Below are 70,746 nucleotides of genomic sequence, written 5' to 3'. Positions count from 1 at the left end.
TAAAAGGGCTGAAAATTATTTGTCTCCCTGTTTAAAAAGAAGATGGAGAACAAGCTACACTACATGACCAAAAATATGTGGGCACCTGCTCGCCGAACATCTCATTCCAAAGTCATGGACGTTAATATGGAGTTCTTCTTCCATTCTTTGTTGCTATAACAGCCTCCACTCTTCTGGGAAGGCTTTCCACTAGATGTTGGAACATTGATGTGGGGACTTGCTTCCATTCAGCCGCAGAGCATTAGTGAGGTCGGGCACTGATGTTGCGCCATTAGTCAGTGTTCCAATTCATCCCAACGGTTGAGGTCAGGGCTCTTTGCAGGTCAGTCAAGTTCTTCCACATCGATCTCAACAAATAATTTTAGTAGTGACCTCACTTTGTGCACGGGGAATCGTCATGCTGAAACAGGAAAGGGCCTTCCCCAAACTGTTACCACAAAGTTGGAAGCACAGAAACGTACAGAATGTTATTGTATGCTGTAGCGTTAAGATTTCCCTTCACTGGAACTAAGGGGCCTAGACCAAACAATGAAAAACAGCCCCAGACCAATATTCCTCATCCACCAAACTTTACAGTTGACACTATGCAGTCGGGCAGGTAGCATTCTTCTGGCAATACGCCAAACTCAGATTCGGCCGTCGAATTGCCAGATGGTGAAGTGTGATTCATCACTCCAGAGAATGCGTTTCCATTGCTCCAGAGTCCAATGGAGGTGAGCATTACACCACTCCAGCTGACGCATGGCATTGCGCATGTTAGTCTTAGACTTGTGTGCGGCTGCTCGGCCATGGAAACCTATTTCACGAAGCTCCTGAAAAACAGTTATTGTGCTGACATTGCATCCAGAGGCAGTTTGGAAGTCGGTAATGAGTGTTGCCACCGAGGACAGACTAATTTTAAGCGCTACGTGCCTCAGACGTCCCGTTCTGTGAGCTTTTGTGGCCTACCACTTTGCGGCTGAGTCGTTGTTTCTCCTAGATATTTCCACTTCACAATAACAGCACTTACAGTTGACTGGGGCAGCTCTAGTAGGGCAGAAATTTGATGAACTGACTTGTTGGAAAGGTGGCATCCCATGACGGTGCCACGTTGAAAGTCACAGAGATCTTCAGTAAGGTCATTCTACTGCCAATGTTTGTTTATGGAGATTGCATGGCTGTGTGCTCGATTTTATACACCTGTTAGCAACTGGTGTGGCTGAAATAGCCGAATCCACTAATTTGAAGGGGTGTCTACATACTTTTGTATATAGAGGGTATGAAGGGAAAATACTGGAGTTTTGCTGCAGGTACAGCAAACTAGCGCAAAACTAATATTCCGATATTATATAAACAATACGATACAATATATCGTGAGAAATATAGATTTTGCCCCCCCCCCATCACTACTATGAACAAGTAATTTGTGTAGAGAAAGTAAGTGATTAACTATTTTCAAGTATTGTAGGATAAATAGATTTGATTAATATGTTTTCCCCCTATGCTATGGGCTTGCTAGATCATTAATCATTACTCTCCTCATCTTATCGTTTAGGCTGTGCATTTGTAATTTAAATGATGATTTGGCAGAAGGGCTTTAGTTCTTTTAGTTTCTGTTCAAGTCCCCTTTGATCTTTTACATTAGATTAAAAAACATAATAAATAGCATGAAAGTCAAAGAGTTCCTTGAAAGTTGTCAGCTCTATTATGTGTAATGAGCGTGTTGGCTCTGATATGCATTACTCTAGCTCTCGAGAACCCAAGGCAGTGCATTACTCTTGCTCTCGAGAACCCAAGGCATTAACAAGGCATTCTGCTTTATCCCAAAGGTTCTCAGCTATAAGCATAGTTTACCGTTGGGATCATGTGAACTACGATCCCAATGCTCTGTTTTAACATTTAGAAACGTCAATAATCATTGCTTGCGGATACGGCTTTTGAAACATGGAACTTATTTTTCATAACAGCGAGAATTAATCTTTCAAATAAAAAATATACATTTACTGTAGCAGGTTTGCACAGATCCATCCAACCAAATCTCGTTTAGGGCCCCCAAAAGACTAGAGTCGGCCCTGCATATGGCTGTGTGCCTCCAGCCAAGAAACTACGCTTACACACAGGTGTTCAAGCACGTTAGATAGCTCATTAGCATAGGTGGTCGTCTCTGTCTTCCGTAAACAAGCGCTGTAACATGGAGATATGGCAGTGTGGGAAAACTAACCCTAACTCTATAAAGGTGTGTAGTAATTGAACCTTTAGTTTAAAAAATATATATTTCTCAGTGATATGAAAGATATTATGTTCCCTGTGTTTCCAAAACGGCACCGCAAGCGTTGCGTGTTAATGCTCAGAATGCGCGTAGGGACTCTTAACAAAACTCTTCCAGACAGAAGATACCTTCATGAATAGACACTAAAGGTAACTATTGTCCACAAGAGGGCTATGCATTACTCCAGCTTTTTGGCCAATTGAGTAATGTACTGTATGTGCTATGCATTAACAGTTTTTCTACCAATCAATAAGAATAATACATCTACAAGACCCTGCTAGGTAAAGTCCCCCCTTATCTCAGCTCGCTGGTCACCATAGCAGCACCCACCTGTAGCACTCGCTCCAGCAGGTATATCTCTGGTCACCCCCAAAACCAATTCTTCCTTTGGCCGCCTCTCCTTCCAGTTCTCTGCTGCTGCTGATGACTGGAACGAACTACAAAAATCTCTGAAACTGGAAACACTTATCTCCCTCACTAGCTTTAAGCACCAACTGTCAGAGCAGCTCACAGATTACTGCAGCTGTACACAGCCCATCTATAATTTAGCCCAAACAACTACCTCTTTCCCTACTGTATTTATTTATTTATTTTGCTCCTTTGCACCCCATTATTTCTATCTCTACTTTGCACATTCTTCCACTGCAAATCAACCATTCCAGTGTTTTACTTGCTATATTGTATTTACTTCACCACCATGCCCTTTTTTGCCTTTACCTCCTTTATCTCACCTCACTTGCTCACATTGTATATAGACTTATTTTTCTACTGTATTATTGACTGTATGTTTGTTTTACTCCATGTGTAACTCTGTGTTGTTGTATGTGTCGAACTGCTTTGCTTTATCTTGGCCAGGTCGCAATTGTAAATGAGAACGTGTTCTCAAATTGCCTACCTGGTTAATAAAGGTGAAATAAATAAATAAAATGAAATAATAAACTGTGAAAGTACATTGAAGGACAGCCCGAAGATACTGTACCATCCAGGCCATATTTGGGCCTGAAGCGGCATGACACATCATAAATTGATCCAAGTATTGAGTCATATTAACATATTGTTGACATTAATGTTTTATGTCTTTCTGTGATACAAATTACCTCTAAATGATATGGGACTAGGGGTTAGGTCTAACTACAGTCTCAACCCACTGGTTATAGAGGTCAATTTAAAGTCTATTGGACATTGTTTCAACGTCAAAATGATGTGGAAACAACGTTGATTCAACCAGTGTGTGCCCAGCGGGAAGTCACTACAGCCCACATGATTTGGGGCTCTTGTCTGGGCTAGTCATCACTAAATGAATTTAGTGGTGGAATTACATAACACATACAAAGCTGAGGCTGATCATAACCACTGATTCTGTTTCATGACGTGGCTTCATGATGAATACATTACACAAAACCTTAGGCCAATCACATTTTATGCATTCCAGTGGTGCATAATGTGAAACTCCTTTGAAATTCTGTTCCTTTCAAACATACTTATTGAGTAAATAGGTGAGATCTAGGTGAATACAAACTCAATGAATGCCTGGACCCAACGTAGGCCAATATTGAGAAGTTTAAAAGCCTTGCTGATAAAAACATTTTTGAGTCATGAGGCTATTTGGCTAGGAACTCATTTTTGGTGTATAAGATTATAATAATGTGAATTGAATTGAATTGCCAACCCCAAGATGTCTGCTGCCTTCTGAGGCACAGTGGGGATATTTACATTACAGAGCTGATAGACTGGGAACATGATGGAACATAATTTATCTAACGTGAAAGAACACTGGACCAAGATCAATGATGCAAAGAACAACTCTTAAAAAAAGACCTCTAAAGGCGATCGAAGGACATCATAGTTTAGCTCCAGCAATTCAAAGAGCTTTGCCTACAAGTCAGCATATAAAGTTGAGAGATGACAGAACCTCTCCTGATTTATACTGGCAGTACCTCCTCACCGATCCAAGAAAGTCTTTGGAAGTCTGGGAGCCAGAGGCAGTGCTGTTGTCTCCATGTCAGAAACAAACATTTACCCTTGCTGATGGCCAGTCCCGGGAGCACTTGGGTAATCACACTGACCTACAAATTTCTTCCTAGGTGACCTTCGAATGAAAAGGTCTTGGAACTTTGATGTTAATGTAATGGTTGATGTAATGGCCAACTGCCATCCACTATTAATGGCACCTGACGTTGAGGTACGAACATAACTCAAACTGGATTTCATCAGGAGAACAGGCTGTTCCTGTCAAGGGAAGCATATTCTCTTCTTTATCTGAAGTGGCTCTTAATGTGCTGGCAGAATTATGGGCCTCCTAACTGCATGCTGTGTCATCTCCACCAATGCTTAGACTTTCTGGATTACATGTGGGATGTAGGGGCCCATGTATTCGACAGAACAAAGCCAAACCAAATTCATCTAAGCATTGCTGTCCCGGTAAATTGGGACTTCTTTGTGTCCTTCTCAAATCGCAACATTATCAAGCAACAAAGTTGAAGTAACACCTTGGTTAGGCTATATAAATATGCATGGTCGTGCCAACATCCACAATTATAGGATATAGATCATTCCTTGTCCATGACTTCTGAAAAAAGTTATAATCCATGCATTTAATTACTAATTTCATTCAGACCCAAATGGGGTGAAACAGGAGTAGACACTATCATTGAGCTGAGTGATAGCTGTGATTGATATAGGTGACAAATGCTTCCCTTAATTGAATTAACCACAACTCTACTCATCATCATCCACAACGATGAGTATGGAATTTTAGGCCAAGGGCTGTTGAAACAGTTTAATGTATGATATTTCACGCCTGAGCCCTCTACTCTGTGGCTGGAGTTGGTATAAAATTAGAGAGGTTAGCTATTTCCCTCACACTGACAGCCTCAATCGAGCAAGTGCAAGTACATGGACACGCTATGCAGCCGAAGGCCTGGAAACCTACTCTGAAGTCAATGAAAGAGGCCTTGGCGAATACCTTCGGAAGGGGCAGGATTCACCACGGCACGGTGATGCAGAGAGACAGGGTTTTGTAATGTTCATCATGCATCACAATTAGTAAGTGTTTATGACATGAAAGCAGACAGCTTTGTCCAGATCTCTATTCAGTCAGTTTGCCAATACGTCTTTTCATTCAGTGCTTTATAGAACTGGATCATTCTATGAATAGTGTCAAAAATAACAATTTATTTAACCTTAATTTTAACATTCTGTCATAAAGAGCTGATATTTAACTTCTTAACAGACATCTCAAGAGTTTAAAATAAGAAGAATTACTATAAAAGTGACTAAGCTCAGCAAAAACAAAAAAAAACATTCCTTTTTCAGGCCCCTGTCTTTCAAAGATAATTCGTAAGAATCCTACTAACTTCACAGATCTTCATTGTAAAGGGTTTAAACACTGTTTCCCATGCTTGTTCAATGAACAATAAACAATTAATGAACATACACCTGTGGAACGGTCGTTAAGACACTAAGCTTACAGACGGTGGGCAATTAAGATCAAAGTTATGAAAACTTAGGACACTAGAGGCCTTTCAACTGACTCTGAAAAACACCAAAAGAAAGATGCCCAGGGTCCCTGCTCATCTGCGTGAACATGCCTTAGGCATGCTGCAAGGAAGCATGAGGACCGCAGATGTGGCCAGGGCAATAAATTGCAATGTCAGTACTGTGAGACGCCTAAGAAAGTGCTATAGGGAGACAGGATGGAAAGCTGATCGTCCTCACAGTGGCAGACCACGTGTAACAACACCTGCACGGGATCGGTACATCTGAACATCACACCTGCAGGACAGGTACAGGATGGCAACAACAACTGCCCGAGTTAATGGTCGCACCGAGGCCTGTACTCTGGAGCGGGATCGATTTGGAGGTGGAGGGTCCGTCATGGTCTGGGGCAGTGTGTCACAGCATCATCAGACTGAGCAAGTTGTCATTGCAGGCAATCTCTTTTTTTATTATTATTATATATTTTTTTGCCCTTTTTCTACCCAATTTCGTGGTATCCAATTGTTTTTAGTAGCTACTATCTTGTCTCATCACTACAACTCCTGTACGGGCTCAGGAGAGACGAAGGTTGAAAGTCATGCGTCCTCCGATACACAACCCAACCAAGCCGCACTGCTTCTTAACACAGCGCGCATCCAACCCGGAAGCCAGCCGCACCAATGTGTCGGACGAAACACAGTTTACCTGGCAACCTTGGTTAGCGCGCACTGCGCCCGGCCCGCCACAGGAGTCGCTGGTGCGCGATGAGACAAGGACATCCCTACCGACCAAGCCCTCCCTAACCCGGACGACGCTAGACCAATTGTGCGTCGCCCCACGGATCTCCCGGTCGCGGCCGGTTACGGCAGAGCCTGGGCGCGAACCCAGAGTCTCTGATGGCACAGCTGGCGCTGTACTGCAGCGCCCTTAACCACTGCGCCACCCGGGAGGCCATTGCAGGCAATCTCAATGCTGTGCGTTACAGGGACGACCTCGCTCATGTGGTACCCTTCCTGCAGGCGCATCCTGACATGACCCTCCAGCTTAACAATGCCACCAGCCATACTACTCGTTCTGTGCGTGATTTCCTGCAAGACAGGAATGTCAGTATCCTGCCATGGCCAGCAAAGAGCCCGGATCTCAATCCCATTGAGCACATCTGGGACCTGTTGGATCGAAGGGTGAGGGCTAGGGCCATTCCCCCCCAGAAATGTTCCGGAACTTGCAGGTGCCTTGGTGGGAGAGTGGGGTAACACCTCACAGCAAGAACTGGCAAATCTGGTGCAGTCCATGAGGAGGTGATGCACTGCAGTACTTAATGCAGCTGGTGGCCACACCAGATACTGACTGTTACTTTTGATTTTGACACCCCCCTTTGTTCAGGGACACATTATTCAATTTCTGTTAGTCACATGTCTGTGGAACTTGTTCAGTTCATGTCATAGTTGATGAACCTTGTTATGCTCATACAAATATTTACACATGTTAAGTTTGCTGAAAATAAACGCAGTTGACAGTGAGAGGACGTTTCTTTTTTTGCTGAGTTGATGTTCAATGTGCGGGACAAAATTTAGGCTATGATAAAGAAGTTGTAGCTCTTCTCTGTCTCCATTAACAAGGACAACACACAGGTCTTTCCATCATTGTATGATTTTTTGTGTGCAAATGAACTCAAGTTTACAGACAATGTCGAATGTGATATAGCGAAGCACCTGAGTGAGCTGGGTGTGCAATTCCGCAGGTACTTTCCCGAAACGGACGACACAAACAACTGGATTCGTTATCCCTTTCATGCCCTGTCTCCAGTCCATTTACCGATATCTGAACAAGAGTGCCTCATTGAAATTGCAACAAGCGGTTCTGTGAAAATGTAATTTAATCAGAAGCCACTGACAGATTTCTCAGAGTTTCTTGCCTTGGCAAATCACGCTGTCAAGACACTCATGCCCTTTACAACCACGTACCTATGTGAGAGTGGATTCTCGGCTCTCACTAGTATGAAAACTAAATACTGGCACAGACTGTGTGTGGAAAATTATTTAAGACTGAGACTCTCTCCAATACAACCCTACATTGCAGAGTTATGTGTATCCTTTCAAGCACGCCCTTCTCATTAACCTGTGGCAAGTTATTCACAATTTTCGATGAACAAATAAGGTTTTCTATGTAAGATGGTTAGATTAAGAGCAAAATTATTGATTATTATTATATTATTATTTGTGCCCTGGTCCTATAAGAGATTTTTGTCACTTCCCATGAGCCGGGTTGTGACAAAAACTCACACTCATTCTTATGTTTAATAAATATATCGTATAGGGTGTGTGGCAGGCTTACAATGATGGTAAAAAAACAAAATTTGAGATTGCACTGACCCTGGTGCTAGAGGGGGTAACCAGCTAAAGGTTGAATGTTTGAAGGGGTACGGGACAATAAAACGTTTGGGAACCACTGTTGTAGATGATTCTATGCTTCCAACTTTGTGGCAACAGTTTGGGGAAGGCAATTTCCTGTTTCAGCATTACACTGCTCCCGTGCACAAAGCGAGGTCCATACAGAAATAGTTTGTTGAGATCAGTGTGGAAAGACTTGACTGACCTGCACAGAGCCCTGACCTCAACCCCTTCGAACACCTTTGGGACCTTTGGGACTGTGAACCAGACCTAATCGCCCAACATCAGTGCCCGACCTCACTAATGCTCTTGTGGCTGAATGGAAGCAATGTTCCAACATCTAGTGGAAAGCTTTCCCAGAAGAGTGGAGGCTGTTATAGCAGCAAAGGAGGGACAAACTCCATATTTTTTATTTATTTTTACCCCGTTTTCTCCCCAATTTCGTGGTATCCAATTGTTGTAGTAGCTACTATCTTGTCTCATCGCTACAACTCCCGTACGGGCTCGGGAGAGACGAAGGTTGAAAGTCATGCGTCCTCCGATACACAACCCAACCAGCCGTACTGCTTCTTAACACCGCGCGCATCCAACCCGGAAGCCAGCCGCACCAATGTGTTGGAGGGTACACCGTGCACCTGGCAACCTTGGTTAGCGCGCACTGCGCCTGGCCCGCCACAGGAGGCTCTGGTGCGCGGTGAGACAAGGACATCCCTACCGACCAAGCCCTCCCTAACCCGGACGACGTTAGGCCAATTGTGCGTCGCCCCACGGACCTCCCGGTCGTGGCCGGTTATGACAGAGCCTGGACGCGAACCCAGGGACTCTGATGGCACAGCTGGCGCTGCAGTACAGCGCCCTTGGATTGAGATGTTCGACGAGCAGTTGTCCACATACCTTTGGTCATGTAGTGTATATGAGAGAGAACTAGAGATGATAGTGTTCTTACACTTTTCCTGCCTAAGGACTCTGAAAATGCACATATAGTCAGGTCCAAAATGTATAAACTATGCCTAGCCAAAAACCTGGTTGCTTCTGCCAGATGTCTGAAACTTGATCACAAGTGGATCTTCTAGCAAGACAATAAACCAAAGCACACATCAAACTCCTCAAGGAAATGGTTAATTGACCACAAAATCTGCTTTTTGAAATGGCCATCTCAGTCTCCAGACTTGAAAACCTATAGTTTGATTGAAGAACGCGGTCCATAAGCGCAGATGGAGGATCTGGAAAGATTCTGTATGGAGGAATGGTCTATGATCCCTCCCAATGTGTTCTCCAATCTCATAAAACATTTTAGAAAAAGGCTCAGTGTGTCACACCCCGACCATAGTAAGCTGTTTATTCTCTGTGTTGGTTGGGGCGTGATAGTGACTTGGGTGGGTGTTAGAGGAAAATATAGTTTAGATGATCAATTATGTATACATTAATGATTAGAACCATTTATGCTAATACTATTATGTTATGATTTGAAAAGTATGGGTTCTTAATTGTACTGTTACTGAAAATGTAAGCAGAAATGAATTGTGTCTGTGTCTCCTGGGAAAGTTTAAGAAGGAGGGATAAGATAGTTTTTCAAACAGATAAGAATGTTTTGGTTGGATTCCATTAGGGGAGAGAAGTTATCCTTTAGACAGGTTGGAATGTAGTTTATGAGGGGAGTGAAACTATCTCCAGGACCGAATACTGATGACGTCATTTTATGTCTTCTTTCTTTAAAATGTAATGTTCTTTGTATTTTGGGTCAGTACTCACTTGAATTAAACGCTATTTACCTGGCTTTTAAGACTGGTCTCAATCTATTTCATGCATAATTAATGAACTTACAATTCATTAATGAATTAGATATGAGTGTTAATTGGTTTCGGCAATTAAAGCAAACAGGAATTTAGAATTCCTCTATCAATTTGGTCCTTCGAGCCGGATCTAAAAACCTCTCCCTGTTATCTGAAGTTAATACGCTGGAAATCGTGCACGGACGAGTTTTTGACTCGTTTTACTAAAGACCTGACCTCTGAATTGAGGTTCAAATTAAAACAGGCCTGCGTATTATCACGGAGGACAGGAAGGGTGACTAGATACAACGAACAGTGCTTTTCCCAGCCGGCAGCAGGTAAAGTAGACTTTAATTCTCGAATTTGGGAGGGATTATTTAGGATATTTATTGATTAAAATGTTATGAAGGAGTTTGAATTTGATCAATAATAGGTGCTTGAATATTCCGAACAAATAAAATGGGTTTCTACCGGGGGTATTAACCAGGATATCGATAAAATGAAAGCAGGTCCGAAATTGACCTGAGGTAAAGCGCTACCAACAAATAAACTAGAGCTTAATACGGCCTGGTTTTGCAAGCCAAGGATTATTAAGGAGTGATATAGTATGCATTGGAGAATTAGGACGCTTGTTCCGCACAAATAGGATGGCCAATAATTCAATAAACATACCTAAATAAAGTTTTTACCTAATAGTCTATCTGTATATGGGAAGTAGTCTGACTGTGGAAAGTAGCAGATAGATTTGTTTAAAACAGGTGAGGATAAATTAGGCTTGGTGAGAAGGCAGGGTAATTCTAGGCGAACAGAATAAATGAACCTGTACAATGCTGAAAGAAATTAATATCAAAAGATAAGTGATTAGTCTAGAGTAGTGAGATTTGAGACATTTTACGTTGAAAGTGAAATTGGATGTCCGATCAAAAGTCTTCTATAGACGTGGTTCACAGGAGAGGTCAACTTAGTCTAGAGAAGTGAGATTTGAGACATTTTACGTTGAAAGTCCCAGAAGGAATATCCTATGGGGAAAATGTGATGTCCGATCAAAAGTCTTCTATGGACGCGGTTCACAGGATGGAAAATACATACTGATTATTTTTAAATGAACGATGATTACTGTATACGGGTGAGTTAAATGTCAGATTGAACAATGTATCCAGCGGAGAGACGGAACAAGTGACCCCATAGATATAAAGGTCTTTATTTAGATTATGGGGAACAATTGAGTTGCTTTTCCGTTGGTCATTTTCAATCAACTCTACAGATTAAGCTATATTTGGGGCGATATTTTAGTTCAAAGTCCTAAAGGAATAGGGATTACTGTAGTGATCGCTATATACGGGTGAAAACTAATATCAGATTGAACGAGTGGATGGAGACTTTTGAGACTCGGTCTATTTGTCTTCGGTCAACCCTACAAGTAGGCTGATTTGGAGCGACAATTTTAGTAAAAGTCCTAAAGGAACAGTAATGTATTGTATACGGGTGAGTTAAATGTCAGACTTTAGATGAATGAGAATCCTAAACTGAGAGAAAACGTTGGGCGTTTAAATTTGGGCTATTTTCTGTTGTCTAGATGTCGGAGTAACAAATACAATTAACTGTGAAAATGGGTATATTTGCGGAGAGTCTCAGTCAAATTCCATTGTGCTGGTAGGAGTGGTGAGCGCGGCAGTCTCACCTACGGTAATCCACGGTTCGGTTCCCGTTTAACTAAAATTGATTTTAGATCGTAATTGACCTATTTGCATGTTTTGCCTGAAAAATACGGTCGCCAGTGTTTGCAAAAGATATAACGGAACGGATATTATGTGTTCTAGATAGAATTGATAAAAGAAGTCATTCAAAATAATGGCGAGGCAATGTCGATGTAAAACGCTATTTTGCCCAAAATGATCTGGTGGAATAATGTATTGAGATGAGAGTCGTAATTAAATAGATGTATCATAGAAGAGAGTTACCGAAAGTTAAATGGAGGGGATACCGGAGAGATACAATACAATTCCAGCCTGCCTGGACGTTACGGCTAATTATGAATCAATTGACATGAGAAGTTTAACACAAAAACATGGTACGTTTAATGTTAGGGTATAGTAAATTGAGAAATTCGGTTGAGTTTACTCTGATGATTAGAATTTAAAACTGAACTCAATCTGAATAGGGAATATATATTTTACAAAGGCGGGCAGATTTGTGCCTACAGCCAAGCAAAGGAATTGCTAGACACTCAATGGGGCTATATAGTGCAACGCTTTGGACTATAAATTAGGTAAGAATAGTTTAATCGTAAGAAGTTGTAATTGTTTTTCTGATTATTGATCTTTGGTTAAGGTAACACCAGTGAATTTGAACAAAAAGTAACGTATTCTAAAAATGATCTGATTTCCGTTCTCGTTGCGGGGAACAAATGAAAAGTCTTATCTTAAAGAGACAGTGCACGGTAATCACAGTGGTTTGAGTGTATGACAGTGGGAAAAAATATTGTGGGACGACAATTCAAAGAGAGAAAAATAAGTTACATGAAACATCAAGAGATTTAAAACGAACGACGTGAAGGGATCATAAGAATTATTGGGTGTCGTTGTAGGAGTAAATGTTTGGGTTAAGGGGATTTCCCTGTTCCCAGAGACAAGGCATTTTTAAGGCGAGCACTCGCTAATGCTGGTCTGAGTTGTAATTAGACAAGTGAATAACGTATTGGGAATAGAGTTGTAATTAAAATACTAAGTCAAAGACGAGACAGGTATTTAGAGCAAAATGGATTCTAAATGATAACAAAGAGACAATTATGATTTATGCCCATCGAAAAGCTTTTATAAAATTGGCGAATTTAGAGATGATTGGTTGGGGTGGTAAATTATAATTCAGGATTAGAACAGATGTGAAAAATTAGGTTTGGTTAATTGAACAAGAATTATTTACAATTCATTTGAAGTCGCTACGAATTGGCAGATTGAGCGCTTGATGATGACGTCACTAGCGCGACACTTTTGTCACCAGAAGACTGGGAATAACGGAGCAAACTGTATGGCTAATTAGAGTGTGTATCGAGGCTTCGAGTAAAACCGAAGTTGAGATAAAAGTGTTTTGTTTATTTGTTTATTGGTTATAGTCAATTTTTGGGTTTGATTTAACTTAGTTGAACAGTGTGTTCTGGCGGGTTTAGGTAGAACTCTTTGTTCCGGAACGGATGAAAGTTACCCATAAGTAAGTAAATTAAAAGAGCCATGAGGGAATGTAAATTAAATTACGGATTCCTTACACTGCGAAATGTACGACATTTGCGGCAGAGAGAAAAAGTAATGCATTGGATAATAATGTTATCGGGTTAATTGTATCTAAAGGTAGCATGGTCATTTAAGTAAACATATCCGTAGACGATGTTTAAAACTTATGATTAATGATTTGAGTCAAAGGGGAATTATCATTAGGTTTTAGTTATAGTTCACTTATTGAGTTTCTGATTCGAGGTAGCATTAGTGAATGATAGTTAGGGATGTGGTGTCACTTTTAGAGGCCTCCTGGGATTATAATTTTGGGGGAGAGAGCAGCTTTAAACGACCAAATTGAAAAAGGTCTGCAAATTATATATATATAAAACAACTGTTACAATGATTTGTTTTAGTGCAAGGAGATTTTAAAGAGGCACGCTCACATATGGAACCTTATGAGATGTTTTTTTATGGGTTTGAATTATACAGGTGACTATTTCTATTGTAAGGATAAAAGGGATCTTATGTCTAATATGGTATGACCTTTTGACCTTATCATGACTGGCTTCTGGGGTCTGATCAGCCCCAGGGGAGAGTCATTTGTATAATGAATGGGGTCATATTGAGTTACTAGTGTTAAGGTAAATTCATTAGAAATGAAGCAGTTTTGGTTGAGGGTTTAGAATTACTGTTTGAACTGCAAATGAGAAAGCGGTTCAGGATTCTGTCTTATAACATTAGCTGTGAGTTTTTTTTTTTTTTGAATGGGCTATTAGGAAGTCTGTATTGTAACAGAGAGAAAGTCATGTTCATCATTGAGAATAAATAGGGGAAGATAACATATTTTGAGCCAACAGGGCAGGGAAGAAATTGAGGTATTTTTGTTTGATTTTAACACCCGTGTACAGGAGTGTCAAAAGACGGGGGACATTACCTGTGTAATGGGGGAGGGTGTCCGTATGGGGATTACATGATAACCAACTTGGGACAGTTCTAGGACTGGAGAAGAGGATATCCTTATGGCATAGGGAATCCCACAAAGGTGGATAGGTTTTCCATGAGATGGGGGAAACCTGGGAGTACTGTTGAACTTTGTAAAGGTGATGAAATCCTACTAACCATCAAAACTATTAAGCTCTCTGATGCAGGCACTTACAGCCCCGGACTACAAAGGACCGGGACAGACACGGTGGGTGTGTTTTCTATTAAGGTACTGCCAAAACCGGAGGTCTCACACAAACCAGGGCCGTACACACTCCTCTACCATCCCGGGACCGAACCTGCCACCACTGTGCTAAAAAATCCCATTCAGGTAATTAATGTTAGACTATTCAGCTATTGATCAATTAGACACGGAGACTGGTTTTGATGGTAGGGACAATTTGTGGCTGTCTTATACAGAATAGACTTGCTTAGAATATGCTTCTTGCTAGTCAGGGGGGAGTCTGCAAGATGTTCGGTGAACAATGTTGTACGTATATCCCTAATAACACCAGTCCAGATGGTAGTATATCTAAGGTCCTTAAATGGGCTCGATGCACTATCTGCTGAGATGAGGACCATGTCGGGGGTAGAGGAGTCTGACGGTCCACCTGGTTGGGAGACTGGTTTGGTAAAGTATACTGGTATGGTGGTTACTGGATTTCTGACCCTAATTCTTGTATTATTTGTTATTGATGTGATGTGCTGCTTGCATCATACCGTGTTTTAAGAAGTCTGTTACAAATGTGGTGAAGGCTTCAGGCATGATGCCTTTGCTTGATGCTCCAGTTGGAGAGGCTGAGGTGAAGCATGCTTTGAGGGGAGGATAAGACTGACTGAGGATGACCCATGTATGTTTGTTCTCCCTGTCGTGAAGGGTGGCATGGTGCCCACCTGGTGCTGGATAAGAATAGCTGAGAGGACCAGATGGGTTATAAGAATGCTTTGTTCTGCTTTACTCTGTTTTACAGGACCAAAGTTTTATTCCACACTTTGCAACACATTAAATCCATGTTATTGTCAGATAGAATACTGAGGGTCCCCAAGGAGAGGGCTTGTTAGTGTAGGAAGGATTTTTAATATGGTTAGCATTTATTAGATTATAGGTTTTTAAATAGTATTATATTTAACATGAATATAGGACATCTATGAGGAGTTGAGGATTATTGTTAGGATTAAGATAGATTGATTAAGGAATTTGGAGAAAAGCCGCTCATAGACATGTTTTTTTTCTAAAAGAGGGTCCATGGGTTTGTAGTTCCCATGTAGTTCAAATTTGGAAAACATGAGAAACATACAGAGGAGCCCTCCCCCGCACTGCAGAGACCTTGAAGGTTGGAGAGCAGAGAAGTTAGAGGGGGGGCCAGGAAGAGCAAAGATAACATCCTAAATGGAATTTCAGACATAAGGATAATTCACTAAATCTTATCTAAGTCATTGTATAAGAATAAGGCAAGGTTGTTACCTGGGCAGAGCCAGGTAACAAAAGGGGGATGGGTTAATAGTGTTCTAGAATAGGATGTCACCTACGGGATAATTAACTAATACAATTTTTTTTTAATTGTTAATTGGTTTGACGAATAAGAAACTGTTTTATTAACCAAACCTGTATGGTCAAAAGTTTTATGCCCAGCAGGAGAACTACAGAGGGAGGTGGCACACGAGATTCAACCAGGAGACTGGATCTGGATCCAATCACTAAAAAGAAAAAAAAACTGGAAGCAGCCTCGGTGGAAGGGACCATTCCAAGTACTACTGGTGACTGCCTTCGCTGTGAGATTAGCCGAAAGAGCTACCTGGGTACATATCACACATTGTAGGGGGGTAAGTCACACTAGCACTGTCGGACGATCACAGGAGTAGGAGAGGAACCGTGACCCATATGGAACGGGGGTCAAACTCCTTCTGAAGATTCCCTATACCCGACCTTTCCCCAGCTGTGAGCGTTCATAGAAGTGAAGTGATGGCTTGGCCTCTGGCTGTTGATATGTTCTCGGGGAGAGGGTGGGGCTTCACGTGCGCACTGACCGTCCTGAGCTGTTTTATTGTGGGGGCCATATTCCTGATTCATGATCCCCGGAAAGTGCCAAAGAGGATAATTTGACTCATGTGCTAGATGAGGGAAATGGGATGTTACCTAAGATTCTCAGAAGGTCACTGAAACAAAATAGTAAGGAAGTGAGGGTGGAATTGGGCAAGGATCTCTCAGTAGAATGTTGTGTAGATCAATTGGGGTCATTCACCCCTTGGCAGTCTAGAACCATGGGACTCTATGGGAAGTATTTGTGTAAATCACCATATTGATCGTGGACAGGTCATAGCTCACACTGAAAGGGATGGCTACGTAAACCCATACACTCAATTTGGGACCAGGTGGAGTATAGTAAGGGTTGGCGTTTTGGACTGTGTTCCTGAACAGAGGAAGTATTGTATAAAGGTACGAATAGTTCAGACCAAAGACCTCAAAGAAGTTATAGAAGTGGAGACTGGGTTTGGGGAGTCCAACTTATGGTTGGAATGGATTCAATACGGCCAGATCAGTGGCTAAAGAAGAATGTTATGTCTGTGCGAACGCTAAACCCCAGTTAACAACTATCCCTTTTCCACTGAACGGAATTAATTCCCCTAAGGGAATGGCATGTATGGTAAAGCTGTTCATGAAAGCAGGAATGCCAGATAATGACAGTTGTCACTATTTATATCCCCAGGAACCAAGTTGGTACAGGAAAATGACCACTGACGAGACCATGTCTGAATTGACAGGCTGGTTGAACTCTGGGGATTTCAATGAAATAAAATGGGCCAGTGTCGCCATCTGGTGGTTGTGCGGGGGAATGAGTTTGACTGATTGGACGGGTTAGGAATGCCTTTTACACTCATACAACACCAAGACATGAAGTTAGCCAAAACGAGAGAGAAGAGATGCTCCATCTAGGTCTTTTGGCGAAAGAGTATATATTGATAACATTGGGGTTCCACGAGGTGTGCCGGATGAGTTCAAGGCAAGAAATCAGATACTAGCAGGATTAGAGTCAAGTATTTTTTGGTGGTCTACTCTCAATAAGAATGTAGACTGGATTAATTATAGTTACCAGAAGGGTTATTAAAGGGTTTGTAGAACAGACTAAAGCAATCAGCTGGAAGGCCTGACAGAATAGAATTGCATTAGATAAAAGGAGGAAGTGGGCGTGGTAATCAGGACCGTGTCTTACATCCCGGGTTGCACAGCTCCGGACGAATCAGTGCCCGAAGCCTCAGCTGGTTTGACCACCCTGGCTCACGGGTTGGCAGAAACTCTGGGGTGGATACTTCTCTGAACTAAATTGGGTAGACAGTATTTATGGAAAAATGTGGTGTTTTGGGCTGTATCTACCTGTATATCTGTTTTAATTTTATGCGGCTGTTGTCTAATTCCCTGTGTGCGAGGCCTTGTTTCCAGGACTCTGAAAAGATCAATGACACTACAGATGGTGCGTTATGGGCCGATTCCAGGTTCTGACCCATGTAGGAATGAAGGCATGTCTACAGAGGAAGTGGACGAATCTGGATCTGTCTGGATCTGTCATTGTGGGGAATTTATGTTTGATGAGAATAGTGTTGAGATGAAGGGGAATCAGATTGTAATTTGTTTCAATGATTAAACTATTTTTTAATGAAGATTGTAAAAAGAAAAAAAGAAAAAATCCTAAAAGAGGAGTTATGATTCTGATGTAGGTTTAAAAACAGTTGGAGTTAAGGTTAGAATTGATTAATGAAATGTGAAGAGTTGGATAAACATTTATAATTGATTTGTTGATTATTTGTCTATTCATATGATAATCTGATAAACCTCTATAAAAAGGTTAGTTAAGTTCGTTTATACTTTCATTTTTTATGATTAAATAAAACTAGATGTAGAATTGAATGTATAATATTTGATCAAAAGGAGGATTGTTAGAGGAAAATATAGTTTAGATGATCAATTATGTATACATTAATGATTAGAACCATTTATGCTAATACTATTATGTTATGATTTGAAAAGTATGGGTTCTTAATTGTACTGTTACTGAAAATGTAAGCAGAAATGAATTGTGTCTGTGTCTCCTGGGAAAGTTTAAGAAGGAGGGGTAAGATAGTTTTTCAAACAAATAAGAATGTTTTGGTTGGATTCCATTAGGGGAGAGAAGTTATCCTTTAGACAGGTTGGAATGTAGTTTATGAGGGGAGTGAAACTATCTCCAGGACCGAATACTACACCATTGTAAGGCTGGGAGAGGGTGTGAAACTGATGGCGTCATTTTATGTCTTCTTTCTTTAAAATGTAATGTTCTTTGTATTTTGGGTCAGTACTCACTTGAATTAAACGCTATTTACCTGGCTTTTAAGACTGGTCTCAATCTATTTCATGCATAATTAATGAACTTACAATTCATTAATGAATTAGATATGAGTGTTAATTGGTTTCGGCAATTAAAGCAAACAGGAATTTAGAATTCCTCTATCAGTGGGTCATCTAGATGAAATGTATTTCTATGGTGGCCTAATATGGTTCCAAATCAAAGGCAGCTGTTTATCGTTGTCTCTGATTAGGGATCATATTTAGGTAGCCATTTCCCCATTGTTATTCGTGGGATCTTGTTTACGGATAGTTGCCTGTGTGCACCAGTAGCTTCACTTTTCGTTTGTGCTTGTCTGTGCTTGTTTTGTTTTGCTGAGTTTCGGTTTATATGAAATATGTGGAACTCTACGCACGCTGCGCCTTGGTCTAATCATTACGACGATCGTGACAGAAGATCCCACCAACAACGGACCAAGCAGCGCGCCCGGGAGATAATGGCATCCTGGTCTGTGGAGGAGATTAGGGAGAGAACATCCTGGACTTGGGACGACATTATAGCAGGAGAGAAGAGCCTGCCATGGAAGCAGGCGGAAGCAGCGAAGGAGGGACAGCGACGAAGTCGGGGAGGTAGGCCACAGAAACCCCAAGAATCTTTTTTTGGGGGGGCACATGGAGCAGTCGGCGGAACCGAGGAGTAAACCAGAGCCAGTCTGGGAGAAGAAGGAGAATTCGGAGGAGAGAGAAATGGGGGAGTTGTTGAGTTGGTGGAGGACGCACGGATTTGGAATAAGGGAACGTGTTGTCAGTTTGGTGCCACCTGAGTCAGCTCCCCGTACTCGTCCTGAAACGTGTGTTAAAGTTCCGGAACAATTGATGCCGGCTATACACACCAGGTCTCCAGTGTACCTTCACAACCCAGTGCGTCCTGTGCCAACTCCTCGCACTCTCCCTCAAGATCGCTTTCCCAGGCAGGTGTGTCCTGTTCCTGCTCCTCGCACTCTCCCTCAAGTGCGTGTCCCCAGTCAGGTCCGTCCTGTTCCTCTTCCCCGCACTCGCCCAGAGGTGCGTGTCATCAGCCCAGTGCCACCTGTACTGGTCCCACGCATCAGGTCTCCAGTGCGCCTCCACAGTCCAATACGTCCTGTGCCTCTTCCCCGCACTCGCCCAGAGGTGCGTGTTACCAGCCCAGTGCCACCTGTACTGGTCCCACGCATCAGGTATCCAGTGCGCCTCCACAGTCCAGAGCTTCCGGCGACAGTTCCCAGTCCAGAGCTTTCGGCGACGGTTCCCAGTCCGGAACCTCCAACGACGGTCCACGGTCCGGGAACCTCCAACGATGGTCCACGGTCCGGAACCTCCTAGACGGTCCACGTTCCGAAACCTCCTGAGACGGTCCACGTTCCGGAACCTCCTGAGACGGTCCACGTTCCGGAACCTCCTGAGACGGTCCACGGTCCGGAACCTCCTGAGACGGTCTACGGTCCGGAACCTCCTGCCTGGAACCTCCAGCGAGGGTCTGCGGTCCGGAGCCTCCAGCGACGGTCTGCAATCCGGAGCCTCCAGCGACAGTCTGCAGTTCAGAGCCTTGAGCAGGGGTTCTCAGTGTAGCTCCCTTCAGTAACCACGAGCACAACCGTTCCTTGATTTTAACTGGCGGCTTTATTCTGTAGTTTTAGTCAGAATTATCACCTTCCGTGAGAACTATAAAGTAAATGAAAAATACAGTTAAGCACACTCTTACAACCTTATCTTACGAGTGACTTATTAACTTGGTATAACTCTGAAGTGCTTACATACTTTAACCGGCGTTATAACGGGATCAGATTAAACACATGAATAAAGGAACAAATACCTCATTGGCTGCTTATTACAGAAGGGAGGAAATCAAACTTCACACTTATTATTCCTGGCATGAATTCACACTTCATCCTAACATACACTCTTCAACCTTTATGAACTACACCCGATGACATGAAAACTTAGCTAACGCAGCGCAGGATTGCCTTCCCTCCAAAAGTGTGTTGCTACAATAAGGATCCCCGTTACAACAGTATTAGCTACGTAGTTCCGCTTGTATTATAATTTCCCCCGCACAGCGGACACATAAACAATTCAAACAAAAGACAACGACATAACCTGTAAGTCTAACTGTCAGTTACACTCCCACCAATCACCGGTGATTTCTGTGAAAGGGGTCTGCAGGTTTCTTGATCGGCTTCCAGGGTGACTGTCTTATGGATGGGCCTCTCCAGATAGGTGGGTTTGGTGATGCGTTTACCTCTCTCATCTAGGGTTGAGTCGCTAGTAACTCAGTAACTTGAATCTTCTCACCCGGCCATCCTGTCCCGGGTACACTTCTGTAACCTTTGCCAATTTCCACTGGTTGCGTGGTGCAGTATCATCTTGCAAAATGACAATGTCATTAATCCTTGCGTTTCTTCTGTCTTTACTCCATTTCTGTCTGTGTTGGAGGTTTAGGAGGTACTCTTTCTTCCACCTTGTCCAGAATTCATTGGCTAAAAATTGTACTCTGCGCCATCTCTTGCGGAGATAAAGATCTTCCTTGATGAACTGTCCAGGTGGCGGTAAGATAACTGTGGACTACATTGTTAAGATGTGATTTGGCGTGAGAGGTTCTGGACCTAATGGATCATTCAGATATTCCGTAGTTAGGGGCCTACTATTTAAAATCGCCATGACTTCATAGAGAAAGGTACGCAGAGAAGCGGTGTCGAGTCTTCCGTCTGACTGATCAAGAGTGGATGTTAAGACACTTCGTATCGTGCGGATTTGCCTTTCCCAAACACCACCCATGTGACTTGAAGATGGGGTGTTCATGATAAACTCGCATCCAAGTTCCTTCAGTCGTGTTTGATCCATTTCTTTCAGGGCGTCCACAAACTCGCGTCTTGCGCCAATGAAGTTGCTGCCTTGATCACATCTGATTTGACGAACATTACCACGTATGGCAATGAATGAACGCAGGGAATTGATAAAAGCGTTGGTGGTTAAGTCGTCAAGCATTTCAATGTGAACTGCTCGGGAGCCCATGCAAGTGAATAGGAGCCCATAACGCTTTAACTCTCTTCTTCCATCCTTGGCATAGAAAGGTCCAAAGCAGTCCATCCCGCAGTATGTGAAGAGAGGCGCGGTCTCCATGCGTTCCTTCGGAAGATCTGCCATCCTTTGCCCTTCTGTACATCTTCTGAATTTCCTGCATTTCACACATTTGTAGATGTGAGAGGAAACTGCATTGCTGCATCCTAGGATCCATATACCGTTGGATCGCAGCTCATTGATCGTCATTCCACGTCCTTGGTGTCGTACTCTTTCATGATAGTGCTTGACGAGCAGCACTGACAAGTGGCTATCTCTTGGCAGGATTGCGGGATGCTTCACATGGGAATGAAGAGTTGCATGAGCCAAGCGACCTCCCACCCTGAGGATACCTTGCTCATCCAGAAATGGACTCAATTTATGCAACTTGCTTGCTTTATCTTTGGTCTTGATGTCTTTCTGGTGCCTGAGGTTGTGTATCTCATGGGAGAAGGCTGCTTCTTGAACCATCTTTATAATGGTGAGCTCTGCCTCTCTCCTTTCTTCTATGCTTGTAGCTTCACTGGACCTCAATTTTAAGCCTATGGCTTCCTTGACATGTCGTTTGAGCCTGGCAATAGCTTTTACCACTCTTGCCCAGTCTGAGAACTTATGAAGGTGATCTAGTAATGATCTTTCTTCCTTTGCTTGGGTATCATGGACCAGGGATTTCAGCTCTGGATCATTGTCTGAGAACTCTTCCCCCTTGACTTGTCCTTTGGGAAGTTCTTCATGCCAAAGAAAGTCTGGACCTGTGAACCAGTTGGAAGCCATGAGCTGTTCTGATGTGAGACCTCTGGAAGCATGATCCGCAGGATTCTCTTCAGAGGTCACATATCTCCATTGTTCGGGATCTGTGCTTTGCTTAATGCGTTGAATACGGTTAGCTACAAAGACGTGGAATCTTCTGGCTTCATTGTTGATGTAGCCAAGAACTACCTTCGAGTCGGTCCAGAAGTATTCCTGTAGACCTTGTATCTCTAGCTCCTTTTTGAGCATGTCACTAGTTCGAACAGCTACCACCCCTGCCGAAAGTTCCAGTCGTGGTATGGTCGTAACCTTGGAGGGGGCGACTCTCGATTTCCCCATAACTAGGGAGCAATGAACTTCTCCTGCGGTGCTGATTGTTCTGAGGTATGAGCACTCTCCATAACCTGAGGTACTAGCGTCAGAGAAGTGATGGAGCTCATAACTCTGCACCTCCTTGAAACTTGATGGCAAGTAGCTTCGTTGGATCCTTACCTCAGACAAGTTTTGTAGACCTTGGAGCCAGAATTCCCACTGGGAACGTAGGTCATCTGGAAGGGGGTCATCCCAGTCGATTTTGTCACGACACATCCGCTGCAAGATCTGCTTCCCCGCCAGGACAAAGGGTGCCACAAACCCAAGCGGATCATATACAGAGGCTACTGTAGACAACACTCCTCTTCTTGTGAGTGGGCGTTCCTTGACAACTACTCTAAACTGGAACTCGTCTGATGCGACACACCACAGTACACCAAGCGCTCTCTCCATGTGTGGTTCACCCAGAGCCATATCCAGGTCTTTGGCACCCTTGGCACGTTCTTCCTTGGGAATTGTGGCTATAACTTCCTTGCTGTTGGAGATAAACTTGTGCAACCGAAGTTTGCCGATGCTGCAAAGCTCTCTTGCTTCTTTCACCAGCTGGGCCGCTTCAGCTTCAGACGATACGCTCGTCAACCCATAATCAACATAAAAGTTCCTTTCTATGAACTGGATAGACTTCTCGCTGAAGCTTCCTCGTCCTTCGGCAGCAAGATGTTTGAGACCATAGTTGGCGCAACCAGGAGATGAAGCTGCGCCGAACAAGTGGACCTTCATACGATACACTGAGGGTTGAGACTCTAGATCTCCGTTCTCCCACCAAAGGAACCGTAGATAATCTTGGTCTTCTGCTTTCACATGAAACTGGTGGAACATGCGCTCTACGTCTCACACATGATTGCAACTGGCCCCTTACGAAAACGACAAAGGACGCCCAGCAATGTGTTTGTCAACTCTGGACCGGTAAGGAGATGATCATTCAAGGACGTCTCTCGAAACTTAGCTGAGCAGTCAAAGACGACTCGTATCTTCCCAGGCTTTTGTGGGTGATAAACCCCATGGTGCGGGATGTACCATGCTGGATGCTTGTTAATTTCCTCTTTAGAGACCTTCTCAGCATCTCCACAAGCTATAGTCTCTTCCATGAATGCTATGTAGTCCTTGTAGTACTGCTTGTCTCTCCTTAGCCTCCTTTCCAGGCACTTGAGTCGGTGAACTGCACATGTTTTATTGTTCGGCAGATTGGGTCTTTCTTCCTTAAACGGCAGCGGCATCTCATAATGTCCATTGTCCTTACGTCTGATGCCCTCTTTCATTTTCTTCAGGATCCGGATATCCTCTTGAGATATGAGGTCCTCTTCTGCAGCTCTCTCGTTGAAGTCAGATTCAAGCGTCTTGATAATGTCCAGTGTTGTGATTACCTCTCTTACACATGTTCTACAAGCATAGTGTACTTGATTTGTGAGGTTGGAAGAAGATTGAAGGCTTGGCATCACCTGTCTAACGATAACCCGATGACTCACTCCAATAGGGTCGCCATAGTCGATACATGGATTTCCATAGCCGACTATGCTCCAACCAAGATCTGTTCTCTGAGCAAAAGGCTGATTTCCCTTACCAGACACAATTTCTCTTGGAAGGAGAGCCTGGGAGCAGTTGTAGCCAATTAAGAGACCGACATCACAGCTCTGTTGAGGAGCAATCTCCTCTGCAATGTGTTCAAGATGAGACCATGCTCTTGCAGTCTCTGGAGTAGGAATATGATCTCTGTTTGCAGGAATAAACTCTCTCGAGTAGGTCGTTGGCAGAGGGATTTTCTTCTCCAAGTAAAGCCCTCTAACCTGCAAACCAGACAGCTTCTGGCAGGGCACAATGGTATTCCTTGAAGCCATTGTAGAGAGTTTCAGTTGGACTGGCTCCTTCCTTGTATTGAGAGCCTTTGTTGTCTCTTCAAGGATAAAAGTGGTGTCGCTCTGGGTGTCAAGAAGTGCATACACAAGAACTTCACGATCTGGCTCACTTGTGGTTGACACCCATACTGGAATGATTGTGGAGGTGTGAGTGTTGTTAATGTCCCTTACGACTCTGTTAGATATGGCCTCACTTGACGCTCTTGTCCCCTTATCTTGTGAGGTCTTCCTATCCCATAACCTTTCTTTAGTACGATCTTCGTGCAGGCAGTATGGATGCCTCCTCTGACACGTGTCGCAGGTGTTCCTGTTATCACAATCTTTTGAGCCATGCCCAGGCCTTAAACAGCCAAAGCACAATTTATTCTCTTGAACAAACTTCTGTCGCTCTGCGGTGGGCTTATCCATGAACTTCCAGCATTTGTGGAGACTGTGACCTGACTTCTCACAGAAGACACAACTAGTAACAGTATCTTTCTCATCAGAGTTAGTTGCTAATACCCTTGCTCCGGGGCTTTGAATCCTTGGCGTCTTAGGTTTTCCATCTTCGCTTGGTTTCAAAGCATGAAGGGATGTTACAGGATTGCAAGCGATCTTTGCTTCTCTCGTGAGAAACTTCACAAACTGACTGAAGCTTGGAAAGATCTCAGTTTCTTCTAAGATGCCTATGACCTTTCTATTCCATCTTGAAGTTAGCCAATCTGGAAGTTTAGCGAGGATCTTTTGGTTTTCATTACAGTCATTAAGCACCTCAAGGCCCTTATTCTGAGACATAGCAGCCTCACAGCTGCGAAGAAAGTCTACAAGGTCTCTAAGTTCAAGACTGTCCTTGGAACCTATCTTAGGCCATGCATTGAGCTTATCTCTGAAGGACTTTGCGATGAGGAATTTGTTTCCGTACCTTTCTTCAAGAATGGTCCATGCAGCATAGTAGGCTGACTCTGTTCCTAACATAAAGTAACTTTCAATGGCTTTCTTGGCAGGCCCACGAATATATTTTCTCAAGTAATATATCTTCTCAGTTGCTGGTATGTTCTTCCTGTCTATCAGAGTCTGAAAAGAGACCTTCCAGTCAGTGAACGAGAGTGGTTCTCCATTGAATGTTACTGGTTCTGGTATGGGGAGGCGGCTTTCACTGATTGATTCCGCTAGTAACCTGAACATGGTCTTGGTGCCATCTTCTTGCTGTGTGCTTGTCACAACATGTTGTGGTGAGAGACTGTGAAATGAGCCACTTCTGTGCATGACTTCTTTCACAGATTTGCAGTTAGAGAGTAGTTCTCTCTTCTCGTCCTCTGAGTTTTCATCTTGCTCATACACTTGCATTCGCGCCTTGGCAGCATTTAGTTTCTTGAGCACTTCTAGGCGCTCTAACTCTCTACGCTTGTCTTCTAGTGTCCTTCGTCTGGCAGCATTTTCTACCTCTAACTTGACTCGCAGCCTAGCTTCTTCTAAGCTGCGTTTCACAGCCTCAGCTTCTTGCTCCGCTGTCCTCTTCTTATCTTCATCTTCGAGTCGCTGAAGCTCTTCTAGTTGGCGTTCTTGCTTAACCATTACTTCTAAAGCTGCTTGGTTAGCAGCAACTTCCGCTGCAGCCTCTTGTCTCTTGACAGATGACACGCTTGAGCGTCTGGAGTTGACCTTTGAGTTGCTTTGAGACTGGGAGGAAGTACTTGAGGGCTGATAGTTGAGACTTGACTTATGTGAGAGTTCAGACATGCACAAGGAATTGCTGTCCTTCCAGTGCAACTCTATCTGGTTACTTTGACCTTCTTCCCTGCCTTTTAAATGACACCTTACAGTCTTGATAATAGACATTGTAACTGCTTCACAAGTATCAACTCTGCGTCGTATATCGTTGTCGGGAATGTCGATTTGACGCAAATTTACATAGACAAGGTTTAGCTCTGTAGAGGTATGGCTAATCTTGTTTAAGAGGTCTTCTAGTAGGTCTTCAGAGCAACAGCCTGTCAGTGACAGTTTTGCTTCCTTTACCAGAGCCTTCCACTTCTCATAGCTGACCCTGAAACGATGTTCGAGCTGTCTCCACCTTTCGTCGCGCAGTTCTCTGCCCTTTTCAGTTAACCTGCGGACCCTCTCACCTTTTCGTGGCTCTTGTTGTGCTATCTCATTAGCAGCCTCTGTATCATCATTCACTGGCCGAAGTGACTCCACACCAGTCTGGGCCTCTTCCTGCTGTTCTGTTTGTTCTGATGAAGGCTCGAAGTTTGCGAGGTGTTGCTGCAGCTGCTCAACTTGACCCACCACATCTCTATCACCTTTAGTGAAACTACCTCTTTCTGACATTCTAAATCAAGTCAAATCAATTCTAGCTAAGGTTTGGATAAGTGAGTAGGTAATTTATACTAATTCACTGTAATTTAAAACTCAGTACGTGGTATAAACATGTATAATGCTTGTAACAAAAGCTTGAACAAACACCTTACCAAACAATTATAGTTTATTCACGCATGCACGCACACACGGAAAATGGCGGACGGAAGACAGGGTGGTGCGGCAGGTGCCGCTTCTCATTTGAATGCTGTAATTTTATCTAAACCATCAGGTGTACGCCGATCCCAGCTAAGTAACTCATGCAAAGAGTTAAAGCGCAATTATGTGTTTTATCTCCAGTACTCTGCCATGATTGTCAGTTATGTAGCTGCTCTACTGATAATCTCAGTGCGTCCTTGCTGGGATGACACAATCAGTCTACTACCTGAGAATATCAACACCAAACACATTGGTTCACCGTTCCACGGGAGCGGACAGTACACAGCATACCATAATGTTCTGAATAATGGCCAAGTCTACCTCGCTCCTTATTCTACTGAACCGCGTAGGCGTAACAAACACAAGTCCAACATTTATCGGAAACTGTTAAACTACCTGTTCACTACCCTCCTGCTCTCCGGGGATGTACAACTCAATCCTGGGCCCAATATCACCGAGCCAGTGATACGCACCGGAGTGGAGAGTGTTGGATGGCCTCGTCCACTGGTCGTCGCCGCTGTGGAGGTGGGTGAGTGCTATGGTCCTATGGTTTCTCTCGACTCACCCGGCTCCAGGATAGATTTTGACTCTTCAAACATACCAGAGTCGCTATATGCGATCCCTGACTCTGCTTCTGGTACGCAAGCTATTTTAATTAGTTCCCCGCACCCAGTGCAGGCGGCAGGGATTGTTAATTGCGCTACCGAACTGCCCCTAATCAAAACGAAACAAAACGGCCTAAACCCAGCCGTCAGAAAACACAGAAAATTGAACTTTTTTCAATGTGTCAATCACTCTCGAGTCATCTGGGACCCACGAGCTAAGCCCAAGGGACTACTAGGGGGGCACTTGAACATTCGTAGTGTCATTCCAAAAAGTGATCAAATTCAACATCTACTCACAGACTCCAACCTTGACTTTCTCTGCCTCTCAGAGACATGGCTCCATAGACACTCTCCATATGCTGCTTTGGTTGTGCCTGGCTACAATGTTTTCAGGAGAGACAGGATTGAAGGACGAGGAGGGGGTGTGATGATTTACATTAAAGAACATATCCGATGTAAACAAATTGAGTGGTCATGTGATAATGAACTAGAATGTATCGGCCTGAACGTTACACTGTCTCCCCAAATGTCTTTTACCCTCATTGGAATGTATAGGCCACCTTCCACCAAAAGTGTGTTTTTTGATCAGTTTAATACCATGCTTAGGGAATGTGATTTTGGGAAAGAGGTCATCTTAATGGGAGATTTTAACATTAATTATGAAGACAAGTGTTGTAGGAAAACCCTCAAACGGATCACTAATACCTTTGACCTTACACAGCTAGTTAAAGGGCCAACCAGGGTGACTTGTTGCTCTAAAACACAGATTGATTTGGTGTTCAGTAATAAACCAGAGAGAGTGACTAAATCATTCAATATGGTTACTGGGCTGTCTGATCATAATCTGACACTTATAGCCAGAAAGCTGTCTAAGAGCAGGTTTAACCTCTCTACTGTTAGAAAGCCGGATCAACTCAGAATACCTAAGAGTGAATTAAACTATTTTGAAAAAGCAATTAAGGGAATAAACTGGAATGATCTCTTGTCCTATACAGACGTGGAAGCTGATAGTCAGGTTTTTCTATCCACAATCCAGACTACAATAAATGGCTTCCTAAAGAAAATCTAATCCAAACCTGGCCAAAAAGAGCACTCTTCCTTGGCTAAATGGAGAAATCTGGAAATTGATGAAAGAACGAGATTATGCTCTAAAAATAGCCCTAAAATCTAAATTAGAGCATGACAGACGTAGGTTTACCATGTTGAGAAATAAGGTGATAAAAGAAATCAGACAGGCCAAGGCAAACTTTTTATTAACATAATTGGTGAAGCAAAGGGAAATTCTAAATTGATATGGGAGAATCTAAAAAAAGTTAACAGGGAAAGACCAGAGTAACACTGCAAAAAGACTAGAAATCATGGTGAATAACAATCTAACACAGGATGCAGTTGAAATAGCAACAGCCTTCAATTCCTACTTTATTGACTCTGTCAGGTTACTGACACAGAACCCCTCCACTGATTTCTTGGGCTCAGTGCTAGTGAATGACACTCAACCTGTCTTCATCATAAGGGAGGTTTCTGAGTCAAAGGTGAACAAGGTGATTAGCTCACTAAAGAACTCTAAAGCCAAAGATGTGTTTGGGATGGACTCTACCTTTCTTAAAAACTACAAAGAGTCACTCATTGGCCCCATTACTAAGGTCACCAACACATCTATTGGTCTCGGTGTGTTTCCAAGGGTATGGAAGTCGGCCATAATAACGGCCATCTTTAAATCAGGCGACCCTGCTGACGTGAGTAACTACAGGCCCATTAGTATACTACCTGTGGTGTCAAAGGTTGTTGAAAAGTGTGTAGCAGAACAACTGATTGCCCACCTCAACAACAGCCCCTTCACATTACACTCCATGCAGTTTGGCTTCAGAGCGAAACACTCCACAGAAACGGCCAAATGCTTTCTTCTGGGGAAAATGTGAAGTCCAAGATGGACAAAGGGGGTGCTGTTGGGGCTGTGTTTCTGGACCTAAGGAAGGCTTTTGATACTGTTAACCATGAGATTCTCATCACAAAATTGTTCAACTTTTCCCCTGATGCCTTGAGATGGATGAAATCATACCTTGAAGGCAGAACTCAGTGTGTCAGAGTGAGCAATGAGCTGTCGCCCACTCGTAGCTATGATGTGGGCGTGCCCCAAGGGTCAATACTGGGGCCCCTCCTGTTCAGCCTGTACATTAATGATCTGCCTTCTGTCTGTACTGGGTCTGAAGTTCAAATGTATGCAGATGATACAGTGATATATGTGCATGCAAAGAGCAAACAACAAGCTGCACAAGAACTCACTACTGTAATGGTCCAGGTTACAAAGTGGCTCAGTGACAAACAGTATCCGATTTTAAGTACCTTGGCATCATACTTGATTCCAACCTCTCTTTTAAAAAGCATGTGAAAAAGGTAATTCAAATAACTAAATTCAATCTAGCTAATTTCCGATTTATACGAAATTGTTTGACTACAGAGGTAGCAAAACTGTACTTCAAATCTATGATACTCCCCCACTTAACATACTGCTTGACAAGTTGGGCCCAAGCTTGCTGTACAACATTAAAACCTATTCAGTCTGTCTACAAACAGGCTCTCAAAGTGCTTGATAGGAAGCCCAATAGCCATCATCATTGTCACATCCTTAATGTTTGTGACTATATATATATTTTTAGTAAGTATCAAATAATATGTTTCAGTAATACACATACCAGTGATACATTAAGATAGAAAGAGCAAATGCATAATACCAGAGTCTTTATGAAATAGACAACTATCTCCAGTCCTTACGAATTGTAATCTTAAAGTCTCTTATTAGCTGTTCACAAGGCTAGGACCACCTTCAAACACCTTGACTTGTACTTGCGTGTCTGACTTTCCTGTTAGTCTTGACCTTATGTTGCCTCATGATGCTTCCTTATGTGGAGATTTTCTTCTTAGTTTGCAGGTAGGTGCAAAACTCTTATCTGGCAGATGACAGGGTCTACCAGGATTTGGGAATCTTGTAGACGTTTTACAGCTGGATGAGATTCTTCTTTCTCTCTTGCTCGTGAAGAGCATTGAGTTCTCACTGTAGCTCCCTTCAGTAACCACGAGCACAACCGTTCCTTGATTTTAACTGGCGGCTTTATTCTGTAGTTTTAGTCAGAATTATCACCTTCCGTGAGAACTATAAAGTAAATGAAAAATACAGTTAAGCACACTCTTACAACCTTATCTTACGAGTGACTTATTAGCTTGGTATAACTCTGAAGTGCTTACATACATAACAGTTTAACCGGCGTTATAACGGGTTCAGATTAAACACATGAATAAAGGAACAAATACCTCATTGGCTGCTTATTACAGAAGGGAGGAAATCAAACTTCACACTTATTATTCCTGGCATGAATTCACACTTCATCCTAACATACACTCTTCAACCTTTATGAACTACACCCGATGACATGAAAACTTAGCTAACGCAGCGCAGGATTGCCTTCCCTCCAAAAGTGTGTTGCTACAATAAGGATCCCCGTTACAACAGTATTAGCTACGTAGTTCCGCTTGTATTATAATTTCCCCCGCACAGCGGACACATAAACAATTCAAACAAAAGACAACGACATAACCTGTAAGTCTAACTGTCAGTTACACTCAGGCCAGAGCCTCCTGCGACGATCTACGGTCCGGTTCCTCCGGTGACGATCCACGGTCCGGAGCCTCCGGCGAACATCCACGGTCCGGTACCTCCAGCGACGACCCATGGTCCGGAGCTTCCGGAGATGCGCTCCACACTGGAACTGCCCCCGATGCCCTGTGTCATCCATCATGGATGCCCACCCGGACCCTCCCCTATTAAGTCAGGTTTTGCAGTCGGAGTCCGCGCCTTTGGGGGGGGGGGGGGTACTGTCACGCCCTGACCATAGTCAGCTGTTTATTCTCTGTGTTGGTTGGGGCGTGATAGTGACTTTGTTGGGTCATCTAGGTGAAATGTATTTCTATGGTGGCCTGATATGGTTCCCAATCAGAGGCAGCTGTTTATCGTTGTCTCTGATTGAGGATCATATTTAGGTAGCCATTTCCCCATTGTTATTCGTGGGATCTTGTCTACGGATAGTTGCCTGTGTGCACCAGTAGCTTCTCGTTTCGTTTGTTTGTTTTGTTTTGCTGAGTTTCAGTTTATATTAAATATGTGGAACTCTATGCACGCTGCGCCTTGGTCTAATCATTACGACGATCGTGACACAGTGCCTTGATCCTCGCAGGGGGAGGGTGCCCGAGTATTTAAAATAGGGGTGCCAATAATTGTGACCCATTTCTTTTTGAGAAAAAAAGTATAATTTAAATCAAATCTAAAGTATTTCTTAGAGCAATTGTGTTAGTATAATATAATTTCCCCTTTGTTTGCATACAATGTATTTTGCATTATTTATTTTATGCAGTCTTTTTTGCTCTTATTAATCAAGGGGGCAAATAATTTGTATTCATCAAATATCCTCTTAAGACCCACATTGCAAAGACAAGTAGGATTAGTAGCCACACAAGTAGGCTACTCATCCATGGACAATTTATATCTCATTACTGGTCTCCATATTCATTTATACAGCAGGATGCTTACTGAGGAAATTCAGACTAAGTACCCTAGATCAAGGATACCATCTGGGACTGGAACCACTATCCTTTCCAACATGCCCATGAACTGCTGACTAAGGGGAAAATGTTTTGGAAACTCACACTTTTCAGGGATCAGAGAATGTATCCGATTATGTCTCCTAGCTATTATGGAACATTAAGCATCAAGAAAGAGCCTGAATGTTTGCAAGCATGAGTTCAGGGATGCCATTTAGGTCAGTGACAGATGGGAAAAGAGATACATTATACACTTATACAATAGTGTACTGGACTCAGACAGCTACCTTACTCAGCAACATTATTTTGGGCATTGGTTGGGATGACCTGCATATTGTAGGGGTAGATTCTCTGACTCAGGGATTTCCAACCTAGGGGGCGGGATCTTCATAGATTTGAGGGGTTCAATTAAAGATGTATATTTTAATATAGAGATTTTGTAGAGATTGTTTGAGGTTGTTTATACCGATCTTAAACGCTGCATACATCCGAGATGCTTTAGGCTAAACACGCTGTAAAATGCCAGAGGAAGACATGACTCTTATGCACAGGGGAATATCTTGATTTCCATGACATTCAGAAGCTGAGTTAAGACCTTCTCAAGTCAAGGAGTCAAAGAAATTGGACTTGGGTAATCTTCATTTTTTTGTACTTTTACCCCCTTTTCTGCCCAATTGGTTCTTTTGTGAATGTGAATTTCTCAAATGTAAAAAAAAAAAAAGGGGCCCTGGGGGAAAGGTTTGGGAACCCCTGTTTTGACTATAACACTGACAATAGCCGATATCCAATGGGTGATCATTGATGCTCATCTGCATGAAGTTGATGTTCATTAGTAGTAATGTCATGCATATTGCATGTGTTGCGCAAATAAACACAAATGCTATTACTATATTATGCACATACTTTTATGGCATGGCGGGAAAGTTCCATCCATCGCCAACGCACAAACGTGACTATGTTGCTAGCATCTCAAGCTATGGAGTAGCCTAATGTCACATTTTGTACTCCAGGAGACAGAGAGCCCTACCGTTACTCCGTTCGGGAAAAAAATGCTCCCTCATTGGCGCGCCCCCGGCAGTTGGACAGTGTCAAACTCCTGCACTTGCGATTTCGTGCATTCCTCTGAAGTGATGGATGTCCGTCTGACCTGTCCTTACTCCCGAGATGAGGAATATCTCGGGGTGCGGACGCACTAGCGACTAATACTGCCGACTTCAGACATATTTGAGAGTCCCATCACCAACACACAACATTTGTTGTAATGGATACACGAAGATTGAACAATTCAGAAGGTAGGCTATGTGCCCACATTGGTAGCCTGACTTATATTGCCCAATTTGGTAGCATACCATACTAGATAACGATTTTTTTTTTTACCCCTTATAGTTTCATTTGATCATACTGAGACTATATGCCACTATCATATTATAAAATATTATATTTATATGTAGCCTATTTAAAAAAATGTTGTTACGGTATGTTGGTTAGGAATCAGCTCCCGTTTTTGTGCATTTGTTTTGCTCCTTCATCTTCTTCATTTAATCTTTGAATGCATTATGCCATTGCCAGAAGCAAAAATGGTAAGTAATAACCTCTACAATATAGGTTCTTGAGTTTAATGAGAAATATCAGGACCAACTCAAACAAGACGATCCCAAGCTTTCACCATGGCACAGGTGGTGCAGGTGCTGTGATGTCTAGAATAGAAGGCATGCATGCCACAAATGTGAACTTTAAGTTAAAGTCCTAACAACTGTATGTCCAATGTGTGCAAATGAAAAATAATTTAGGAAAAGTCAAGTAACACCCAGCACAAATATTTAATATATATCAACGGGAGTGACTGAGTGAACTGCATGTGTATGTTTGAGCAGTAGACAAAGTGATGAAGGGTGATGACCTTGTATGACCAATCTTTTTAGCATGAGTCATGTCAGTCACTTGTGGACACAATGTTTGCAGAATATGGGGCACAGTATGACCATTGATGTTATGTCACAGAGCGGCTTGGATTGACTTCCAAAATGAAAATCGAACTCGAAGCTCAGCTGCTGCCTTGACCAAGTAGTTGAAAAGCAATAATGTAAGCCACACTATGTAATGGCAGGTATTTCTACTCAACAAAGTGGTTCAACTTGAAGAGCTACTAGCTGAAATTACATAGTTATGACACCATTCAATTATTTGTAGAACACTGATTGCACAGGGCAGATATAAATTCTTTATTTGAAAGGGAAAGTGGCATATGCACAAGAAACCTGTCACGACGTCCGCTGAAGTTGGTCCCTCTCCTTGTTCGGGCGGCGTTCGGCGGTCGAAGTCACCGACCTTCTAGCCATCGCCGATCCACTTTTAATTTTCCATTGGTTTTGTCTTGTCTTCCATCACACCTGGTTCCAATTCCATCAATTACATGTTGTGTATTTAACCCTTTGTCCCCCCCCATGTCCTTGTCAGTAATTGTTTGTTGTAGTGCTTGTGCATGGTATGCTGGTATTTACCGGGTTTTGTTTGACCCATTTATTATTATTATTCTGTTGACGGTGGTTTATGGTTATTAAACTCAACCGTTGTAAATCAGTTTCCGCTCTCCTGCGCCTGACTTCTCTGCCGCCAGTAGCATCGCATTACAAAACCATTTGAATATTGTTCATATTAGGCTTCCCTTGCTCAATGGATACACACATCAGGCTAGACGTGTTTGTCAATTGTCTTTTCATAATTGTTGTTTTTGTATCAACAGTTGAAACCTTTGGAAGTATCACTGACTGAAATGTGTTATTTTTAACATGGTTTTTAAAGCCCTGTATGCAAAACAGCCATCTACTCCTGCACCTTAGTACGTAATAATACAATTATGTGTGCTCCCCATACTCCTAAATTGAGTTTAGGGCAAAATTGTTACATTTAGGGCTTTATGCTGAGTATTGACATTGATGTCATGGGTCTGCAATGAGTTAGGATGCTGAGCATAACTGCCTCCAATATGACTGAATATTTGGCTCACTGATTTACTTGGCTCAAAGATTCCCTGATCAGTTCTGCCACCGTGTGGAAAAAGGTCTGAGTGATCTACTCATCGAGAAGAAGTGACATTTTGAGTACAAATAACTTAAACATGTATCTTATTCAATTTACTGTGTTATACATAACTTACTCAAATGTTTTTTCACACAAAAAATAATAATATATAATAAACCCCAAATATATATTTTTTCCCCTTCACAGTTGGCTCCAAATAAGGGAAAGCATGGAAGTAAGAGAGAGAAAAGGATCTGCATTGGACTAGGGACACAGCCAAATGTATCCTAATGAGAGAAAGAGGAATATATGATGGATAGTTTTAGAGCTTAAAAGTTTAAACAAACTGCATGTCAGAAACTGCAGGCTGCTTTTAAATGAACCCAGAGAATGATATGGTGCTGGTTATGACCCTCCTCAGCATTGTGACCCTGATCACTGCCTTACTGAACATTTCAGTCATACTTGCGATCATGAACACCAAAAAACTCCACATACCCGCCAACTACCTGATCTGTTCTTTGGCTGTCACTGACTTCCTGGTGGCCATCTTGGTGATGCCCCTAAGCGTCCTCTACATCGCCACAAAGAGGTGGATGTTGGGATATGTAGTCTGTGAGGCGTGGCTGAGCGTGGACATGATCTGCTGCACCTGCTCCATCCTGCATCTATGTGCCATCGCCCTGGACCGCCACTGGGCCATCACCAACGCCCTGGAGTACGCCTGCAAGAGATCCCCGCGCCGCGCTGCCATCATGGTCACCATCGTGTGGACCATCTCCATCCTCATCTCAGTGCCGCCTCTGTTCTGGAGGCACAGCGGGGATGACAACTTCGGTAACTACACCAAGTGTATCATCGAGCATGACCACATTGGCTACACCATCTACTCCACCTTCGGGGCCTTCTACATCCCCATGGCCCTCATTCTCATCCTCTACTACAGGATCTTCATTGCTGCCCGGACCTTGTACCACAAACGGAGCTCCTCTGGGAGCCTGTGTAAGAGGAGAGCTAGCAGCCACAAATGCCTCAGTAGCTGCCGCATCGCACCAACGTCTCTCTGTGCGTCTGAGCTGTCTACCTCGGATCCCGTGCTAAACACAGAGCTGAATAGAGTCAATGATCCCACCGGCCCAAGCCAGGTAGCGGGGAACTGGAGGACTTGTGATGAGAGGACCCAGATCTGTGCCTCCAGAGAGAGGAAGGCTGCCCGCACACTGGGCCTCATCCTGGGGGCTTTTACCCTATGCTGGCTGCCTTTCTTTGTTAAAGAGTTGCTGGTGGGCATCCAGGTGTTTCATGCCTCAGCACAGGTGTCGGACTTCCTCACGTGGCTGGGATATGTTAATTCACTCATCAACCCCCTGCTCTACACCAGCTTCAATGAGGACTTCAAAAAGGCTTTTAAGAAACTGCTCCGATGTAACAAGCGCAAATAGGACTGCTTTCTTGGCTGTGTCTGGGCTGATTGTTGATTGGCTGTAGAAAATGTATTAAAGAAGCCAATTAACATTCTGAATCCTAGAATACAATTACTGTAAGAGTGGAGTAAAGAATATTTATGAGTCATGACATGATTGCGCCATAAGCTAAAAAGAGCCTTTAAATCTCAGACATTTCATGTGCTATCCTCAATGCTTATTGAGTTACATCTGCCAGGTCTAGTCTCCAACGCAACCAAGGCCGGGAGATTTAAAAACACACCGGTAAACAGAAAGATGAAGAGATAGTACTGCATCTTAAAGGGGCAAACAGCAGTTTAAACAATAACAAAGCGGACACCCCACCACTTTTTTTGGTAAACAGCTGAAGGATGGGGCTGGAGAAGTGTAAACACTCAAATCCATAGACAGAGCAACGGATGCAAGGACTGACCATCCATGATATCAATATTATAGTTATATCTATGTTTTGAGACTATAAAGGGTTTGTTTACAATTACTTTGTTTACAAACAATGGAGTAAAACAAGCTTATATTTTGGGTTCTGATGGGGTACAACAGTTGAATTATTACGTTTAGATGTTATTTGATACTAGGAATGTTGTCATGTGAGATGATCAAGCTTTATGCAAGCTTTATGTAGCTGAAGATATCAATCCCAACTCCTATACCGAAATAGCTAATCATTGTCTTACCCTTTTCCCTTCTTTTTGCAACGCAGCATGTAACTTCAGAGGCGATGTTCTTTGGGACCAACATGGTTTTCCTGGACCGTAGTGGGGTTGGATAAGCTCTGGAGAAGCAGCAGCCTGTACACTGGTAGACAGGGGCACACGGGTTTGAGAGGGGGGAGGGGGGTCAATGTTAGGAAGGTGTTCTTAATGGTTTGTACACTCAGTGTTTATCACAAATATAAAAGTAAAAAAATGTATGTCGCAATCACAGATTGCCCCTTCAATATTCAACGTTCATTATTTCACATACAGTATTCATTGCTTGCATTCATGTTAGCTCTGTCCCAGAGGATTACAAAGCTCGGCCAGGGACTAGTCCTCATGGTTTATATAAGAAACCCCATTTATTTCACAACAAATCTTTCACTTTTGTGTGTATATATTTACTTATTTTTTGGGGGTTATAATCCTGCATGGAAAGAGGAATCAGATATTCAAAGTATTAAAAATAACTTTAGATTTAATGATTTACAAAGCAAAAGACCATGAACATAAGTTAAACTAATGAACCAATGACCCTGCCTCGCCCTCTGAGACATAACAGCAGTTATCTAGTAACAACATCCCATCTGTTTAAGGGATTAAAAGCTCCCATCCAGAGTCAGGATGGAAGGATGGAAGTGTGTTTTGACTTGTGACCGCGTGTGCTGTACCTTTTTTCATTTCAAGGATTATGAGGCAGGTAGCTAAGTGGTCAATGCCTCGCAGAGATCACTGATAAGGTTGGAGGGGTTCACGTAATCCCCGTTGAGCACATGGGCAGAGGGACAGCAGTATAAAAGTTAATGGTGGGAGCAGTAGGCTCTTCACTGAACGCTGAACAGGCTTCCACCAAGAGACACATACAACAGGTAATGCTTTTTCCACTCAATATATTGGGTTTCCATTGTATTGTTTCACTGCTGTTTTTGTGTTTATGAGTTTTCAACTATGGTTTTCTTCATTTGTCTTGTCAGGTTATTGCCACCCGCCACTATGATGTGCTTGTTTAAATTAACTGGAGTGTCCCTCATCCTGTCCATACTTCTGTGTATCGCAGACTCTTATCCAAACAGCGACATGACAAACAGTACGTTTTACGTTACATTACTTTGAAAGTACTGTTCTTATTAATGGTCTACATGTTCTGGAAACAAAATGACCGGTGAGTTGTTCTTGGAGTAGGTTGTCATTAGAGAGAATATAAATTGGTACATGACCTCCTTACTCCCAAAAAGTGTGTGCTTACAAGGAAGAGAGACAACACATTGGTGTTGCATGGTGCATCAAGTTTACATATCAGACTGTTCAATAGATTTTCTATTAATTGATGTCTTTATTATCTTTACAGTGGTCTGTGAGGAATGCAAACTGAGGGAGAACAAAGTCTTCTCAAACCCGGGCGCCCCTGTCTACCAGTGTACAGGCTGTTGCTTCTCCAGAGCTTATCCAACCCCACTACGGTCCAAGAAAACCATGTTGGTCCCAAAGAACATCACCTCTGAAGCCACATGTTGCGTTGCAAAAGAAGGGAAAAGGGTAAGACAATGATTAGCTATTTCGGTATAGGAGTTGGAATTGATATCTTCAGCTAAATAAAGTTTGACCATCTGACATGACGACATTCCTAGTATCACATAACATCTAAACGTAATATTTAAGAACAACTCAAATTTACCAAATGTGTTTTTTTTAAACCATCTCTCTGTCTCTTGATTCTCCCTCTCTTCTCAGGTGGTGGTCGACAACATCAAGCTGACGAATCATACAGAGTGTCACTGCAGCACTTGTTATCACCATAAGTCATAAACTCCATGTGAGGGCTGGAAATCTCCTTGTTTGCAGAAGTTAAAGCTTGGCACCAGATACTATATATTTTGCACAACTCATTCCTGAAGTACCTTGTGTTTTAAAAGCCCAGTGCAGTCAAAAATGTGATTTTCCTGTGTTTTATATATGTTTTCACACTACGAGGTTGGAATAATACTGTGAAACTGAAAATGATGATAATGCCCTTTTAGTGTAAGGTGTTTGAAAAGACCACCTGAAATGTCAGCCTGTTTTGGTGGGATGGATTTGGGCCTGCCTGGTAATGTCACCAGGCGGTAAATTAGTTAATCGACAAATAAGAGAGTTCCAAACTTCTCTGCCAATAACAGCTAGTTTAAAATGTTCCCCTTCCACTCAGACCCCTCCCAGGCAGTCCTAGCAAATTCTTGCTTGAGAAATTGCTCTTTGCTAAGAAGCTATTTTTGTTTTTTTGACCATTTTAATTGAAAACAATCACATTAAGATACTTAATTGTTACCCTGAAATGATGCGATATTGAGATAAAAACAGCTGCATTGGACCATCAAGGGAAATCACATATTAGAAAATCATTGTGATCCACCAAAGGGGATAGTCTGCTGAGAATATTTATAGTGCTCTAATGGTCACAATTATATAAAGTTGTATTCCTGTACTGTGTTGATCAACAAAAGACGTTACTGTATGAATTGAATAATTATTCAAATGTCCTTAACATGCATATTATTTTGACACATGATCTGTCCTCTGCTTCTTTTTTGAGAAACTAATGCCTTGAGTAAAACAAATGGTTTATGGTTTTACGAGAAATAAAAAATATTGTTCCTCTCCCAAACTACACCACACTCAATAGCATATGGATCAACATAAAATGTGTATAATGACACAGCCTCAGGTAGGCCTACTATGGCCTATGTTTATAGGCCATACTACGAGTTTATATGTCCTCAAGTAGCCTAACAAGCTGTAGGTTAAGCATGATATTTACTAAAATACTTCAGAACTTTGTAGTATTAGATTGCATGTGGGGAACATTATTCGATTACCACCACGGGTCTTGGCTGATGGGCAATACGCAATTTATAGTCTAGGTTATATCTAGTAGGCATATTAACATAATTGTCAACATCTTATATGAATCTTTCAATTAATAAGTAATGTATTATGTATTTTTGGTTTATCTTATTTTTATATAAGGTCATGCACGCTTATGCCGGTGACACCGATGTAGAGCTTTTATCGTCGTCTCTCCCCTCCCCCTGTCCGTGCGTGTGCAAGTCTGGCAGCGTAACATCTGTGCGTACGCGGTCGTGATTGTTGTGAAGATGGCGGGGGGAGAGACAGAGAAGGAATATGACACAAGGAAAGCTATCGAAGGGCTCCGAGAACGGTTCCAGGAATTGACCACAACGCTAAAAGAAAGCTCGGAATCACTGTCTGAGGCCTCTTTGCGTTTCTGCCAGGAATTCTGCCAGGTCAGAATTTTTTTTCTTCCAACTACCCATCCTAGTGGTTTGCAGTCTTCCATCCAGCTTCCAGCCTGATGATGCGCGTGTACGTTAGGTACAACAATGTAGCTAGCTCGCGCTAGCCACATCAGAACATTAAAAAAACACGATTACTCCCCGTTTTAACTTCCAACGATAGTAGTTAGTGAACTATATACATCATACGTGTTTTCCGATATTTAGTTCATTCCCTTACTTTCGAATTATACCCGAGCATCACTAATTTTCCCAAGCTAGTTAGCGAGTTGCTAGTTGAATGCTGGCTGGCTAGCTAGCTAGTTAAGGCTCCTTAATGCTGGGAAGAGCTAGTTAGCGTTTTGTGCAGACTTGTATTCACATGCTCTAGCTGTTGGTGTTTTAGGTTTTGCACGAGACGAAACATCATTCATCCATGTAAACGTGCATATTTTACTTTAAATTATGGCAACAGAACGTTTTCCCTTTCTTCCATTGTGTTAGTGGATCAATATTGAGTGTGCCTGCAAAAGTATTCTATAGGGCCTGGTCAACCTAATGGTATTCATTTTCATGCACAGCATAGGTTAACTACGTATGCATAGTTTTAATTGTTAGAAAAACAATATGAACTCATCAGCCTGTTTGGGTAGGTTTATTCGGTTTTGTGCTTGTGATATATAGTCTTTGTTTTTTTTTGTGTAATGTGGCAAACCTGGTGGGCCTTGTTTGAAGCCCCATCTGTGCGAAGTTATTAATTCATTGGTCACATTAGGGATTATGAATGAACTTCAATCTCATATCGGGCTCCATTTGGATATAAAACGACAATAGTGTTTTATCTGACACTGACTGTAATAAGAACACACACAAGATTGGCTAGATGGTTACAAGGCTAACTTACTAAAACACAGGGTTTTCTCTGCAACCTCTAAATACCTGGTCACCTCAAGATTTGTGTGTGTTTATTATCATGTGCTGAGAATTACATTTTTATTTATTTTCATATGTTGGAAATGCAAGGAAATATCATATGTTAGGCTACGTTTAGCAATAGCCTGAGTTGTAGTCTATTTAGGACTGTCCTTCTTAGAATACCCTTACTCATTGAGCAGAGATTAGACTTCGACTGGGGGAAGGGATGACAGGCAGGGAGAAGAATGTCAGTGCTTGTAGCATTCAAGTTAGTCTCACTCTCAACTTTGAATGTTGTCCTGCATGGGTAGCCTATGGACTACTCCGTGTGGTTTAGCCTATTATAGGCTACTGCATGAATTCCATTTGGCCCACACTATAGGCTCCAATCAGGAGCCGGGCTTATAGAAGTCTAAGCAGCCTCCTGTATAATGCTTGTGTAGTTACAGTGCCTTCAAAGTATTCAAACCCCTTGACGTTGCACATTTTATTATGTTACAGCCAGATTTTAAAATGGATTAGATGTTTTGGTCACTGGACCACAATACCTGACAATGTTTAAGTGGAATTATGTTTTTATATATATATATATATATATATTTTTTTTTACAAATTAATGAAAAGCTTAAATGTCTTGTCAATAAGTATTCAACCCCCTTTGTTATGGCAAGCTTAAGTTCAGGAGTAAGAATATGATTAACAAGTCATATAAGTTGCATGGACTCACTCTGCATTAATAGTATTTAACATGATTTTTGAATGACTACCTCATTTCTGTACCCCACACATACAATTATCTGTAAGGTCCCTCGGTCGAGCAGATTCAACCACAAATACCAGGGAGGTTTTCCAATGCCTCGTAAAGAAGGGCATCTATTGGTAGATGGGTTAAAAAAACAAGAGACATTGAATATCTCTTTGAGCATGTTATTCATTACACTTTGGATGGTTTATCAATACCAGTGGTGGAAAAAATACTCAATTGTCATACTTGAGTAAGAGTAAAGATACCTTAATAGACATTGACTCTAAAATACACTTAAATTATTTTTGACTTTTGATACTTAAAAGCAAACCAGACGGTACCATTTTCTTGTTTTGTTTAATTTACGCATAACCAGGGGCACGCTCCAACGCTCAGACATAATTTACAAACTAAGCATGTGTTTAGTGAGCCCACCAGATCAGAGACAGTAGAGATGACTGGGATGTTCTCTTGATAAGTGTGTGAATGAGACATTTTTTTTTCTGTCCTGCTAAGCACTCAAAATGTAATGAGTCTTTTGGGTGGTGGAGTGAAAAATACATTCTTTTTTTTAGGAATGTAGTTAAGTAAAAGTTGTCAAATACCCTAAAAACTACATCAGTAAAAATACTTTAAAGTACTACTTAAGTACTTTACACCACTGATCAATACACCCAGTCACTACAAAGATACAGGCGTCCTTCGTAACTCTGTTGCTGAAGAGGAAGGAAACCATTCATGTAATAGTGCAAAAAAACATCCAATAGAACACATTACTGAGTACCGCTCTCCATATTTTCAAGCAGAGAGGTAGCTGCATAATGTTATGAGTATGTTTGTAATTGTTAGACTGAGTTTTTCAGGATAAAAAAGAAACGGAATGGAGCTGAGCACAGGCAAAATCCTAGACGAAAACCTTTTTCAGTCTGCTTTCCACTCGACACTGGGAGATGAATTCACCTTTCAGCAGGACAATAGTTTAAAACACAAGACCAAATCTACATGAGTTCTTCCCAAGAATACAGTGACTGTTCCTGAGTGGCCAAGTTAGTTTCGACTTCAATCTATGGCAAGACCTGGTTGCCTAGGAATGATCAACAACAAATTTGACAGAGCTTGCAGAATTTTGAAAAGAATAATGGGCAAATGTTGCACAATCAAGGTGTGGAAACTCTTAGAGACTTACCCAGAAAGACTCTCAGCTGCAATCGATGCCTAAAGAGCTTCTACAAAGTATTGACTCGGGGGTAGGGCTGGGTTTAAATGGGCAAAATATTTTGAATAATAAAAGTTATACATTTGCTTCATGGGTAGTGGGTGGCAACATCCATTGAAATCCTTTAGAATGTGTCTTTCTCAACTCTGATTTGTTTTATACAGTTCAATTCAACTTCAACCAAATACATTTCTGCATTTCCTGCACTAATTTGAGATCATTTTCACACTGCCACGTAGGGTTGCACGATATGGGCCAACAACCTAGGCCTTATTTTTAACCAAATGTTGCAATTGTGATTTGACTTGTGAATTAGAGAAACACTTGGGTGAGCTGCTGGAATGATGGAAATATAATGATTGTTCTCCTTTCATAGCTAGAATATAATAGTGGGCACTTTGAATAGTGTTTGACATGACGATGCCAGCGAGGATTTATTGTGAAAGGGTAGGAACCAAAGTGTTGATAAGTGTTTCCAAGGGGACCCTATAATCTTTGGCTACATTTAATTTTTTCAATTAGCTACTTCATGTAGCTTACTTATTCATGCTTCGCGTATTCCTTTTTTATTTAAAAGATACTGTTGCACAAACATGCAGATTTAGGTATATACCGTCACTGGTATAATCAGGCTGTATAGCTAATTAGGTTCTCTTACTCAGTACATTTATTAGCTAGCTACCCAGCTAACTTAGCATTAGCAGCAAAGAATATTAAGGCCTAACTTGCTAAGAAAAGACAAACTAGCTGTTTGCAGATGTAAGAAACATAAATTAAGTGTAATTGTAGAACGCTAGTGGATTTATATTAAGACGCAAAATGAAAACAGCATCATTGTCGTCAACATTGTTGCAGGTGCTGCGTTGACCATGCAGACTGAACGCAAGTTTTCGAGGAACAACAAATGCGCTCCTTGAGTGACAGGGGGCGGGGTTAGATCTGTGTGGAAACCAGCATGGAGAGCGATGACTCAAGTAGCGAAGTAAACTATAAAAATGGACACACGGCATATCCCATTTAACAAACCAAACATTCAAATACTGTTGTAGAAGGTAAAGTAAAAACTCAAACCGGTCCGTGCATCAATACCGGTATATTGTAAAAAACAGTTTACCGCCCAGCCCTACTCATGGGGTGAATACTTATGTAAATGTAAAGATATTGCTGTATTTCATTGGCAATAAATTTGCAAACATTTCGAAAAACAGGTTTTCACTTTGTCATTATGGGGTATATTGGGTGAGATAAATATATTTCATACATTTTGCATTCAGGCTGTAAAACAAAACTTTCTGAAGGCACTGTATGTTGGTTCATCTTTCATTTTTTTTATTAGACCACATATATGAGGAGGTGAATGTTCGCAGTCCAACAAAGTGTTCTTTACTAGTGATGCACCGATATGACATTTTTGGCAGATAACGATATCCCATATTTTCCTTGCCAAAAAACGATCCTGATAACTGATATTTAACATTTTAGCAGCCTTTAAGCATTCTAGTACAGTTCAATAGTTAACACACACATGTGGACACAGCGGTCTAAGGCACTGTATCTCAGTGCAAGAGGTGTCACTACAGTCCCTGGTTCGAATCCAGGCTGTGTCACATCCGGCCGTGATTGGGAGTCCCATAGTGCGGTGCACAATTGGCCCAGCGTTGTCCGAAACAATACTGCGTGGATGTTTTGGAGTCTGATAACTCTGAGGAGGATGTTGGGGGAAAATATATTGGGTATTGAGTAGACTGATACCCCATTTCATTGATCCCCAATTCTTAGGTAAAGCTGTACAGTGCAATATGAATGTCAATACACACAATAGGCTGACTGGGGAGGTGATTTCACACAGTCACAGTCCTGCGATAAGAGCTACAACGCTAATATTTGTGTAAACTCTTAACAGTTGTGTTCTGTGAGTGTCACCGAGTAGACTGATTGCTTCACATGCCAACCTTGTTTAACATTATCTAGTCTAAATATGGCATGATTCCACCAATTGTAACCTTCTGCATCACTTTCAAATAGGTACTTTTATTTTGAAGCCTAACCGTAAATTCCACTATTGTGCCTAGCTTCACAACACATAATCCAGACCGGCCTCGACTCACTAGCCAGATGAAGCTAGCTGGCTGTTTCTAACGTTAGCTTAGAGCAATGGGTTTAAGTAACTGACTAGCTGTTCATTTTCAAGAACTGAAGTTCAATTTCAATAGGCGAACAAGTGGCTACCTAGCTAAAACTTACTCAAAATAATTCCTAAATCATTGCTAAGAATAATGAAAATGACTGCAGTTTCTACTGGTCATTGTTTTCAGGTTGTTTGTATTGGTGCTAGCTAGGTACCAAGCTAAAGCTAGCTACCCCAGAAGTTGCGGTCAAACAAATAATGCTTCATTACCAACGCAGTATTTTAAAGACATCGTTCGTTGCCGGTGTTTGCTCGTTTGCAGATTTTTTTTTTGTACAGCTTTGACAGTGCTACTGATAGTAGTAGTGGTGCTTGGCTTGCACGTGCAAATTCCTAACACACAACATTCTATAATAGAACTGTTATTTGACTTGTTAAATAGTGTTATTTTACGTATTATTATTTTTTGACACGCGAAGACCCAAATGGCATTCCATGGTATGTCGTGAAGCTTATAGCAGTGCTATTACTGTGTAACTCCGGTAGGGCAACATCTGAAAAATAGCGCACTTGGTAGTGTATACCGGTGCTCAACCAGAAAGCCAACATCACCCACGACAGAACAGTTGATTGTCAAGGGCAACAAATTACGTTATCTTGCCGTTAATGAATTTCACCTTTGCTGTCTCTCTGAAATGTTCTTACTCTTTCAATTGCCGGCCGACTTGTTACCTGCTCGATTCACACAGCAGACATTGTGGGCTAGGTTAAGAATGCTGTTTTGCACATGTAGCGCAGAATTTTACATGCCGTCATTGCGTCCTGTACGTTATATAGGTACGCACGTCAGCTTTGACATCGGTTTTGCACATCGGCGTTAAACTCGACATCGGGCCGATACAGATGTTGACTTTTTTTGGCTAATATTGGACCATTTTCCTATATTTTCACAGATATATTGTGCATCCCTATTCTTTACATTAGTGAATGACATAAATATGCCTACAGGAGACTGCACTAGGATTTATACGGTGCATTCGGAAAGTATTCAGACCTCTTTTTCCACGTGTTAAGTTACATCCTTTATCGAAAATTGATTAAATAATTTTCCTAATCAATCTACACACAATACCCCATAATGACAAAACACAGGTTTTTATGAATCTTTGCAAATTTTATATAACCCTCCCCCCCTGAAATATCACATTTACATAAGTATTCAGTTCCTTTACTCAGTACTTTGTTGAAGCACATTTGGCAGCAATTACAGCCTCAAGTCTTCTTGGGTATGATGCTACAAGCTTGGCACACCAGTATTTGGAGAGTTTCTCCTCCATTCTTCTCTGAAGATCCTCTCAAGCTCTGTCAGGTTGGATGTGGAGGGTCACTGCACAGCTATCTTCAGGTCTCTCCAGAGATGTTTGATCGAGTGGCCCAGCCAGAACCCGGACATGAACCCAAGGACATTCAGAGACTTGTCCCGAAGCAACGCCTGTGTTGTCCTGGCTGTGTGCTTTTGGTCATTGTCCTGTTGGAAGGTGAACCTTTGCCCCAGTCTGAGTACCTGCTCCAGAGCACTCAGGACTTCATCAAGGATCTCACTGTATTTTCCTCTTCATCTTTCCCTCGAGCCTGAGTAAAGTAGTCTCCCAGTCCCTGCCGCTGAAAACCATGCTTCACCATAGGGATGGTGCCAGATTTCCTCCAGATATGATGCTTGGCATTCAGGCCAAAGGTTTCATCAGACCAGAGAATCTTGTTTCTCATGGTCTGAGAGTCCTTTAGGTGCCCTTTGGCAAACTGTTGTGCATTTTTCTGAGTGCCTTCTGTCTTGGCACTCTACCATAAATACCTGATTGGTGCTGGTTGCCCTTTTGGATGGTTCTCCCATCTCAACAGAGGAACTCTGGAGAGCTGTCAGTGACAATCCTGTCTCGGAGCTCCACGTACAATTTCTTCGACCTTATGGCTTGGTTTTTGCTCTAACCATGCACTGTCAACTGTGGGACCTTCTTTTCTTTATATAGTCGGGTGTACCTTTCCAAATCATGTCCAATCAATTGAATAATGAAGTTCATGTCCAATCAAGTTGTTGAAACATCTCAAATATGAATCATGGAAACAAGATTCACCTGAGTATCAATATTGAGTCTCATAGCAAATTGTCTGAATTCTTACAGTACCAGTCAAAAGTTTGGACACCTATTCATTCCAGGATTTTTCTTTATTTGTACAATTTCTACATTCTAGAATAATAGTGAAGACATAAAAATTATGAAACAACACACATGGAATCATGTAGAAACCAAAAAGTGTTAAACAAAGGTTCTTCAAAGAAGCCACCCTTTTCCTTGATGACAGCTTTGCACACTCTTGGCATTCTCTCAACCAGCTTCATGAGATGCATTTCAATTAACAGGTGTTCCTTGATGAAGGTTAATTTGTGGAATTTCTTTCCTTGTTAATCCGTTTGAACCAATCAGTTGTTGTGACAAGGTAGGGGTGGTACAGTGGGGCAAAAAAGTATTTAGTCTGCCACCAATTGTGCAAGTTCTCCCACTTAAAAAGATGAGAGGCCTGTAATTTTCATCATAGGTACAACTATGACAGACAAAATGAGAAACAAAAATCCAGAAAATCACATTGTAGGATTTGTAATGAATTTATTTGCAAATTATGATGGAAAATAAGTATATATATATAAGTATCTGTGAGCTGTTGGCTAGAGCGTATGTGCCAAGACTAGAGTGGGCACATTTGCACTAGGTCATCATGCACTGATGTTTATCTATTTCAGTTTAGAATGTAATTTGTTTAATCAGGTGTGTTAGCTGTGGGGCTGGGGGGGGAAGTGTGATACAGATCAGGGCCCTGAGGGCAGGAGTTTCCCATCCCTGGGCTAGAGTATAGACTATTTCTAGGGCTGGGATGATGCCAGTATCACAGTATGTTTTCCATGGCAAAAATGTAAACACCAAGCAGGCCAAACTCTTTGGTCCTTTAAAAACCTGCTATACGTAAAATATTGTGAGCTATAGCTTGGAAAATAAATGAAATGTGACCCTGGATGAGGGCTGCGTTCATAAATAGTATTGTGGCTTACGAAACAAAACTTAACGAGTATGGTGATACTGGTGTCGTTCCGGCCCTGATTATTTCCCAATTGTTTTGGTAGTTGTGGTTTTCTCAATTTGCTATTTTAATGGAGTGTAGCCTAATTTACTTGGAAGGACTAATACTTAATGAAATTAGTCCATTAGTCATTTTCTATGATAATTGTCAAGTTGTTAGAAAGTTGAGAAAATACAAATACATTTAATAGCAAGCACTAATCAGCTTGCCACATTTTATGCCAGACTGAGAGCATGCCATGATGTTGTCATTTGTTTACAGATCCTTGTGGAACATGCAGGCCGATGGAAGACTGAGGAGGAGCCACTGCCTTTACTGGAGGCATACACAGTGGCCATACTCAGTTATGCGAAGGCCACGTCCTGTCTCTCCTCCGAATGTGAAAATGTGCCACTCGTTCTTGAAAACCTAGCAATGTGAGTACTCGAGATGGTTTGATTTCATATGCATAGATGCTTCATGGAACCAGCTATGCATTATTTCAGATGGTGCTAGGCCTATGTTGTTGAATGACTGTTTGCATTCCACTTCTGCTAGTGCTACTGACCAATACAACTGTATCCTGCCTGATGCTGCTGATGGTCGTTAGTAGCGTACCAAACTTGCTAACTGCCTGGTACTCCGCACTCTTGTCCCTCTAACTCTGACATCAATGCAAATGTAATCTAAAATCTAATCAAACACTTCTTGAGCTCATGTTGTGCAACATTTCTATAGGCTACACAATTGCGTGAGAAGTTGATGGCCTCTATTAAAAAGAGGATCCCATTACCAGGCTAGGCCTGCTATATTTATTTCTCAACTTTCCTAATATTAAGCACATTCCTTCTCTTTAAAACAGGAGTATAGCCTACCCCGCTGGTATGAAAATGAACCATGGGAAAAGCGCCCTCCATTCGCTATTTAATTTCATAAATGTCATGTTTTTTTTTTACACTGCCCCTGTTTCGAGACGGGTGCATGATAATGGTCCATTCTAAACAAAACCCATGTATTATTTTGTATATGTAAAGACAAGATTGAATCAATAATAGTGTGATGGATGACAATATTAGACTACCACTTGTGAATGATGTATTACCACTTGTGAATGATGCCCAGCTCAAGGCAAGAAACAGAGCATGCTTTTAAAACTTTTGTAGCCTAGCCCATAGGCCTATATGTTTTGATAAGGTTTGTATCACAACTAAAGTGGCCAAATAACTTAAATTGAAGCACATTTATCCTCTTTACAATGGATGTAGGAGCCTAATTGGCATACATACACAGCGTGTGAGTCAAGTTTGGGGAATATCTTTATGGTGAAAATTGCACCTTTATGGGCCTCCCGAGTGGCGCAGTGGTTTAAGGCACTGCAGTGCTGTAGGTGTCACTCCAGACCTGGGTTCGATCCCAGCAGTGTTGCAGCCAAATATCTGTCTTTACTTGTATTCTGTGAGAAGACCCATTTACGTGACGGAGAGCCATGTGAGTGAGAGGTGCTGAGTGCTTCGGGCATGCAGCCGGGAGAAGGGAATTTGAATTATTATGTTCAGCCCAAGGGCACAATGGCCACTGGCCACAAAAGGCATGGATTTTTTTTTTTAAAGGGACATTATGGCCACACACGGGGTGCAGCCGGAAAATTCAAGTGCTTGTGAAATTGTGAATGAGAGACTGATGACGTGTGTACAGCTTGTGCAAAAAAAACAAAGCTGAGCTCATGCCTTTCATGCAACTTTTTTCAAATCATCATTAGTTGCATCATGCAGCCTTATAGCATGTATTAACAAAAATCTAAACATTTTGCCCAACATTTGTATCATAACTAAATTAAGCAAACCGGAGTACCTGTTTCTTTATTAACCGCTCAACGCAGAATAGTCTTGTGCGCACTCACTCAAATCAGTTGGAGAAAATATCCTTTCTATTTTATTCAGCTATGTTCAATTGTATGCTTCATACTATAAAATAATGCCATGGAATTCTAAGCAAATCTTGTCTGCTAAATGAACTAGTGTAGCCCACAGCCATATGGCATAGCCAAATCAGGGCCTAACATACAGACAACTCAGAGTATGCTATTCTGTTCTAATGACATAGAATACATTTTCTTCAGACCTGTCTAAATACATTTATTTATTGTGATGGTGTAGGCTATATTACATGGAATTACTAGACTTTAAAAAAAATGTACATGTTCCAAAGGTCCGCATCAATGGCTTGTAGGCTATGCGTGGAAGCCAGGAGATGCAAAATGTGTTTGTTAATTAACGGTCAATTACCGTGAGACCAACCGTTATTTGCTTGACAATCACCGGCTGACAAAATGTCATGACTGCCCCAGCCCTAATACTCTGAAGCGATGCGAATGTCGCAAAATTAATTTAGAAATCTATATTATTCAATTATTGCACCCACACTGCTCGCACGAGTCAACGAGCGTCTGCGTTACCAAGGGTTAAAATAGAAGTCACTATTTGTGACGCAGATCACACTGCAAGTCCTGCCTCTCCCATCTCCTCATTGGTTTATAGAAGCAGGTACCCACGTGCCATCTCCTCATTGGTTATACCCACGTGGGTGACTGAAAGACAAATGAGGTTGGTGGCGGTAATTCACCGAATTTATGAAAGGTGCCAATCGCAATATAAAGTCCAGAGAAGGAGGAGAGATGACTAGAAACGATTTGGTTGACCGTTTTATGTGTGGATTAAATGTCGGAGTGGAGGACCATGTGCATTTCAGGTAAAATAACAACTCAATGTATATATCCCAGGACAAATAAGCTAGCTAAATAGGACAAATTAGCTAGCAAGTGCAAGCTAGCTAAATTGCCATACATGTTTAATGCTTTTCGACCTGTCCCCAAATTAATGTCATTGGTTCAGAGTTTTTGATATTTTAACCTGTGTGTCGTGATCGTGTATGGTGTGGGGGGACAAAATACATTTATGCACGATTGTGCACGCGTGCAGCCGGTTTGGGTTCCGCGTAATCCTGCCTCACTCATTTCACAAGCTAAATGAGGCTTTCCTTATAATTAGAGCTGTGGCAGAAGTGTGTAGTGCTTCTTTCATTTTAGTCATCTGCACACAACTTTAGCAGCATTAGCATGAACCTAAACAAACTCATTGAATGACCCTGTTTTACTTGCAGGAGCTGTCTGGAGCTCCTTCTCTCACTGCCTGAGCATGTCCCTGGTGCCTTATGGGGGGAGTTTCAGTCCTCTATCAAGGTTAGTCTCAATGCTGCTCTTTAATCAACTTTGCATAAAACAGAAATGTATGGAGTGAACTTTTTTTGTTTGTATTGTTGTACTGCAAATTCTCTCTAGAAAAAGTGACATGGTGTCGCTTTGAAACTGAATTGGAATATGCATGCACATATCACAAACCCTATTTGACATAATTAGAGAATCTTGTGTTTAGAAAAGTTGTTTGGTCGGTATATCTGAAAAGTTTTATGAAGTTATTTCCTTTCATTTATAGTTGGCGCACAGCCTTTTGCAAGAAAATGGGAACACACAGCTTCACATGCTATCAGCTATGGCACAGGCGCCTGGTGTGTGGAACAACACCACTCTGTGCAGCATTCTGTCTAATGAGATACCTGAAATTGACAGAGGTTAGTTTTAGCCTACCTGTTTTTTTTCCTAATAGCAAAAACTTTCTACATGTGAGTTGACTGATTAAATGTTGTGGTGACGGCTCAGAAGTGCTATCTGTAATAGTGTTCTCTTTCTCTACTCCCCAGTTAATGAGTTCCTGCAGATGGAAGGTCCTACACTCCTTAATATGCGAATAAAGCACCTTATCAAACAGAATCGAGCAGAGAAAGCAGCTGTCTTAGCGAAGGTGTGCTCGGAGTATCCAGAGTACGAAGGAAAAGGGAACTTCAAGCAGACATACTTTGTTTGCCTGTGTGTGACAAAAACACAAGAACAACTCATGCAAGAGGTGAGTGAATAGCATTTACATTAAGTCGTTTACCAGGCAAGTGCATTCAAATAAGGGTGCTGACCCAAATGGTGGTCTTTTAATTACGGATGGAGATTTGCTGAAGAAATTAAACAACTCCTGTTTGATAATGATAAATGAAGATGACCCTAATGTAAAATGATCAACTGTGGATGGCAATGAATTACCATCATTATATGTTTTCTCTGCCAGATCACCCAGGTAGACTGTAAGGATGCATTGGAGATGATTTGTAACCTGGAGTCGGATGGGGATGAAAAAGGAGCCCTTTGTTTGTGCTCTGCTTTCCTCAAGCGGCAGCTTCTCCAGGGAGATGTGTATTGTGCCTGGTGAGTATTGCCCTCTCTTCATTTTCCACTCGCTCTCACAGTTTAGAGCGGATGTTGTGTTGACGACAAACTACCTCTTGTAAAGCCCTTCATGTGTAGCAGACCAATAATGATATACTTTTCTTCTTCCAGGGAGCTCACACTCTTCTGGAGTAAGCTTTTAATGCGGTCAGAGTCTTCAGGAGATTCATTTCTTGATCAATGCAGAAAGTTGGTCCTGCTATCAAGGAACGTCTGTCATATCCTCTTCCTCATCAAGGTTATCCAGTCCGAGGTGAAATTCTTTGTGTAAAATTGTATGTTACTGCCTGGATATAGCCTGTAGCGATTTATATTCTCATGACTGACTTGGGCTTTATTCTTTTCTCAGGTTGGAGGAGTGGGACTGCCTGTGTGCATTGAAATGTGCATTCGAGCTCTACAAATGGCATCCAGTGACAACACAGACAGCAGGACCACCATCTGCAAAACAATTTCCTGCCTTTTGCCCACTGATTTTGAGGTGAAACAGGCATGCCAACTAACAGAGTTCCTCAATCAGCCTACTGTGAACTCATATTATGCTGTTGAATCACTCTATAATGAATCTGATGAAAAGCGTGAGGATGAGAATCTTCCAGTACCCAACTCACTACGCTGTGAGTTACTGTTGGCCTTGAAGACACAGTGGCCTTTTGATCCAGAATTTTGGGACTGGAGAACCTTGAAGCGCAATTGTTTGGCATTGATGGGTGAGGAGGCATCCATTGTGTCATCTATCGACACTCTCAATGACACTGATGAGGGACTTGAGGATGATGCCGCAGAAAAAAGTTCAGAGTTCAAAGACCTTGAGGATTTTATTTTGAACACAACAAATGAATTGAATGAAATTGCAGATGAAAAAGAGAAAAATAGGGAAGCTAAGAAATTAAGGGAGAAAGGGTTTGTTTCGGCAAGATTTAGGAATTGGCGAGCCTATATGCAGTATTGTGTTCTATGTGATAAAGAGTTCCTTGGCCACAGGATAGTCCGTCATGCACAGAAGCATTTTAAAGATGGGGTCTACACCTGTCCAATTTGTGCTGACAGCTTTAACACTAAGGAGATCCTTGAGCCACATGTAGCATCACATGTAAAGCAATCTTGCAAAGAGCGACTTGCTGCAATGAAAGCAACTAGGAAATTGCCCAAGCCAATGCAATCCACCAGCAGTCATTGGAATCATTTGAAAGATAGAGCTGTTGTTAATCTTGAGGCAGAGACCAATGTCAGTCCAAATGATGCTAATTTTCTGGATGGAAATCACAACAGTGCTGAAACTGTCAAAGTCAATACTCAAAATCCTGTACAAACTAAGGTCAGTCCTCCAAAGCCTGTACAAACTAGATATGAAGATGAATTTACAGAGGATTGTGTCTGCCCTGTTACATACTGTCAGAAGGTATTCAAGTTTTTTCGGAGTCTTGTAACTCATGTAAAAGCCCACAAAAATGACGAGGAAGCAACACGTTTTTTGGAGATACAACGACAGAAGGTTGTGTGTCAGTATTGTCGTCGGCAGTTTGTTAATGCCAGACATCTCAATGATCATTTGCAAATGCACTGTGGTGCTAAGCCATATTATTGCATACAGCTGAATTGCACAGCCAGCTTTCACTGCAATTCGGAACTTCTCATGCATAAAAGACAACACACTGACTTTAAGGCAGGTTGTATGTTCCCTAATTGTGGAAGGATTTTCAATGAGGCCTACCTGTTGTATGATCATGAGGCACAACATTACCTTACATTCACTTGCAAAATAGCTAATTGTGGGAAGATGTTCTATTCACAGTCCCAGCTAAATTTGCATCAGCAGAACCATGATACAAATGAAGTGCCCATCACAAGTGAGAACCATCCTGTACCTAAAATGGAACCTTCCACCCAGTGCTCCGCTAGGCAAGAGGAAACCTGCTCTGCCTCTGTCATTCTAGATCAGAAGACTGCACATGATTATGTGAAGGAAGGAGCAGTTAAGTCAGGTTCGTCAACATCAACAGTTCCTGAGAACCCAAACGGCACAGTGAAAATAAAACATTCAGTCGAGAGCATGTTGAATTCTGTTACCAATCCTAGAAAGGAGTTACAGAAGTGTTATGTTCCACTCATCAAAACTAAGCTCGGATTGGAGAATGCAAAACTATCTCCTGATGTCCCACTCCAAGATATGGTTGCCAATTGTGAGGATCAAAATCACTGTGGAACCAATCCCTTGAAAGGGTATCCAAAAGAGGACCTGGATAACCAACCATCTCAAGCTGTTCAGAAAGTGTTACCACAGGCCTTTCCTCTACCAGAAATTAAGAGTGAACCCCCGTTTTTGCTACATCCATATGAAAGCACTCCTGCAATAACTGGTAGAGATGAAGATGCACATAGTTGTCCACTTGAAGCATGTGACCGCAAATACAGTACCCCTAAAAGTCTCTCCCGACATGTAAAGAAAAACCATCCAGACATTTTTGAAGACTGGAAACTGGCTAAGAAGTACAAGAAAGTTGCCAAAATAACTTCGAGAAAGGTTCCTTCTGTGAACAGGACTTCAAAGGACCAAACACCACTTCATCAAGTATCACAATGCAGAAATACTGGACTACAACAGTTTGAATATCCGATGGCATGTTCAAGTTTACCTGCTGTTTGCCCCCCTTGGGAAGCCCCACCAAATCAGACTGGGCTAATGCAAACAGAGATGGGTGAAGTGTGGACATCTACATTGAACAATTGCTATGCAGATGTCTTCCATCTGAATGAATACCCCAATAAGAGTGTAACTCCTTGGCAATCAGAATCTCATCCAACTGGCTATCCATTAGAAAGGGGCAGAGAACATACACCAGCAAATATGCATGGCAGTGCCATCCATCCCATTAAATCAGAATCAAGTTTGATGAATCAGATGTCAGAATATGTGTCAAGCTCGCTTATGCTGGATAATGGAGGACACATGCACAGTGGAGGACAACACTATGGGATAATTAACTCTGGGGTTAATGCAGATAGTTTTGATGTTTCCCTAATGAGAAAAAACTATTCCAGTATGTTTTCCCAAGAAAGTAATGGTAACAATTTGTCAGCTGGAGGTTTCTTTGCTTCATATGTCCCAGATGAATCTTCCAATCTTAATTCAAGATCAAGGCCATCAACAGACATTCCAAGCAATGTATTGAGTCATGATGGCCAAGTAGCACCAAGAAACACAGTGGAGATGACCAACATTGAGAACATAACCCATTTTACATCACCCAATTATGAGAATCAGATGAACAGCTCTGTAGATGACATGCTTCTTAATCCACATTCTGCTATCCAAACTGATGTATCTAATGATGACACATGTCATGCAGAATCTGAAGCTATCCCTGCAGATGACAAGAATGCTGTTCATGAGACACAGACAGTAAAACGCTGCAGACTCAGCAAGAGAACAAAATGGCCTGCTATTATAAAGGATGGTAAAGTTATCTGCCGAAGATGCTTTAGAGAATTCTCAAGCACGAAATCTCTCGGAGGTCATCTTTCAAAACGCTCCCAGTGCAAACCATTAGATGAAATGGATTTAACGGACGATTTGCCTACATCATTTCTCGACTTTCTCAATGACCCAAATGTTCCTGAAACCAATGGATCATCAAACAACTTGGTAAATGTTGAATTCCCACAGGAAGTTGTTGGTAATCTCTCCACACCAAATACCTCTGATTTAGCACAAAAGGAAACCTCAAAACCACTGGATTCTCATTCATTAAACACCTTTCCTTCAGTTTTGACAGGTGGACAATCCAAACCCTGCCCAAATAAAACAGAAGTTTGGATAGAATTGATACAGTCAAAAAATAATGTTGGTAGTCAGCAGAAGGAGCGAAAGTCGAATAATAGTCTTGCTGAAAAAAGGTCAAATACAACTTCCATTGCAGCATGTCAAGATGACAAGGTTATAGAAATTCAAAATGCCTTACAAATGTTGGATTTAGTTGAAGCTGCACATGAGAAAAGTTTGCAGGAAAATTGTTCCTCAAAGTACAATGACCGCCAAAGCAATGCAATCTCAAGCGATAATGTCATGCAAAAAGATAGTGATCAAAGCATGACAACAAAAATGATTATGAAGGAGGACCAGAATCGTGACATTGGCCCCAAGCCGTTCAAGTGTGAAATGGATAATTGTGAATATGGGTTCATGACCAAAGAGGCGTTGTTCAGACACCTTGCTCGAGTTCATGATTACACAATTGAGATGATTGAGGACCTCAAGAAAACCCCAGTCAAATTCTCTCCATATCCTTGTCACATTTGCCCTAAAACATTTACCAGAACCACAGGCCTAAGAATTCACTATGAAAAGGTTCACCACCTGACGCAGGCAGAGATGAACAAGTTAAAGGTTGGAAGTCGCAAAAAAAAGTCAAGCAACTCTTCTATCAAAACAGAGGTAGAGAGTAGTAATGGAACTGGATCTTCAGTTGTGTCGACTTTAATCAAACAAGAGCCACTTGATATTGACATTGGCTGTCCAATGCAAAGCACAAATCAAGAGGGACATGCACAGTCCTCTGAGATCATTACAGCAGGAGATGTAGTACAAGAGGATTCCTTCCATCAGTTAACAGTTGAGAGGTTGCAATCACCACAAGATACTCTGGAGGACCTTGACAAGTCATTTTACCAGTTAGAATCACCATCAAAGACAGGATACACCAAGAATGAGCCATCGATGACAGCCATGCAAATGAACCACACCCCAGTGTTGAAGCAGAAATTCGGTCAAGGTGACACTCCAAAAGAACCAGAAGCAAGTTCAAACACTAAATCTTTTAGCCATGCAACAGAGGCAATATCCAGCCAGGCTGTGAAACCCTTACCTGAAAAAGCAGGTTGTTCAAAAAACACAATATTTAAAGATGAGGTTCATGTCCAAAAGAAAGAAAAGGTTCAGAAAAGGTTGGGGCTTCAACTGTGTGACGCTGACAATTCTTTCAGTCCATATAGGCCGTACCGTTGTGTTCATGAAGGATGCGCTGCAGCTTTTACGATCCAGCAAAATTTGATACTTCACTGTAGGGCTATGCATCAGTCATCCCTTCCCCTGCCTTCAGGAGACCTTGATACTGACATCCCTGGTCAACAAGCTGCTGAAGTCCAGAATAATGAAATCAGATGTCAAGTGAAAGACTGTTCAAGGATATTCCCGGGGATCACAACCTTAGTGCAGCATTACCTCTTGCTTCATAAATTCACTCGAGATAAAGCCACTGTTATGATGTCAAGCATCAAGGTAGGGACATTCCAGTGTGACCGGTCAGAATGTACACTCTCCTTCACCTCTGTGGAGAAATACATTGACCACATAAAAAACTTTCACAAGGAAATAAACATCTCTGAGAGAGGCAGTGTGGATCAGACTTTCAAGTGTGAGTATGATGGCTGTGACCGGGTCTACACTACAAAGTCAAACCTCCTTCGTCATGAGATGAAAAAGCATAATTTCATTTATATTCCCAGAACACAGCAACAGAGAACAGGCGTCATTCCCAACGATGGTAAAGAGAACATTGAAAACAAATTCAAAGTGAAGAAAAAAAACACTAAAAAGAAAGATGACAAATCACCTGACCACTGGACTAGCTTTGGAAAACCCTCTCTGAAATCTATGGATGAAGCATCTGCCATGTGCACAAAAAACTTCTCTTTGCAATACCCATGCATGATAAAAGGCTGTGATGCTGTTGAGAGGGCTGAACGGAATATATTCAGACATTACACCACACATGGACTCACTGAGAGATTTATAGAGGATCAGAGAAGCCAGTTCATTTTCTGCAAAAAGTACCCACGCTCAAGATTCAAAGATGCAAACAAATCCGAGGGTATGTCAACAGACGCCTCCGCTGAGGAGACGGACCCTAATGAGAGTGAACCTGAGATTTCAAAGACCAACTGTCAGAGGCAAGAAGCGTTGGATGGTATCATTCAAGCAGAGGCTAAACTGTCAACTGATGCTAGTTCTGAATCCCAGTCTTCTACTTCGGAGGTCAAAAAGAGGGGGCGTCCCTTCAAATCGGAGCGGCGAGCATTAGCTTGTCCGGACAGAAGATTGACTCTGAGAAATCGTCCAGCAGATAAAGTTTACCGGTTGACAGACACTTCAGACCAGGGCTTCACTGCTTCTCAAGAGGAAGAAACAGAGGATGGTGTTGCACTGGACACTTTGTTAAAGTTCCTGGAAACTTCACCATCGACCCACACTCCCAAAAGAAAAATGAGTGGAGGTTCAAGAACGGAGTTGCCATTAAAACAGCAGCGTACCTTTCAGCAGAAGACGGCCAACATTATATGCGAAACACCTGATATATTTATTGAAACCTGTCAAAACCTTGTAGACTTCAGAAATCCTCTCAGTCTTCAATCGGTGAACAATGTGAAGATAATAATTGACACAACCTTTTCCAATGGTGCTGAGCTTTTGCTAAAGCAACTTCAAGATATGCGACCCATGGTTTTAATAAAAAAAGTGGCTTCATAGTTGGATTGCTCACAGCCTGACATTTTAATTTTTTACTCTTAACTCAGGATTAGAAAAGTAACATGCTGCAAACATATGTTAATATTGTTCAGATATCAAATGGTAAACTGTTTTCACCATTAAACAATTGAAGGAGTATTTTCTACTTATTATGATTTTTGATTTTAAGTTTGGGTAATGTATGTTAGTCATATAAGAACCAGGTAATCTATAGGGAACATAGACTTTAGAACATGTTTGTATTTATGAGGCTTCTAGTACTAATTGTTTTTGCTAAATGAAGAATTTTAAGGAAAAACAGTTTTTATATATCCCTATGGGATTATATTTTTTGTTTATTTAAATGTTTCAACACTAGTATCTGTAATATTTACATGTCTTCCACAAAGTGTTAAATAAAATAACTGTTTGCCTTTGTAAAACTTGTTTGCAGGATGTTATTTACATTCAGTATTATAAAGCAACTATGTGAAAAGCACATTTGATGTCATTACATTTGACTGGTGGTTTTGACACACACACACACACATCGAGTTAAACCGCCATAACCCTGACCCTTATTGAAGGCATAAGAACTGACTTATTTGTAATTGATGTATTTATTCAGCTAGACCGTTTGAGCCCTGATTCCATGATACCCTTCACATGGCATCATCTACTACTACGTCCATAATGATGATCAGACAGTGCCTCGGGTAAGTAATGAAAGAAATGGTTTCGGAGCAGTGGGTTTATGACAAAACAACTCAAGACAGTGCATCATTTTTGTTGGTTGGTTTTACTGATGTCCAGTCACATTGTTGGGTGATCAAAGATTGTTGAAACTGCTATTATGAACCACAAAGAGTCATAATATGGAAATGGTTCCAATCGTCTTTTCCACCATTTCTTTTTCCCATAGGGGATTTTAGAAACACTTCAGATGGGGTAGTGTTTTGTGTAGGCTTTACCCAGGTGTAATGTTTTTATAACTGTAAATCTCTCTTGGAAAAGGTGACTTACCTATATAATCACCTGTATTTACCCCCCCCCCCCCCCCCAAATGAAATGCTAATGTGGCTATCATACAGAACTACAAATGCCTGTCTCAAGCTTCACATTAATATCTGGATGATACTGCCTAAATTGAGGCAACGGTAAGAATCTCGATCTGCTAACTATCTGTTAGCAACATTTTGTATTTGACAATTCTGTGAACTCTTGAGCAAGTTTTACATTTACACTGGCTGTTATCTAGCTAGCAACTATCATGGTTTGCTAGTCAGTAGCCTCAGGCTACAAAAAAGGGAAGCCTGGGGAAGTCCATCGCACAAAATCAGTTATAAAAGGGACGGGTACCCGGTGTAAATCAGTGATGCCTTGTTAGGGCGAGATTAGTGTAGTGTCAGGTGCAACAGTGTGTGTGGTGGTGAAATCGGCGGTTTAAAACCCCATCAAAATATGTTCATGTTTGTGGTGAACGGAACAATTGTAACAGGAAGAAACAACCTTTTGGAAGGTAAATCGTCTTCATTGCGATCGGACTACACACTGGCTTTAGAAAAGAAAGCAGGACCTGTCACGCTGAGTGATGGGTTTTCAAAAGCAGTATGTGGCTCCTGTCGCAATCTTATTCTCAAATATAAAAGTGCCAATGACGTGGAAAGAATCAGCTGTTTTGTTAGGGAAAGAGTCAAGAACGAAAAGATGTGGTGCGGCTGTTTCGACCAGAAGTCCCAGAAGAGTGTCTGTTCAGCAAAGCACAGAGAGTCCGGCAAGACCAGGCCTATTCTGGGACCCAGTGACAGATCTGCTACACGTACCGGTTTTTGGTGCATCATCGGCTGTGGGAGACGACAACTAAAGTGATCACCGCATAGTTAAGGTGCTCTACCTTCGAACAACAAAGCTATCTACAGTGAACTGTTGTCAATGCTATAGGCCATGCAGCTACAGGTGAACTTTTTGGAGATTGTTTGATTATTATCCTTGTATTAATCATTGCACTCTTCATAGACTTAACATATAAAACCGTGGTGCACAAGTCCTACAGGCTCACGTGTAGGCTACATTTAATAATATCTTCAGTTGATCATAGTGACAATTGCAGCCAAGATCATTTATACAGATTCTTTGACAATTCATTTTATTTTATTTTATTTGACCTTTATTTAACTAGGCAAGTCAGTTAAGAACGTTAAGAACGCATTCTTATTGTCAATGATGGCCTAGGAACAGTGGGTTAACTGCCTTGTCCAGGGGCAGAACGACAGATTTTTTTTACCTTGTCAGCTCGGTCCAACGCTCTAACCACTAGGCTGCCTGCCGCCCCTGATGAAGTAACTGATGAAGCTCATTTTATGTGGCACAAACTTTGTATCATTGCAAATGTGTGGCATAATGCATGACGACAGTCTCAGATATTAAAACCTTATTTTTCCTTTTATTTAAGGTCACTGTTGCAACTACTTCTGGTACCAAATCATGAATAATTAATTGGTATAGTCAAGGTAATCGGCCCAGAGCAATGCCAAAGTATTTGATGCAAGTTCCAGGTTTGTCACAAGTTATCAAGCAACCATTAAATATGGTGACTGAGTGTAGACGATTTACCAGTAAAAGGGTTGACTTGATGCAACACACAAGTCCCTTAGCACTGAGTGAATATGTGATACATTTTTGGATGAATGGAAAAAGTCAACCAAGATTGCTGGAATTTTTTCAATGTGTGAGCACTTTCTCCATGGCTGGCTACAGGAAAAGAAAAAAACCTTCAGAAGGCGCAAATAAGTGCACAATGGCCATGGCAACTGCCACCATTTTAAGGTCACATTAAAATGTATGTGTACACATGTTTCGTAATGCGTTTGTCATACATAATGGTGGGCCAAAAGAGATGCTTTGACTGACTATCCAGGCTCGGTGTCTGTGTCCAGGAAGAGTATATGCCAAAGTTGAAACAGATTGACTAGTCATGGGATAAGAAATGCCTCCAGTGGAAGATATACAGTTGATGTCGGAAGTTTACATACACCTTAGTCAAATACATTTAAACTCAGTTTTTCACAATTCCTGAAGTTTAAGCCAAGTAAAAATGCCTGTCTTATGTCAGTTAGGTTCACCACTTTATTGTAAGAATGTGAAATGTCAGAATAATAGTAGTGATATTATTTCAGCGTTTTATTTCTTTCATCACATTTCCAGTTGGTCAGAAGTTTACATGCACTCAATTAGTATTTGGTAGCATTGCCTTTAAATTGTTTAACTTGGGTCAAACGTTTCGTGTAGCTTTCCACAAGCTTCCCACAATAAATTGGGTGAATTTTGGCCCATTCCTCCTGACAGAGCTGGTGTAACTGAGTCAGGTTTGTAGGCCTCCTAACTCACACATGCTTTTTCAGTTCTGCCCACACATTTTCTATAGGATTGAGGTCAGGGCTTTGTGATGGCCACTCGAATACCTTGACTTTGTTGTCCTTAAGCCATTTTACCACAACTTTGGAATTATGCTTGGGGTCGTTGTCCATTTGGCAGACCCATTTGCGACCAAGCTTTAACTTCCTGACTGATGTCTTGATGTTGCATCAATATATCCACAGAATTTTCCTTTCCTCATGATGCCATCTATTTTGTGAAATGCGCTAGTCCCTCCTGCAGCAAAGCACCCCCACAACATGATGCTATCCCCCCGTGCTTCACGGCTGGGATGGTGTTCTTCGACTTGCAAGCATCCCCCCTTTTCCTCCAAACATAACGATGGTCATTATGGCCAAACAGTTCTATTTTTGTTCCATCAGACCAGAGGACATTTCTCCACAAAGTACGATTTTTGTCCCCATGTGTAGTTGTGAACCGTAGTCTGGCTTTTTTTATGACGGTTTTGGAGCAGTGGCTTCGTTCTTGCTGAGTGGCCTTTCAGGTTATGTCGATATAGGACACTCGTTTTTCTGTAGATATAGATACTTTTGTACCGGTTTCCTCCAGCATCTTCACAAGGTCCTTTGCTGCTGGGATTGATTTGCACTTTTCGCACCTAAGTGCGTTCATCTCTAGGAGACAGAACGCGTCTCCTTCCTGAGCGGTATGATGGCTGTGTGGTCCCATGGTGTTTATACTTGTGTACTATTGTGTGTACCTTCAGGCATTTGGAAATTGCTCCCAAGGATGAACCAGACTTGTGGAGGTCTACAATTGTTTATCTGAGGTCTTGGCTGATTTCTTTTGATTTTCCCATGATGTCAAGCAAAGAGGCATTGTTTGAAGGTAGGCCTTGAAATACAACCACAGGTACACCTCCAATTGAGTGAAATAATAAGTGAAATAATCTGTCTGTAAACAATTGTTGGAAAATTACTTGTCATGCACAAAGTCCTAACCGACTTGCCAAAACTATAGTTTGATAACAATACATTTGTGGAGTGTTGTATCTATATATGAGAGAGAAGCTCAGCAAAAAAGGAAATGTCCCTTTTACAGGACCCTGTCTTTCAAATATAACTTGTAAAAATCTAAATAACTTCCATAAACAATTAATGAACATGCACCTGTGGAATTGTCGATAAGACATTAACAGCTTGCAGACGGTAGGCAATTAAGATCAAAGTTATGACAACTTACGACACTAAAGAGGCCTTTCTACTGACTCTGGAAAAACACCAAAAGAAAGATGCCAGGGGTCTCTGCTCATCTGCGTGAATGTGCCTCAGGCATGCTGCAAGGATGCATGAGGACTGCAGATGTGGCCAGGGCAATACATTGATGTCCGTACTGTGAGACGCCTAAGACAGAAAGACAGGACGGACAGCTGATCGTCCTTGCAGTGGCAGACTATGTGTAACAACACCAGCACAGGATCGGTACATCCGAACATCACACCTGTGGGACAGGTACAGGATGGCAACAACTGCCCGAGTTACACCAGGAACGCACAATCCCTCCGTCAGTGCTCACTGTCCGCAATAGGCTGAACTGAGGGCTTGTAGGCCTGTTTTAAGGCAGGTCCTCATCGGACCTCATCAGCAACAGCGCCCCCTACGGGCACAAACCCACCGTCGCTGGACCAGACAGGACTGGCAAAAAGTGCTCTTCACTGACGAGTCGCAGTTTTGTCTCACTGGGGGTGATGGTCGTATTCGCATTTATCGTCGAAGGAATGAGCATTACATCGGGGCCTGTACTCTGGAGCTGGATCGATTTGGAGGTGGATACATCATGATCTGGGACGGTGTGTCAAAGCATGATCGGACTGAGCTTGTTGTCATTGCAGGCAAACAACGCTGTGCATTTAAAAAAAAAAATTATTTATTTTTTTACCTTTATTTAACCAGGCAAGTCAGTTAAGAACACATTCTTATTTTCAATGACGGCCTGGGAACTGTTCAGGGGCAGAACGACAGATTTGTACCTTGTCAGCTCGGGGGTTTGAACTCGCAACCTTCCAGTTACTAGTTCAACGCTCTAACCACTAGGCTACGCTGCCGCCGCGTTACAGGGAAGACCTCGCTCGTGGTACCCTTCCTGCAGGTGGCTCATCCTGACATGACCCTCCAGCATGACAATGCCACCAGCCATACTGCTCGTTCTGTGCTTGATTTCCTGCAAGACAGGAATGTCAGTGTTCTGCCATGGCCAGCGACGAACCCGGATCTCAATCCCATTGAGCACATCTGGGACCTGTTGGATCGGAGGGTGAGGGCTAGGGCCATTCCCCTCCCCAGAAATTGCAGGTGCCTTGGTGGAAGAGTGGGGTAACATCTCACAGCAAGAACTGGCAAATCTGGTGCAGCCCATAAGGAGGAGATGCACTGCAGTACTTAGTATCTGGTGTGGCAACCAGCTGCATTGACTGTTACTTTTGATTTTGACCCCCTCCCCCCTTTGTTCAGGGACACATTATTCCATTTCTGTTAGTCAAATGTCTGTGGAACTTATTCAGTTTGTCTGTTGAATCTTATGTACATACAAATATTTACACGTTAAGTTTCTTGAAAATAAACGCAGTTGACTGTGAGCAGACCTTTTTTTGGTGAGTTTGAGACCTACAGTACATACTGTACACATACATTTTTCTAGCCAATAGGCTATGTAACTCCAAACACATTTTCGCTAAAAGCAGCTGTTTAGCTCGGGCCTTTTTCTTGCCATGGAACCCTGCAGAGACAGACCTAGTGACCCCAATCATGTTAACCCCCCCAAAAAATGTATTCACTTGTCTTATCAGATGAATGATAATGGCAAGGAGAAGTAAGGGACATTTTCAAATGAATGGACTTGGTACATAGTTGGAAGAGGAAGTAATAACTCTAGCATACCTTTTTCTAGCTAATAGACTAACTCCCAATCTGGTTTAGCTGGTTGAACAAAGGTGAGCCGCCATGTGTTGGCAAAATATATGTCCAGGGCCCTGTTTCCCGATAGCGATGGAACTTAGGCTGACAAGTGTTTAAACATGTATCTTTCCAACAACGGCCAAAGATGTAACATGCGTTTCCCAAAACACCACGAAGAGAAAACGCTCGCTTAGTGAGATGTTGGGGCATGTGTCGATACTAATAGGATCGAAAGAAAGTGAGCACTGCTCTCAGATCAGCTTTCTCCTTTCAAATCTTACCTTAACTTTTATAATTATTTCACAATACTGATGACGGATCAGCTCCAAGAGCGATATTAACACCTACGGCTGCAAATATTGAGGTGGCTTATTACTATGCCGACACAATAAAAATGGACTAAATCACTGATTTGGCACAACATTGCGCATGTTAGGTTACATACGCATCATGAAATATATTGAGAGAAATTATTAGACAGTAGCCTACAAGTAGCAGTATAGAACTCCATTGATTGAACCACTGTCAAACCAAATACAATGTTATTTGTCAAATGGGTCTTAAGAGGTGTAGACTATGCTTACATACTTACTGGCCCTTACCACTATTGCAGAGACAAACATTTAGAAATAGAAAAATAATAACGAATAAATACACAATAAGTAACTTTAGCTACAGTGCCTTCGGAAAGTATTCAGACCCCTTGACTTTTCCCATATTTTGTTACATTAATCTAAAATTGATTTAGTCTTCATCAATCTATACACATTACACCATAATGACAAAGCAGAAATTAGGTTTTTAGAAATGTTTTAATAAAAAATATATAAATATCACATTTGCATAAGTATTCAGACCCTTTACTCAGTACTTTTGTTGAAGCACCTATTTGCAGTTTTTATACATGGCAACTCACAGTAGCTGTCCTTTTTATAAAATGCATATTGTGGCTACAGTATCAGTTACATTCATTTAATTTTGGAACTCTTTGCCACTGTTTGCAATCATCAGGGCCAGCTTGACAGTGGCCAGGTCCTAATGTCGAAGCGACACTGACAACGACGACACTGTGTACAGCATGTGTATGTTCTTCAGGAGTCTTGGGGGCTTCTTCCAAAGTCACTCTTGGTCTCAAAACAAGGACATCTGCACCTGTTTAAGAATGTGTAAAACATAACAATGTGAATGTAGCTGTTGAACATATAATTTTTTGGGGGCTTCTTCCAAAGTCACTCTTGGTCTCAAAACAAGGACATCTGCACCTGTTTAAGAATGTGTAAAACATAACAATGTGAATGTAGCTGTTGAACATATAATTTGTGGTGGGGGGTTGGGTGAGGTAGCCTGGTGGAACAAGACCGACACATGTATACCGCTCCCCAATAACGTAACTACCATCCTCCTTGGTAACTTTTGACAATTCGACCCCTAGTTCGACATGATTGATTTGAGCAAGTTAATTTGTGTGTGTGAGAGAAAATGTCTGACATGAAAATGATGTCCATCACCCACACTTTGGAATTGTGTCCCCCCCCCATGCAAATGAGCATTGAAAAAAGGCTCAAGTTTAAGTTTGTTCCACCTGAACGAGTCTGACCACAAGTCAGAGACCACTATGATGATACCAAATGTGCTTAATGGATCGTGGGTAAAGAGCAGGAATATACATTTTTTGTAGGCTACAGTCCAAGCTGTCTTCCAATGGTGCAGCATCCAAAGATTATTCACCTTGAATAAACGCTTGGAGGTAAGGATCACAGCAGTGGTGTAGTCTACGGTGATACGGGTATCACTTATTATTTATATCTACATAGCACATTGATGTGAAGTGAATCACACTGCTGCTCTCTGATTTAGCTATTTGCGCCTTATGGATTGTGGTTGCTGTGGATAGCTGTTCACAAATCTAAATGGTTGAATTCAAGAAGTTTAAGCTGCCTTTCAATCATTGTTTTTGAAACCAGTGGGCAGCCAGTGAAAAATGCGCTCTTGCAACAGCTGCATAGCGCGGATCCAAGCCTATGGAGTAAGTGGGGCTTTTATTGATCAATCTAATTTATGCTGATAAAAAAATCCATAGGACTTGTAATTACTGACATTTTGATAGACTTTGGTTTTTAATGTAAAAATAATTTAATCATATTATTATATGTACTAGAAAGCTATGGGTTAGAAGAAGCCTACATAACCACCCCATAAAATGTAACATCCATTTATGGCCACTGTAAACTTTAACAGATTTATCCTGCAATAGATGTCGTTCAATTGTTAACATACATTTTTGTTTTCTTCTAATGCCTCAAGGGGAAAGTAATATATAAGTAACGGAATGGAATCAGATTACGTTACTGAGTTTGGGTAATCAAAAGGTTACTTTACTGATTTAAAAAAAAATTGGACAGGTAACTAACTGATTACATTTAGAAAGTACCCTACTCTGTACCGGTACCCCTGTATATAGCCTCGTTATTGTTTATTTTATTGAGTTTTAGTAAATAGTTTCTTAACTGCATTGTTGGTTAAGGGCTTGTAAGTAAGCATTTCATGCTAAGGTCTACTACACCTGTTGTATTCGGCGCATGTAACAAAACATTTGATTCTGCTGTACTTGGTTCTGTTATTCTTCTCTTTGGAGATGGAGGCAGCTGCCATGAATGTTTAATTTGCTGGAAAGATATAGATTTAAAATGTTTCCTTTTCTGAGTTCGTTATGTTTGACCAATGAAGTAGATGGGTCTAGCGCTCCCTTAGTAAAGTCTCGCATGTTAAATTCCAAATCATTGAGTTTTCTTTTTCCATTTGGAAATAAAAGTGCCTTAGTGACCGTCTTTGGTGCCTTTAATTGTCTTGTCCCACCACCTTTTTTTCTCTCTAACTTGGCAGAATGAGTCGACTCCAACTTGTTCCAGCCATCCAATTTGGAAAGTACGTTATGTTGTCTTAGCGTTGGAGTTTCCACAAAGTTTTGCAGGCTACTTATGACTTTTCTTTAGGCTTATGGAACAATTAAAAAACGGATCTGCAGCTTTGAACACACTGGATCGCTGGAGAGCGGCCACTTCTCTTTTGCAGTACTGCCTTATGGCAATACGATCACCAAATCTGGGCACGTATTTTGCGAGTTCGGCATCCATCATGACCTTGACGGCACTGCAGTAAATCTGAAAACAAAAGAGGAAAGTAGTTACAACTTAGTGTAATTAACTTGATTTGATGGATGGTTATAGTGGATGGATGAATACATAGCTCAATTAAAGCAAGAATCCTTAATTGAAACAATAACAAAGCAGCCAACCCTGCCTCTTTTGGTAAAAAGCTGAGGAATGGGCCTGGTGTAATGTAACAACTCTGAAATTCATACACAGAGCTATGGATGCAAGGACTGACCATCCAAAATAAAAACGAGATCAAATTTGGGTTCTGATGGGGGGGATGACTGTTGAACTAAGCTCATGAGGCATTGTTTTTTCTATATATATAAGTCCCAAAATGGTTTGACAAACCACCCCAACTATCCACTGCCCAAAAGCGGGAGAATTATACAGTGCATTTGGAAAGAATTCGGACCCCTCGACTTTTTCCACTTTTTGTTACGTTACAGCCTTATTCTAAAATGTATTAAATACATTTTGTTCCTCAATCTACACACAATACCCCATAATGACAATGCGAAAACAGTTTTTTTTATGTTGTGAGACTCGAAATTGAGCTCAGGTGCATCCTGTTTCCATTGATCAACTTTGAGATGTTTCTACAACTTTGATTGGAGTCCACCTGTAGTAAATTCAATTGATTGGACATGATTTGGAAAAGCACACCTGTGTATAATAAGGTCCCACAGGAGGAGACCAAGAACTGATGGTCACTCTGACAGAGCTCCTCTGTGGAGATGGGAGAAACTTCCAGAAGGACAACCATCTCTGCAGCACTCCACCAATCAGGCCTTTATGGTAGAGTGGCCAGATGGAAGCCACTCCTCAGTAAGATTTCCATGGTCTGATGAAACCAAGATTGAACTGTTTGGCCTGAATGCCAAGTGTCACATCTGGAGGAAACCTGGCACCATCCCTACGGTGAAGCATGGTGGTTGCAGCATCATGCCGTGGGGGTGTTTTTCAGCGGCAGGGACTGGGAGACTTGAGGGAAAGATAAACGGAGCAAAGTACAGAGATCCTTGATGAAAACCGGCTCCAGAGCGCTCAGGACCTCAGACTTGGGGCGAAGGTTCACCTTCCAACAGGACAACGACCCTAAGCACACAGCCAAGACAACGCAGGAGTGGCTTCGGGACAAGTCTCTGAATGTCCTTGAGTGACCCAGCCAGAGCCCGGACTTGAACCCGATTGAACATCTATGGAGAGCCCTGAAAATAGCTGTGCAGCGACGCTCCCCATCCAACGTGACAGAGCTTGAGAGGATCTGCAAAGAAGAATGGGAGAAACTCCCCAAATACGGGTGTGCCAAGCTTGTAGCGTCATACCCAAGAAGACCTGAGGCTGTAATCGCAGCCAAATATGCTTCAACAAAGTACTGAGAAAAGAGTCTGAATACTTACGGAAATGTTTATTCAATTTTTTTGGGGTGGAAAAACTGTCATTATGTGGTATTGTGTGTAGTTTGGGGGGGGAAACTATTTAGAATAAGGCAATAACGTAACAAAATGTGGAAAAAGTGAAGGAGTTTGAATACTTTGCGAATGCACTGTATATCTGGCAAGGCAGCGGCGCTGTCCTTTCAGCACCAAAGAGTTGACCATGGTTCCCCAAATGTCATTTCCACGTTATTTGGTTGTTTGCTTTGTTTGTCATGCATGCGTCTTTAACTTCGTTTTAATAAAGTAGGCATTCTATATT

At 41.8% G+C, this 70,746-nt stretch overlaps 3 protein-coding genes across 3 annotated transcripts; all 3 read left to right on the top strand.

Annotated features, from left to right (window-relative positions):
* The first annotated feature begins 35,561 nt into the window (after window positions 1-35,561).
* LOC115138785 (5-hydroxytryptamine receptor 1E-like) lies at window positions 35,562-36,626 on the top strand. The gene has a single exon (XM_029675992.2). It carries the CDS (start codon window positions 35,562-35,564, stop codon window positions 36,624-36,626), a length of 1,065 nt encoding a protein of 354 aa, XP_029531852.2.
* A 1,667-nt stretch (window positions 36,627-38,293) lies between these two features.
* LOC115138932 (glycoprotein hormones alpha chain 1-like) lies at window positions 38,294-39,819 on the top strand. The gene is made up of 3 exons (XM_029676111.2): window positions 38,294-38,432; window positions 38,694-38,881; window positions 39,077-39,819. Exons 1-3 carry the CDS (start codon window positions 38,294-38,296, stop codon window positions 39,149-39,151), a joined length of 402 nt encoding a protein of 133 aa, XP_029531971.2. The 3' UTR covers window positions 39,152-39,819.
* Window positions 39,820-40,438: 619 nt separating this feature from the next.
* znf292a (zinc finger protein 292a) lies at window positions 40,439-60,007 on the top strand. The gene is made up of 8 exons (XM_029675021.2): window positions 40,439-40,626; window positions 49,012-49,166; window positions 51,889-51,967; window positions 52,221-52,356; window positions 52,486-52,688; window positions 52,902-53,038; window positions 53,171-53,312; window positions 53,409-60,007. Exons 1-8 carry the CDS (start codon window positions 40,477-40,479, stop codon window positions 59,583-59,585), a joined length of 7,179 nt encoding a protein of 2,392 aa, XP_029530881.2. The 5' UTR covers window positions 40,439-40,476; the 3' UTR covers window positions 59,586-60,007.
* Window positions 60,008-70,746: the final 10,739 nt, after the last annotated feature.

The sequence above is a fragment of the Oncorhynchus nerka genome, linkage group LG12, assembly GCF_034236695.1.
Source record: "Oncorhynchus nerka isolate Pitt River linkage group LG12, Oner_Uvic_2.0, whole genome shotgun sequence".
Classification (NCBI taxonomy): Eukaryota; Metazoa; Chordata; class Actinopteri; order Salmoniformes; family Salmonidae; genus Oncorhynchus; species Oncorhynchus nerka.
Note: the sequence above shows the minus strand (reverse complement) of the source record. Positions and strands in the feature narration are given on the sequence as shown.

Coding starts and splice junctions, on each gene's coding strand:
- LOC115138785 (XM_029675992.2), top strand. CDS start 35,562: ATGAACCCAGAGAATGATATGGTGCTGGTTATGACCCTCCTCAGCATT.
- LOC115138932 (XM_029676111.2), top strand. CDS start 38,294: ATGGTTTTCTTCATTTGTCTTGTCAGGTTATTGCCACCCGCCACTATG. Junction 38,433..38,693: donor AAACAGCGACATGACAAACA/GTACGTTTTACG, acceptor TTATCTTTACAG/TGGTCTGTGAGGAATGCAAA. Junction 38,882..39,076: donor TTGCAAAAGAAGGGAAAAGG/GTAAGACAATGA, acceptor CTCTCTTCTCAG/GTGGTGGTCGACAACATCAA.
- znf292a (XM_029675021.2), top strand. CDS start 40,477: ATGGCGGGGGGAGAGACAGAGAAGGAATATGACACAAGGAAAGCTATC. Junction 40,627..49,011: donor TCTGCCAGGAATTCTGCCAG/GTCAGAATTTTT, acceptor ATTTGTTTACAG/ATCCTTGTGGAACATGCAGG. Junction 52,689..52,901: donor AAGAACAACTCATGCAAGAG/GTGAGTGAATAG, acceptor TTTCTCTGCCAG/ATCACCCAGGTAGACTGTAA.